This window comes from Cervus elaphus, chromosome 1 (genome assembly GCF_910594005.1).
Source record: "Cervus elaphus chromosome 1, mCerEla1.1, whole genome shotgun sequence".
NCBI classification, from domain to species: domain Eukaryota; kingdom Metazoa; phylum Chordata; class Mammalia; order Artiodactyla; family Cervidae; genus Cervus; species Cervus elaphus.
Genome location: NC_057815.1, coordinates 68,785,092 through 68,846,039, shown reverse-complemented (window position 1 = coordinate 68,846,039; position 60,948 = coordinate 68,785,092). Strand labels below are relative to the sequence as shown.

At 46.5% G+C, this 60,948-nt stretch overlaps 2 protein-coding genes and 1 pseudogene across 6 annotated transcripts in view; all 3 read right to left on the bottom strand.

Moving 5' to 3' along the window:
• Nucleotides 1-1,360: 1,360 nt before the first annotated feature.
• LOC122702538 (2-acylglycerol O-acyltransferase 2-like) lies at nucleotides 1,361-14,592 on the bottom strand. Its single transcript, XM_043916124.1, has 6 exons — nucleotides 14,502-14,592; nucleotides 7,941-8,119; nucleotides 4,513-4,717; nucleotides 4,000-4,195; nucleotides 2,185-2,384; nucleotides 1,361-1,515 (listed from the first exon to the last, which is right to left on the bottom strand). Exons 1-6 carry the CDS (start codon nucleotides 14,590-14,592, stop codon nucleotides 1,361-1,363), a joined length of 1,026 nt encoding a protein of 341 aa, XP_043772059.1.
• A 15,135-nt stretch (nucleotides 14,593-29,727) lies between these two features.
• On the bottom strand, nucleotides 29,728-41,582 carry LOC122702526 (annotated as a pseudogene).
• Nucleotides 41,583-47,806: 6,224 nt separating this feature from the next.
• The window catches only part of LOC122697143 (2-acylglycerol O-acyltransferase 2-like), a 13,770-nt gene continuing 628 nt past the window's right edge, over nucleotides 47,807-60,948 (bottom strand). Inside the window, exons 1-7 of one of the 5 annotated variants that reach the window (XM_043907633.1) lie at nucleotides 60,269-60,523; nucleotides 55,956-56,134; nucleotides 51,616-51,820; nucleotides 51,126-51,300; nucleotides 49,926-50,125; nucleotides 48,505-48,672; nucleotides 47,807-48,134 (exon numbers count right to left, since the gene is read on the bottom strand). In XM_043907633.1, the coding sequence (XP_043763568.1) occupies nucleotides 48,518-48,672; nucleotides 49,926-50,125; nucleotides 51,126-51,300; nucleotides 51,616-51,820; nucleotides 55,956-56,134; nucleotides 60,269-60,440 (1,086 nt within the window). In that variant the 5' untranslated portion in view covers nucleotides 60,441-60,523 and the 3' untranslated portion in view covers nucleotides 47,807-48,134; nucleotides 48,505-48,517. Of the gene's footprint in view, nucleotides 48,673-49,925; nucleotides 50,126-51,125; nucleotides 51,301-51,615; nucleotides 51,821-55,955; nucleotides 56,135-56,703; nucleotides 56,841-60,268; nucleotides 60,524-60,588; nucleotides 60,778-60,948 lie in introns of those variants that run through there. The other 4 variants (XM_043907642.1, XM_043907650.1, XM_043907666.1 and 1 more) reach the window with 4 other exon arrangements.

The window sequence follows — 60,948 nt, the reverse complement described above, 5'->3', positions numbered from 1 at the left end:
AGGTTTAAAAAGGATGTGACTTGCAAAGTCACTGAAAAGGGCTGGGCCAGGCTTACACCCAAATTTCCATTCACAAAATAATCCCACCTCCATTTGTACATATTGGTGTGATTAGCTTCTGGAAGGAAAAGAACTTGCTTTCCTACTCTAGATGTGAGAGTTCACAGTACTGGCCCTACCCTGCCATCCTGTCCCTCACTCATAATGTGTGTCGCAGACCCAGTGACCCAGAATTCATCTCATCAGAGGCATGTCTCCATCTGCCCTGCTTGCAGACACAGAACACTCATTCCTCATGTTCCTTCTCTGGCTGGTTTGCCCTGTGTCTGTACATAGCTTCCCCCTTGTCTCCCACAGAACAGGGCAGAGGTTCTAAGTTGGAGCTGAATGGTCAGGGAGGAATAGGTAACATGCTATTCTCTGGCCCTTCGGATCCCACATCTGGGAAGGGGAAACAGGGCAGTAGGGCTGCAGGGCCAGACTGGGATTAAATGGGAGGCTTTGACCAGTGTTCCCAGTTGGGGAGTAGGGTGGAGAAAGAGAAGAACACTGAATCAATCTTTTCATTGATGAATTGACATGGAGCTCCCTTCTATGTCATGGTCGAGGCTGAAGTTACAAATGAGGAGTAGTGGCCACATCATGGAGCTTTCAGTCCATGTGACATCACAGCTGAGGTGAGAGGTCATCATAGTCCCTTGGGGAAACTGAGACTCAGACGGAGGGTGAAGAGGTCCGCCCCTGGTCATTCATCCAGTGACAGAGCTCAAGTCTCTTTCCCTACTTCCCGGCTCCTCTGGCTGCTACTCTGGGGCTCAGAGGACTCAGAAACTCAAAAGTGCCAGGATAAGTCATGGGGTTGTGGCCTCGCCCTCCTCTTCATCTCAGGGAGGTAGAAGCTGGGACAGGCAGGTTGCAGGATGGAGGAGTTTCTCGGAGAAAAAATTGAAGCTGGGGGCTGCTTCTGTGCTGTCAATCAAGGCAGAGGAAGAGAAACCTGCTAACTGGAGCTGCTCTTGTCCTGCCCATTGAGTGACAGGACCACAGATGATGGAGACATAGACATCATTTTCTCCAAGCATCTCTCCCATTTCTCAAGTGGGCAGAACCAAGGAGAGGGCCCACTACAGAGGAGTCAGTGTAGGAGAGCAAATCACTGATGCCACAGTCTGGTCTCCTTTGTCACAGAGCTAGCTGTGACCCAGGGCCTGGCATGAAGTGGAAATGCAGGAATCAGTGAAGGCTCTGGAGATGTGTTCAACAGACACCTCCAGGAAACCTTCTGGGATCACAGCACCTCCCTCCATCCTCTCTAATGCCAGCCCTGCCCTTTGGGACAGCCCCTCTTCTGGAGAGGTACTCAGTAGAACTTCAAGTGTTGGTCTTTTGGGACGCTGTACTTGAGCTTGTGGGCTTTGAAGAGGTTGCTCAGCTCCCTGATGTAGCACTGGTGCAGGCTGTCCATCTCCTCCTGGGAGGGATGTGATGTCTTCTGCACTTCGATGGGCTTCCCCACTGCAAGACACAGAGCTGAGTGATGGCCCAGAGCAAGATGAAATGTCTCAATAGCTGAAGAGATCCTGCTAAGTCCATGCACTAAAGCCCATGCCCATTATTTACAGGAAAATTCCCCAGGCTCTCCTTCCCAGCCTGCTGATTGCTATTTTATGTACAATACTAACAGATTTGGAATTCCCTTCCTTTGTATTCACCTTCTCCAATTAGCCTTTTGAGATTCTCCTGTCAGAATCAAACCCTCCTCTCTGGGATAATAAAAGTCAAGTAGATTCTGATTCACGTCTCAACATCCTTACTCAAGGACAGGGTGATCTTTTGGAAGTGATTTACTTTCTCTGAGTCTACATTCACCATCGATAAAATGGGGATGATAGTCCCTGCCTCCAAAGTTGTTGCGCAAACTGAGCAGTTGCATGTAAGGAGCCAGTGCAGTGCCTGCTACACAGTAGGTGCTCAGAAATCAGTAGTGGCGAATGATCTGTTTACCTCAGTTAGAGTTCCCTCCCCAGACTGCTTTACATTGACCTGTGTGTCTGTTTCTCAATCTAGAACATGAGTTCCATGAGGTCAAGAATGTTTCTGGCCTTTGTACATGTCCCTTTGAAGCACAAGCCCAAGCCCCTTGTTGTGTAGCCCTTTCCCCTCCCAGCCTGGGTCTAGGCTCACCCGCGGTGGTGATGGGCCGGCGGTAGGGCATAAGACCAAAGCTGTACTGGAAGACTCCATGGCCGTAGAAGAGCGGGATGGAGAATCTTGTGGTCTTTAGAAGTCGGTCCTGGAACCAGTGCAGCCAGGAGCCAGGGGAGTTCTCAACCTGGTCATATATGTCATTCTCCCCAAAGGAGAAGATAGGCACCAGAGCTGCCCTAGAGGGAGACAGGAGAGAGGGCGTGTGGAGGGGAAAGAAGGCACAAGCTGGTCACCCAACTTCCCTCAGGGACCTATGAACAGGAACTCAAGCAGAGGACAGAGCCCTGGACCAAAAGTAGGAGGCCTCGGGTGTCTCTCAGGTCTGCCATGGCCTAGCTTTATGATTTCAGGCAGGTCATGGCTCCTCTCAGGGCCACCAACTGGCAGTGGGATTGTTACCAAGTACAAGCTCGTTCTGCTTGCTGAAAGATAGGCCAAGGAATCTGAGATGTACTGTTGGGATGAGGAAGGGGCTTTTTCAGGAGCTGGCTGACTGAGAAAATGGCAGGCTAGCACCTCAAAATAACCATCTTGTCAGGGCCTGGTTGCCAGGTTCTTTAATGGATCAGAGATGGGGAGGAAGTGAGGAAACAAAGTAAAATTACTATTTGATCCTTGCAAACATCCCTTAAAATGGTAAATTTCAGGTAGGGGAATGTGTTAGTTTCACTTCCTCGCAATCCTTCACAGGTGGGTGGCTCAGGTTATCTCCCTTAGGCAGGCCATTATGTGTGCCTACGCTAACAAAGTGTAGTTTTCATTCCAATCCCAAAGAAAGGCAATGCCAAGGAATGTTAAAACTACCACACAGTTGCACTCATCTCACACACTAGCAAAGTAATGCTAGCTAGAGGATGGATGGCATACCAATTCGATGGACATGAGTTTGAGCAATCTCTGGAAGCCTGGCTTGCTGCAACCCATAGGATCACAAAGAGTTGAACACAACTGAGTGACTTAGCTCAACTGAATACCAACAACAGCTGCAAGATGAGGGTTTAAGGCACAGAAGCAGATCCAGCATAAATTCAAAATTAACCCTTCCCAGTTACATAACAGGAAGACCAGAATACTGCCAAGAAACATTACAGGTATAAAACAACTGCAAAATTTCTGGAAAAATCTCTTCGGCTCTGGCTTGTTTCTTTTCTTCACAGATATTTTAAGATGAGAGACAGCTCTAAGCTATGCCCCAAACTCCATTCACCCAAATTCCCTAGGTCTCAAATGCAACACAAGCTTTCAGCAATATAATCCATGAGACTTAATCCTTTAGTCACCAAGTGCTCGGGCCTGGTGCACTGGGAAGACCCAGAGGAATCGGGTGGAGAGGGAGGTGGGAGGGGGGATCGGGATGGGGAATACATGTAACTCCATGGCTGATTCATGTCAATGTAAGACAAAACACACTGCAATGTTGTGAAGTAATTAGCCTCCAACTAAATAAAAATAATAAAAAAAAAGAAAGAAAAACTAACTCCTATTATTAATAAGTAATATTCTTAAGTGTGGTGGCTTGTTTACAACTAATTATTTCAGAAGCAAGCTGTTAGCCATGTGGATTATATAATGAATAAAAAATAATTGTTTTTACATTAAAAAAAAATCCTTTAGTCACAAAATCTTTCTTCTAGAATCATCTCTGGGTATTTGGGCATGAAACAGTACATTGATCACCAAGACAGACTCTTCATTGTCAGTGGATTGAGATTCTCCTTGCCAAAATAGAATCTGCATTTGCCTCTGTAGTCTTCCCTCCAAAATACAATCCTTGCCAATATCCAGCTAAACTCTGAACCCTCTTCCCGATATCCATGTATCAGGGCGAGCCTGATGAAGCCCTTGTGGTTCCACAGCACCAGCTTGTAGGCTCCAGGCCTGGCATTCAGTACTTCCTTGACGCCCCCAACAACGATGGATAGCAGGTTGCCACTTCCTTTCCTCCTCAGAATGTGAGTAGCACTCTCCTTGTCTGATAAGACCAGCCCTGGGGAGAGAGGAACGTAGTCACATATAGTGTAAAGGAGGAAAAGATGGTTCAGGAGTATGTGGCCTGGGTTCTACTCTAGACCTCAGCTGGCCGTTCCCTGATGACAGGTACTGAGCACTACCCCTTTTTCCAACTCTCCCTCCACATTCATCACTGAGCACAGAGCTGTGGGAAATGCTTCTTTGGGTCTCAACTCCTTGTCTACCACACATTCACTTGGAAGAAGTACAGAACATTTGACTGCCCTCCTTAAAATCCCTCCTCATGCCTTCAGACCTCACAATTCCTGGGATACCTAGAGTAGGAGGACTCACCCACTGACATGGCATAATCCCTGAAGAAAAGGAACCAGAGCCACATGTTCAGCATCATCAAATGCGAGCAGATGCCTGGGAAAACTGAGGAGAAGCCCATGCTCTCCGTGCACAAGTTGGTAAAAGCTCCAATCACCCCATTTCCATGAGGGTGGAAGCCAGCGAGGTAGTTCCAGGAGGGGTCCAGCTCTGCGGTCTTGACCAGCTGAAGGAACAGAAACCTGGTGAATCAGCTTCATCTTGTGCCCTTGCTGGTCTGCCTGCTGACTTTCTGTGCTGACCTCTTTTATGTGCCCCCTGTGCCCAAGAGCTTTCTCATCCCCATGTGAGTGTCCTGAGATTAGAGACGGCCTATCTGAACATCCTTGTTCCTGGTGCAGGCCTGGAGCAGAGGAGATGCCCTGGGAGACCGTGGAATGAAGAGGGAGAGAGCAGACCCATGAATGGATGAAGCCGATACAGCCCACCAGGGAAGGAAGGCCCCCTGCACAAGGCAGAGGCAAGACTCCTGGGAGGGTGACAGGGACACAAACACCTGTCCTATGTGAAGGGTGACCTTGTCCCAGGCAGAGCCTGCACAGAATGAGGGAACCATTGCAGGAAGGGGTGAGCATCTCTCCAAGAACTGTGGCAGCTGGAGTTCAGTCCTGGGTGGAGGGCTGACCCATGAAACCCTGTGACTCAGTGTAAGAGATCCCAGTGTGCTGGGAAGTGGGGGCAGCGAAGAGGGGCACAAGTCCCTAGTGATCGGAGGGGAGGGCTCAGGGAGGTATCCTGCCAAGTTTGCAACACTTCTTAACACCTGGTCACAGCCTGCCCACAGCACTACATCCCTGCTCAGGCCTTGGTCTGGGTAGATACTGCTGCTCTGGGATATGAAATCTCCCCATAGAAATCCAGGTCCTGGACTGAACTTCAGCATGAGGTGGAAGCAGCTTGTCCTGGGGAAAACACTACCTGCTTCTCCACCACTAGCTGCTCAGGAAGCCCATAAGTTGTGTTTAGGAAGTTCCAATGCTCAGACATAGTCTCCTAATTTCACTAGAAACTACTATTAGGAGGCAGCTCTAGAGTAAGAGTCATAGAGTGCAAAGACTTGTGATGTGGAGTAGCTTCAGTAGAGTTGTTAGGACAAGGAATGCTGCTTGCTTGCCTTCAAGCCAGCAGCCACTGTAGCTGCCACTGACAATGGACCTTGAAAGGAATTCAGGATGGAGAAAAATAGGATACTGGTGAGGATGCACATCAAAGGAATAATTGCAGTAAGCCCAGATTTTGCATCTCTCCATATGTAGAAAACCATTAATATCATTATTTGAGTTTGCTCTTTGACGGGCATTAATCTTCTGATGTTTAACTACATACATTTTTGGGTTTTTTTCTCAGCAAAACCCCATAAATCCTGACTTCTCCCTTACCTTTTGGAACAGCTCCTCAGATACTACTGAGAGGCTATCTCCTGACTACTGTCCTTCGTAAGGTCTCAGAACAAAGCCCCTCATAACTTTTAGGTTGTGTGTATCTTTTCAGTAGACAGCAGAGACTCCCTGGCCCCCTACCTCCTGCTGCCTTAAGATCTCTGCAAGGCTTGCTCCTCAGGTTGATGACTTGGGAGTTCTTTTTTTTGTTTTTTTTTTTCAGTTTTATTTATTTATTTATTTAACTTTACAATATTGTATTGGTTTTGTCATACATTGACGTGAATCTGCCATGGGTATACATGTGTTCCCCATCCTGAACCCCTCTCCCACCTCCCTCCTCTTCCCATCCCTCTGGGTCATCCCAGTGCACCAGCCCCAAGCACCCTGTATCATGCATCGAACCTAGACTGGTGATTCATTTCACATATGATAATTTACATGTTTCAATGCCATTCTCCCGTATCATCCCACCCTCACCCTCTCCCACAGAGTCCAAAAGACTGTTCTATACATCTGTGTCTCTTTTGCTGTCTCGCATACAGGGTTTGCCAGTCACAGTGCTACCTACAGACCTCAGTCCAGGACAGAGGCATCAAAGTACATGTCATCTCTCCTTCCGTCTTCTCTGCCTTCTGCAGGTGCTGATGCCACAGGCCTGCACTGGCCAGCAATCCCAAACTCTGTGCAGGTGGAATTATTGCAAATCAGGTTCATTTTCTCAAAATTTCAATAGTGCCCAACTGACAAAACCTCCAGGGGAGATACCTAGCTAGAGGAGGGACAGAAGAGATATAGATGACACAGACACAGAGCCATCCCACACAATTTTTCTGCCAGAGATGCACTTGACAGCAGCTCCAGGTGTGAAATAGAGCCAGAGAGCATCTCCAGGTGTGAAAAGAGAACCAGATGCTGTCCTTAGAAGCCCCAGGATCACCTAATGTCTAATGGAATCCACAAAACCCAATGATGTACGTGGCAGTATTTCCACTTTACACGTGAAAAAATTGAAGCTCGAGGAGCATGTTTAACTCACTCAAAGTCATACAGCTGGCATGTTGCAGACTCTGTATTAGAACCTTCATTATCCACCTTCAGACATTGAATATGTGTCTTCAGACATCAAATACACAGAAGACTATATATTCTTCTCTCCTGTGTCCTAAGGAAAGCCACTTGTCCCTGCCTGGCACTTCTCTGTGTCCCAAATGCACTCCCCTTCCTGTCCCCACTGGACAATTAATCATCACAGCTGCTTACATCCAAGGGTTTAGTCTGTCTGAGATTTAGGAAAGGAGCCAAAGATCTGTTCACTCAAATTCAGGGGCTGTATCACTAAGAACTGATACTTGGGGCCAGAGTAAGTATCAAAAATGGACATGAGGTACCCAGAGTCAGAGACCAGAGATTAAGAGAGAGGCAGAAGAGGAGTAATCAGACTGTTTTGTGGATCCATGGGGAAACTGAGATTCAGAATGGGCAAAGCTCTGTCCAAGGAAACACAGCATATTAGAGTTGGGGCAGGATATATCCTGAGGGCTCTCTGTTCTGCTTCTACCCTCAAAGCTAATACACAAACCTTAAAAGCAGTAAAAGAACCTGCTCTATATCCTTGCTCACACCTTCCTCCATCTCTGGATGTCAGACTCATCGTCTGATAAAGTGTGGTCTAGATGCTGTCTTAAAATTTATGTTTACTACAGATTCCTTCACTCCAAACTTGGACTGCTGATGGTTTTACACCTGTTAATATACTTAAGTGTGCTGCACTACATGGCTTACAATGTTCCTCAAATCCTGTACATTCATCAGTCCTCATAGTGACCTCACCTCACTGAAGTTGGAGAACCATAATCAGGCAGAAACTGACTCTCTAGCCACATAGTGGTGATAGCCTATCACCTGTCTCCCAGCCCAGTATTCTGCTCACTGCACACAGTGTCACACTTCCCCATAGACACGTGGAGATTATGGTACTGACCACTCCCTAGTCAGCCCCATACTCACCGAGATGGGGAAATAGTCCTTCAGGTATTTCCATAAGGTCAAGTGCTTTATGAAAGCACTCTGCCTGCCCCCTTGCCATGGTGTGTCTCGATCCAGGTACCACCAGATTGCATATAGGATACTGATCATCCAGAATCTTGTGAACAGGAGGCCTATGAAGACCACGTAGCAGACAAAATCTGGGAAGGGGAGCAGGAACAATTAGTGGTCAGTGGTGTGAAGGAATGAGCTTTCCTTTATGCCCAGCCTGCATTGTCCTGTCCAGTCCTCACCCTAGGAGGAAGAGATCAGCTTCCCAAGGCTTTAAGAAGGAGAGAATGCAGTCAACAGCACCAGTGTCACATTGAGAGCCTGGAGTTGGCCTAAATTCAAACTTGCATTTTCCCACTGCAGCAGACTGCTTTCTCACTGGGTCTAGCCCCTCCATCTCCCTCACTGTATTCACCAGGTGCTCAATAAATGCCTGGTGGAGATGTAACAGGATGAACTCTTTCTGGTATCCATTCTTTAGAACTCCAGAGAAAAGATATTCTTTCTAGCCAGTACACTTCCTGTCTAACCCCAGCCCATCTTTCCACAGATAATTCCACCATGAAAGTGAAAGTGAAGTCACGTCCAACTCTTTGGGACCCCATGGACTGTAGCCTACCAGGATCCTCCGTCCATCGGATTTTCCAGGCAAGAATACTGGAGTGGGTTGCCATTTCCTTCTTCAGGGATCTTCCTGATGCAGGGATTGAACCTGAGTCTCCCACATTGTAGGCAGGAGCTTTACCGCCTGAGCCAAAGGGAAATGTATATCCCCCCTTTAGTTAAAGTCTGCCCATGACTTCTCATAACTTTGAGGCTCAGCTCAAGCAGTTCAGCCTGGCCTCAAGCTCCCTATTGCTGGTCAGACTCCTCTTACTCCAGCCTCACTCACCTGCCTACACCCCATATTCTGGCCACACTAATCTGCTCAGTGGATACAACTCCCTGAGCTCTTTAACTTACACTGAACTCTTTCCTCTGCTGCCAGGCCCTGTCCTGGTGAAGGAGAGTTGGAGGAAGAGGGCTGCTCATGCCTGGCCTGATCATCAGGAGTGCAGCAGTTCTAGGAGCAGTTGCAGTGAGGAATTTCTCCCAGATTTAAGATTCTGAGTCCTTTTCAAAGGCTAATCTCAGCTTTGACTCAGGGTCAGGTGGTCTGTGGGGCTGTCTTTAATCTGATGCCAATGGAGCCTCACTGTTAGAGAATACTGCATCTTTTCCATTCCATTCCCTACACTCAACACCATGTGCTCATACTCTTAAAGGTCAACCTCCACCTGTAGTCTATTTGAAAGTAGGGTAAACTGGGCCTGTCATTCATGGCCAAGTTCCCAGAGGAGACTTCTGACCCAGTCTGCATAGTACTTGAATGTGTGCTAAATTGCTTCAGTTGTGTCTGACTCTTTGCAACCCTATGGGCTGTAGCCCACTAGGCTCCTCTGTCCAGAGGATTCTCCAGGCAACAATGGAGTGGGTTGCCCTGCCCTCCTCTAGGAGATTTTTGAGACCCAGGGATCGAACTCACATTTCCTGCAGCTACTGCACTGCAGAAAAATTCTTTACTGCTGAGCCACCAGGGAAGCCCAGTCTGAGCAGTAGCAAAATGCTTATTAAAGTAGTTTGGGGCTCACAGAGGCTCGCTTTCTATAGAGTACCTACAATGTGCCAAGTGCTGGTGGTACAGTTGTGAACAACAGACAGGAGTTCCTGCCCTCATGGTGCTGACTTCAGTGTTGTGTTTAGGGTACTTTGTTTGGTTATTTAATTTTTATGGTGGTAAAATATATTTAACACAATACTTATCATCAAAATGACTCTTCAGTATTTTCTTTTAAAGTTTTCAATAAAGTATAGTTCATTTACAACGTTGTATTAGTTTCAGGTGTATAGGAAAAAAATCTGTTACACACATAAATATATCCACTCTGACTTTTCTTTTTATTCTTTCCCCGTAAAGATCATTACAGAGCACTGAGTAGAGATCCCTGTGATGTACAGCAGGTTTTTATGTTATCTTTTGTATATACAGTAGTGTTATTTGTCAATCAAAATCTCCCAATTCATCTGTCCCCCTTATCCCCTGGTAACCATAAGGCTTTTTTCTGCTTCTGTTTTGTAAATAAGTACATTTGTACCTCTTTTTTGATTCTGCATATAAGTGATATTTGTCTTTCTTTGGCTGTATCTTCACTCAGTTTTGAAAACTCTAGGTCCATACATGTTACTAACAATGGCCTTAATTTGTCCCTTTTTATGACTGAGTAATATTCCATTACCTATATTACCACATATTCTTTATCCATTACTCTAATGGATACTTAGGTGGCTTCCATGTCCTAGCTATTGTAAATGTGCTGTTATGAACATTGGGATGCTTCTATCTTTTCAAATTATGGGCTCATGAGAGAGGTCTTATGGAGAAAAGTATGGAGATTTCTTATAAAACTAAAATAGAGAAACCATGCCATACAGCATTCCCACTCCTAGGCATATACTTGAAATGGTTTTTGAGAGTCAGTTTGGTGGCATTAAATTAATTCACACTGTGGTGTAACTATACCAGCCTTTATCTAGAACTCTTTTCATCTTCCTAAACTGAACCTCTGTACCCATGAAACAAGAACTATCCTGGTCGAGAGAATAGAACCAAGTTGTTAATAGCAGTTCCTTGTAGGGTAGGATTTGGGGGAAGTCTTTGACTTTTAGAACACACATTATGTTTCAGTGTGTTAAAATAGCATGTATTTGTTTTTCAGTCAGAAAAAGAGAATTTAAAAATGGAGGCATTTCTACTTGAGCAGAAACAACACCCCCATCTAAACATCTCCCTCACTCTGGGCTCACCATTTAATTCCTATCAGCAAGCAAAATCCTAACTTGGATGTATTTTCAGTCCCTGAAGAAAGGAAGTGCCTTCTTTCCCCTCATAACACCAAGAGGAAAAGATGCAAAACCCCACTTTGCCAAGACCCAGAGAGGGTATTCAGGTTGGCTAACCTCATACAGAAAGCTAGTAGGATGAGTGGTGGTTTCAATTCAACTATTATGTCCATATCATGTTCTCAACATTCATTCATTAAACAAACATTTATCAACATCAACTCTTCTAGGAGATGGAGATGCAGATGAGAACAAGACCAACAATTTGAAAGGAGCTTACCTTCCTGTGTGAGTATGTAAATTACAGAGCAGAGGAAATAAACAGATTAAACAAGTAACCCACTGGAAAGTATTTTTTTCTGGGACCTGAATTTTCAGTGACAGGTCCTTGTTGACCTTTCTGGCCACTTCTTTGCCCCTCCCCAAACACCTGCTCTATGCCCAGCATGAACCATCTATTTACTATATGTGCAGCATTTACTGGCTCCCTGGAAACCCTTACTTTTGTGACATTTTGTACACTCTGCCCTGTAAACTCATCTCCTAATATCATTAAAAAAGAGTCCCTTCTCTCCACCCACACCCAATCTCCCTAGAGCAGAAGTAAGTAATCCTTTCCAAAAGGGCTGAATTGCAAATATTTCAGCTATTGGGGCTCAAGAGGCAACTTGGAGGATACTGCATAGACACAAAATCATTTAAAATGCAAGCATTTAAAATGTAAAAGCCTTAGTATACTGTATTGGTGTTTGTCTTTCTGACTTACTTTACTCTGTATAATATATATATATATATATATATATATATACACTTCACTCCAGTTATATATGTAATATATATATACTTCACCCTGTGTGTGTGTATATATATATATATATATATATATACATACTTCACTCCAGTTTTATCCATCTCATTAGAACTGATTCAAATGTATTCTTTTTAATGGCTGAGTAATATTCCATTGTGTATATGTACCACAGCTTTCTTATCCATTCGTCTGCTGATGGGCATCTAGGTTGCTTCCATGTCCTGGCTATTATAAACAGTGCTGCGATGAACACTGGGGTACACGTGTCTCTTTCAGATCTGGTTTCCTCAGTGTGTATGCCCAGGAGTGGGATTGCTGGGTCATATGGCAGTTCTATTTCCAGTTTTTTAAGGAATCTCCACACTGTTCTCCATAGTGGTTGTCCTAGTTTGCATTCCCACCAACAGTGTAAGAGGGTTCCCTTTTCTCCACGCCCTCTCCAGCATTTATTGCTTGTAGACTTTTGGATAGCAGCCGTCCTGACTGGCGTGTAATGGTACCTCATTGTGGTTTTGATTTGCATTTCTCTGATAATGAGTGATGTTGAGCATCTTTTCATGTGTTTGTTAGCCATCTGTATGCCTTCTTTAGAGAAATGTCTGTTTAGTTCTTTGGCCCATTTTTTGATTGGGTCATTTATTTTTCTGGAATTGAGCTGCATCAGTTGTTTGTATATTTTTGAGATTAATCCTTTGTCTGTTTCTTCATTTGCTATTATTTTCTCCCAATCTGAAGGCTGTCTTTTCACATTGCTTATAGTTTCCTTTGTTGTGCAAAAGCTTTTAAGTTTCATTAGGTCCCATTTGTTTATTTTTGCTTTTATTTCCAATATTCTGGGAGGTGGGTCATAGAGGATCCTGCTGTGATTTATGTCAGAGAGTGTTTTGCCTATGTTCTCCTCTAGGAGTTTTATAGTTTCTGGTCTTACATTGAGATCTTTAATCCATTTTGAGTTTATTTTTGTGTATGGTGTTAGAAAGGGTTCTAGCTTCATTCTTTTACAAGTGGTTGACCAGTTTTCCCAGCACCACTTGTTAAAGAGGTTGTCTTTTTTCCATTGTATATTCTTGCCTCCTTTGTCAAAGATAAGGTGTCCATAGGTGCATGTATTTATCTCTGGGCTTTCTATTCTGTTCCATTGATCTATATTTCTGTCTTTGTGCCAGTACCATACTGTCTTGATGACTGTGGCTTTGTAGTAGAGCCTGAAGTCAGGCAGGTTGATTCCTCCAGTTCCATTCTTCTTTCTCAAGATTGCTTTGGCTATTCGAGAAAGATGGTTATGATAACCCTATATGCAAGACAGAAAAAGAGACACAGATGTATAGAACAGACTTTTGGACTCTATGAGAGAAGACGAGGGTGGGATGATCTGAGAGAACTGCATTGAAACATGTATATTATCAAGTGTGAAACAGATTGCCAGTCCAGGTTGGATGCATGAGACAAGTGCTCGGGGCTGGTGCACTGGGATGACCCAGAGGGATGGGATGGGGAGGGAGGTGGGAGGGGGGTTCAGGATGGGGAACACATGCAAATCCATGGCTGATTCATGTCAATGTATGGCAAAAGCCACTACAATAATGTAAAGTAATTAGCCTCCAACTAATAAAGATAATTGGGAAAAAATAAATATTGAGCTATAAAAAATAAATAAATAAAATATATAAAATGTAAAAGCCATTCTTCGCTCATGGACTGTAAATACAAAAAAAATCAGGGGGCTGGTTTTCACCCATGAGTCTATGTAGTGATCCTTATTATAGGTTGTAACCTTGTAATCAAGCAGGACCTATGCAGCCTTCCTGGAAAATATCCCTCATGTCCTCTGCCTGCCTCTTATTTGTAGAAAATCTTCACCCTCCTAAGCCTTCACTAAATTTCAAAAATAATATTATTAAGAGAAATCATAAAGACAAAAAGAAAAGAAAACAGTCAAGCAAGAAAATAAATAACAGTTTAACCATTCCACAAATTTCAAAGACTGTTAGCTTGTTCCCAAGAGCCATATTGAGACTCATATTTGAATGGTTTTGCAGATACTGATCCCCCAGCAGCTGGAGGAAGTTGCTCACCAGCCCATAGACCTCAGACCAGGGGAAACCAGAAAGTTGATGATGGTGACTCTAAGTTACCTCACCACCCAGAAATCAGACCATTTTCTAGGAGCTGATCATGCACCCAGAATCTCTACCTCACCCAGTCTCTAGATACCATTCCCTGGTAATCAAAGGGGTTTCAGGCATTTTGAGCCTTAACTCTCTGGACTCCTTGCTTGGACCCTGTAGTAAAACCTGGACTTTCTTTCACCACAACCCAGTGTCAGTAGAGGGGCTTTACTGAGTTCCCACAGCAGGAACAAATTTGATTTGGTAACAACTGCTCGCTGTCATCTCTCTCCCCCAACACCCCAACACAGAAGATCCCTAAATTACAGGTTGTGTCCCACAGATTGGACCATGTCACTCCTGTTCCTAAGGCCATCTTGGGGATCCCCTTTGCCTTGAGATAAGGGACAAGCGCCTGTTCCTGGCATCAGAGGGTCCAGATGCCTTTTCTCAGCTTCCCTCTTTCTAGCTCCAGGCCCAGGGTTAGTTGACTCTCTGTCCTCCTCCAGACACTCCCAGGTCCTAGGCTGGGTGAGATGGGCATGGACAGTCAGAGACACTCCTGATGGCAAAACAGCCCCAAGGCCATGTGAGCAGGATGTCCCTCATCCCAGATGACCCCCAGGCACTAGGTTCAGCCTTGGGACCTGTATCTTTCTGCCACCAATGCACTATATGCACCTGAAGTGGCAGGTGCCCATGGCCTCCCAGTCCCATCTCAGCTTTCTTTACACAGGGCCAAGGAACTGAAGATCCACTTCAGGACTGCTAAGGTCTGCAGCCTGTGTTCCAGTGGCACAAACAAAGGTGCAAACTCAACCATGTTGATTCCTCTGCTTGCTCGAGAGACTTCTCTGAGCTCGGCTGTGGTCTGAGACACCTGCCAGTTTTTGTTGTTGACAGAGGTCGCTAAGCATTTGTGAGAGCTGGGAGTGGGTGTCCGTCTAGCTCTAGGGTCTCATTGCACCAACCTGGCCACCAGCAGTATCTTAGGTAAAATCTTCAAAATCACCTGGTCTGGAGTAAACTTGTTACAGAGCAAGAGAAGTTCAGTGGATTCTTCAGGCAACACATCATCTGCCAGATTACCTTTGCTCAAATCTTGCCCATTACTTGGCAAGTGAAGCAGCAAGTAAACGGCAATCCTGCCCTCTTTTCACCTACTGTATTACTTGGTTGCAGTAATTATCTTCTTTCACCTGTCAAATCCATGGTTCCCTTTTATAGATATGCAGTTCAGTTCAGTTCAGTTCAGTTGCTCAGTCGTGTCTGACACTTTGCGACCCCATGGACTGTAGAACGCCATTCTTCCCTGTCCATCACCAACTCCCAGAGCCTACTGAAACTCAAGTGCATTGAGTCGACGATGCCATCCAAACATCTCATCCTCTGTCATCTTCTTCTTCTCCCTCCTTCAATCTTTCCAGCATCAGGGTCTTTTCAAATGAGTCAGCTCTTCACATCAGGTGGCCAAAGTACTGGAGTTTCAGCTTCAGCATAAGTCCTTCCAATGAACACCCAGGACTGATCTCCTTTAGGATGGACTGGTTGGATCTCCTTGCTCTCTAAAGGACTCTCAAGAGTCTTCTCCAACACCACAGTTCAAAAGCATCAATTTTTCAGTGCTCAGCTTTCTTTATAGTCCAACCCTCACATCCATACATGGCTACTGGGAAAACCAAAGCTTTGACTAGATGGACCTCTTTTGGCAAAGTAAAGTCTTTGCTTTTTAATATGCTGTCTAGGTTGGTCATAGCTTTTCTTCCAAGGAGCAAGTGTCTTTTAATTTCATGGCTGCAGTCACCATCTGCAGTGATTTTGGAGCCCAAAAAAATAAAGTTTGCCACTGTTTCCCCATCTATTTCCCATGAAGTGATGGGACCAGATGCCATGATCTTAGTTTTCTGAATGTTGAGTTTTAAGCCAACTTTTTAACTCTCCTCTTTCACTTTCACCAAGAGGCTCTTTAGTTCTTCTTTGCTTTCTGCCATAAGGGTGGTGTCATCTGTATATCTGAGGTTATTGATATTTCTCCCAGAAATCTTAGTTCCAGCTTGTGCTTCACCTACTCCAGCATTTCTCATGATGTACTCTGCATATAAGTTAAATACAGCCTTGAGGTACTCCTTTCCCAATCTGGAAGCAGTCTGTTGTTCCATGTCCAACTCTAATTTTTGCTTCTTGACCTGCATACAGATTTCTCAGAAGGCAGGTCAGGAGGTCTGGTATTCCCATCTCTTGGAGAATTTTCCAGTTTGTTTTGATCCACGCAGCCAAAGGCTTTGGCATAGTCAATAAAGCAGAAGTAGGTGTTTTTCTGGAACTCTCTTGTTTTTTGATGATCAAACAGATGTCAGCAATTTGATCTCTGGTTCCTCTGCCTTCTCTAAATCCAAGCTTGAATATCTGGAAGTTCACAGTTCACATACTGTTGAAATCTGGCTTGGAAAATTTGGGCATTACTTTGAGTGTGTGAGATCAGTGCAATTGTGCAGTACTTTGAGCATTTTTTGGCATTGCCTTTCTTTGGGATTGGAATGAAAACTGACCTTTTCCAGTCCTGTGGCCACTGCTCAGTTTTCCAAATTTGTTGACATATTGAGTACAGCACTTTCACAGCATCATCTTTTAGAATTTGAAATAGCTCAACTGGAATTCCATCACCTTCACCTCCACTAGCTTTGTTCATAGTGATGCTTCTTAAGGCCCACTTGACTTCACATTCCAGGATGTCTGGCTCTTGGTGAGTGATCACACCATCGTCATTATCTGGATCATGAAGATCTTTTTTGTATAGTTCTTCTGTGTATTCTTGCCACCTCTTCTTATTATCTTCTGCTTCTATTAGGTCCGTACCGTTTCTGTCCTTTATTGTGCCCAGCTTTGCATGAAATGTTCCCTTGGTATCTCTAATTTTCTTTAAGAGATCTCTTGTCTTTCCCATTCTATTGTTTTTTTTTTAAAATTAATTAATTTATTTATTTATTTTCTTTCTTTCTTTTTTTTTTATTAGTTGGAGGCTAATTACTTCACAACATTTCAGTGGGTTTTGTCATACATTGACATGAATCAGCCATTCTATTGTTTTAATCTATTTCTTTGTATTGATCACTGAGGGAAGGCTCTTATCTCTCCTTGCTATTCTTTGGAACTCTGCATTCAGATGGGTATATCTTTCCTTTTCTCCTGTGCCTTTTCTCCTTTCATTTCTCTTCTTTTCACAGCTGTTTTTAAGACCTCCTCAGACAACCATTTGGCTTTTTTGCATTTCTTTTCTTGTGGGTGGATGTACAGGATCACTGCCTCCTGTATAATGTCCCAAACCTCTATCCATAGTTCTTCAGGCACTCTGTCTATCAGATCTAATCCCTTGAATCTATTTGTCACTTCCATTGCATAATTGTAAGGGATTTGATTTAGGTCATACCTGAATGTTCTAGTGGTTTTCCATACTTTCTTCAATTTGAGGCTGAATTTGGCAATAAGGAGTTCATGATCTGAGCCCCAGATAGCTCCCAGTCTTGTTTTTGCTGACTGTAGAGCTTCTCTATCTTTGGCTGCAAAGAATATAATCAATCTGATATCAGTATTGTCCATCTGGTGATGTCCATGTGTAGAGTCTTCTCTTGTGTTGTTGGAAGAGGATGTTTGCTATGACCACTGTGTTCTCTTGGCAAAACTGTATTAGCCTTTGCCCTGCTTCATTCTGTACTCCAAGGCCAAATTTGCCTGTTACTTCAGGTGTTTCTTGACTTCCTACTTTTGCATTCTAGTCCCCTATAATGAAAAGGACATCTTTTTGGGGTGTTAGTTCCAGAAGGTCTTGTAGGTCTTCATAGAACCATTCAACTTCAACTTCTTCAGCCTTACCGGTTGGGGCATAGACTTGGATTACTGTGATAATGAATGCTTTGCCTTGGAAATGAACAGAGGTCATTCTGTCACTTTTGAGATTGCATACAAGTCCTGCATTTTGGACTCCTTTGTTGACTATGATGGCTACTCCATTTCTTCTAAGGGATTCTTGCCCACAGCAGTAGATATAATGGTCATCTGAGTTAAATTCACCCATTCCAGTCTATTTTAGTTCACTGATTCCTAAAATGTCAATGTTCACTCTTGCCATCTCCTGTTTGACCACTTCCAATTTGCCTTGATTCATGGACCTAGCATTCCAAGTTCCTATGAAATAGTGCTCTTACAGCATCAGACTTTACTTCCATCACCAGGCACATCCACAATTGCGTGTTGTTTTTGCTTTGGCTCTGTCTCTTTATCTCAGGGTTTGGCATAAGCCCTCTTGGAGAAAGTCACCATTAACCCCACCATAGAGCCAGCAGAACTTACATAGGACTGGGAAACAGACTCTTGCAGGGCACAAACAAAACCTTGTGTGCATCAGGACCCAGGAGAAAGGAGAAATATGCAGTACCAGCTCCCATTTTAATATCTCTCTTCCCCACCACCTCCTCCATCTCCTGTCCTGTACCTTAGTTTGCCTGGACAGCGTAACTCATGGAAGAGCCATCTGATTTCCATATCCTCCCCTCCCATTCTGTCCTCCCGCTTCCAGACTTTAGATGCCACTGTTTCATGGGACTGCCCTTGACAAGTTGACCAGTGACCTCCATGCTGCTGAATCCATGGTCAATTCTCAGCTCTCATCTTGACCTCTCTGCAGCCTCAAACACAATTGCCCCTCCCTCATCATTGAAACCACATCACCTGTGGACACCACACTCTCCTGGTATCCCTCCTGCCCCTCTGGCTGCCCCTGGGTCTCCACGGTGGCTCTTATCCTTCACCAGGCTAAGTGTTTGAGGGCCCTCCTGTCCCCTCAACCCCTGGACCTTCCCTATTCTCTCTGTCTTCTCTCCCACAAAGACCTTTTCCAGGCTCATGGCCTTGGAGTCTGTCTATAGAATGAACACTTCCAAACTGCATCTCCAGCCTGACCTCCTCTTGGGTTCCAGACTTGACTATGTAGGTGGGTACTTGACAACCTCCTTCAAAGCCTGCTTGGCACCTCCGTCACAGCCAGTCTAAAACTGAACTTGACTTCCCCTCTCCTGTCCGTGCTACAGTCTCCACATAGCCACAGAGCTTTCCAAAGTGATCACACAGGGAATATCTGGGTCATCCAGTGCTTAGGACTCTGTCTTTCATGGTTGGTCGCCTACGTGCCTTGGAAAATTCATTGTGGCACACTGCTTTCCTAATGGAGTTTGAATATATTTGAAAATGTTTATAAGTTATTTGAATATCATATCATCTAAGTTCATACTCTACTCTTTGGATGATTTAAATATCTCTTGCATTGGAAATCTGATATCCACCCCCACAGTCAGTCACTTTGATGGATTCTGATGACAGTATTCTCACAGGTCCCTGTCCCTGTGCCCTTATTCATCCCACAGACTCAAAAACCCAAGGGATTGTAGGTGCTTGCATAAGCTTGAGAACAGTAGTACCAGGCTTTGTCACAAAACTGTAGCACCAATTTATACTTTTCCCAGAATATTTGCAGTATCGTCTCTGGCCCTTCCCTGGGCTCCCCTGGTGGCTCAGACAGTAAAGCATCTGCCTGCAATGTGGGAGACCTGGGTTCGATCCCTGGGTCAGGAAGATCAGCTGGAGAAGGAAATGGCAACCCACTCCAGTACTCTTGCCTGGAAAATTCCATGTACAGAGGAGTCTTCTAGGCTACAGGCTATAGGGTCTCAAAGGGTCAGACACGACTGAGCAACTTCACTTCACTTCATTCTGGCCCTTGGTATGGTCAGACATCTTATTGATGGCAAGTAAAGTGATATTAGGTCTGGTCTTGATTTCTATTTCCTCATCATGATGAACATGGCTTCATTCATGGCATTTCCTCTCTGTGAAAAGCTTTAAAAGGAGGGAAGAGAATGGAATTGGGCAGAGGAAGAAGTTGAACCAAAATGACCCATCAGAGTGGTCCTGAATTGGGCTAAAGTGGCCGAGGCTGACATCCCACCTGGATCTATCTTAGGATCAGTTGCCCCTGTGCAGGCAGCTCTGCAGCTCGGACCACCCCTCTTTTCTTGAAGGTGCATCTGAGAGTCATTTCCTAAGGTTCTCCCTCAAGGCAGATTGGAAGAGCCCTGATGAGAGCTGAGGCCAGTCCTGCACTGACCACTTTCCAGCTAACTTAACTTTCTTAACTTCAGATAAGTCCTTCCCTTCCCAGAGCCCCTCATCCTACCAGGTATCAGGGGCTAAGATGACAGCCCCTAGTAACCCCTAGTGTACAGCACTCAGCAGTCCATGGGGGGTTCTGTGCCCCTCACCTCACAACCTTCTTACAGGCCAACAACCAGGCAGCAGCCTACATCCTGGGGCAGTGCAGCTCCTGTGTGGTCTGAGGACCTGCCTGTGTCCACCAGCTGCCTGTTACTGGTTCCTCACAAGGTAAGTACAGAGTTGGAGAGTAACTGCTCAGAAACCTTAGAGCATGACAGTCTTTCTAGGTGTAATTAGACTAATAATTTAAAACTGAAAAAAAAAATAAAAATAAATAAAACTGGACTGAACTTGTTGTCTTTGTTTCCTTCATTTCCGGGTAATTCATATTGTATTTTACAAATAGGTGGGCTTCCTGATGGTTCAGTGGTAAAGATTCCACTTGCCAATACAGAAGACATGAGATTGATCCCTTGGTCAGGAATATTCCCTGGAGAAGGAAATGGCAACCGAGTTCAGTATTTTGGCCTGGGGAATCCCATGGACAGAGGAGTCTGGTGGGTGACACTTCATGGGATTGCAAAGAATTGGACATGACTTAGTGACTAAATAACAACAAAGAAAAGTCCATGGTTGGTTAGAAAAAGGAAATAATACAAAAATACGGACCTGTACCACAACATATTGAGGTGATACGCCCACTAATCTTGGGCAACTCCAACAAGATCATCAGACATTTAACACTATTTCAGGGAGATGGCCCTTTTGATCTTTCATGACTGATATTTACTGATAAGACCAGGGCTTGATGTTTTGTTCTATTCAGGGCTTCTTTTAAAATAGCTGAGAAAAGGAATTTTCCTGTCCATCTATTTCTATTAATTCTCTCACTGGGGATATAACATGACTTATGTGGCACCTGTTCAACTTGAAGAAGGAAACACTCAGGTTAGCTCTCTGGCAGAGAGTGAGGGGAAGACATAAATCTAAGAAAAGTCCAAACTTAGTCTGTGATTGACACAAACCTTCTCAGGTCTTTAAATCCATTCCCAGGCATTTACAAACAGAAGGGATAAGGAAGAGCCGGCATTGGTTGTACCCTCATTTACGGATGAAGCTGTTATAGGCGAAGATGGGAGGGAAAGAGAGCTGCGCGGGCACACAATGCAGGCGGTGTTGGGAGTCCGTGGCTACAGCTGGTGCCACTGCTGTTTTCAGTGAACAACTCTCCTGAGTTTGAGGCCACAGTAGGCAAGGTGAGAACAGGACGCCTGGACAGGCAGCTTTCACACTGGGACCAGGATTCTAGATATGAACCGCATCTGTATGAGGAGGTCACTGTCAGTTACATTGAGATACTGTGTGTGTAGCCTCCACCCAGAGCCCAGCAAGTAGCAGGTTCTTAGATAGCGGCTCAGGGAGCTGATGCTGCCTTGCTGTGGGGTCACTAAGACAGATGCTCAGTCCAGCCTGAGGCATCCACTGCCCCTCCATCTGGTCCATGACCCGCTCCAGCTCAAGCACCTCCAAGGCCTCCTACCTACCCAGGCAATAAATTCCTGACCCCTGAACTGGACAGTAGCCCACCAGACAGAAGGCCAGGCATCCTCAGGGACCCCGTCTGCCCTGATCCCCCTCTATCTCAATAGAACTTTGCTGCACAAAGGCCTAAACCTCAGCCTCTTGTTCCTTAGACCTCACCTTGACCCTGACCCTCACCAGGAAGTCTCACCTACATGTGCTCTGCCCTCTCCTTCCTCTCTGCCTTTGTTCCATCAGCATCTCCCATGCTCCCACCTCTGCCTCCTCCTGATGCCTAGGAAAGCCCAGTCCTCCTGAGATGGTGAGGCTGTGTTGGGCCACATGGCTGCTAGAGACCTGTGCTGCTTGTCCTTTGTCCCAGTTGTCATCTTCCCACAGTGTCACCAGGTTGGGCACCAATGTGCCCTTTGTCCCCTGTGGTTAATGTTGTCTGAGAACTTGTTTCAGGTCAAAGGGCAGCCTGATTTCAGGAAGAGACTCCAGCTCTTCCCAGCCCTGAGAGCCTCTGCACCTCTCTACAACAGCTGACAACATCTGTGTTCCTCAGGCTGTCTGAGTCAGCCTGTGTGTTGGTGGGAGATCTTCCAACAAGACAAGGGTCCTCAGGAAGGCTGAGTTCACTGAGAGGGTATCAGGTAGCAGGGGCTGTGTAGTATCGGACCCTTGAAGCTCCTGGCTCTCTGTATCCTTGGGGAGGTTGACTCTTTAACAAACTTCCAGATATCCATGCTTAAAACATAAAAGAACATCTTTGTTCACACAAAGTGCAGTGCAGGTATAACTATTTGAGTACCTCTGTAGGTACAACACCCTGAGATCAGGCTCTCTGCTCCATCCTTGTATGGCTCCAAGTTTGCAATGATGTGGGAGATCCCTTTCCCTCTGGCCCAGTTAGTCTTTCCCCATCCCCCATCCCCATCCAGGTGCCCTCAGTCTGATGATCACCTTCTACCGCATCCCAGCCAATCCTGGGCTCACAATCATGATTCCCACCTCTGATCTGGGCTCACACCTTGCCCTACCTGGGACCCTGATGTGTGGGCATCTCAGCCTGTGTCCTCCAGGCAGATTGCCTCCTGCAGCATCCACAGCATTGAAGTTGCCTAGTTTAATTTCTGAGGGCTCATGGGCTGTTGCTGTGGTAATGCTGACAAGGTGTCTCCAGTGAAATCACCTCCAGGTGTCACATCCTCCTATTGAGTATGGCTTGGACTTATGGACTTGCATCCAACTGAGAGAATAAGATAGAATTGACTCCAAGTGACTCAGAGGTTAAGTAGTAGAGGTGTATGGCTCGCTCTCTCTCCATCTCTCTCTCTGTCTCTCTTGCTGTCCTTCATGACTGGCTTGCTCTGGAGAAATCTGATGAGTGGCAACTACCAGGTAATTGACAAGCCCACAAGCAGGGCTCTGAAGGCTTCTGCCAGAAGCTTTGTGAGTGAGCTTGAGAGTGGGTCCTCCAGCCCAAATCAAGGCTCTTGTCCCCCCACACTAGAACAGGTCGGCTGGTTCCTCATGAATGAACTGAGTAGGAAGCTTCAGTTGCTCTCAGTCCCCAAGGCATATAGTTGATTACTCATCCATTAATGCTCATGGTCTTTCTACCCCAAGTTAGCCCACAACAGGAGTAACTGACTGTGATCAGGACAGTTAGTTTGGAGAGCAGGAGATCGGGACTGACAGGGTAGTGAGGAGCTTACTTGACAAATGAGGTGAACTTGATTTACCAAATTGAGGAGATAAGGCATCCAAGGAAAGAAATCAGCAAGTCCCAAGACATGGTATGTGAGAGAGGAGAAACTCATAGAAGAACCACCGAGCCACCCATAAAAGTGAGGACATAATAACTTCTTGCTGCCTTCAGACACTAAGGTCTGAAGTGCTTCATTACCAAACACTGGAAAATTGCAGTGGGTGGGAATTTATCTCCTTGGCAAGTCTTGCCCTTCCTTCATGGCCCCACCCTTACCTCCTCCTTCTTCCCTAGTGGAAATCATCACTCTCCATTTCAAGCCTCCTGCTCTTAATTTTCGCCTCCCTTGGGAAAGAATAACACCCACCTGATCAGGTCAGAACAGGCCATCATGAGATGTTGGGCACATATATGACCTTACTTCTAATTACACCTGCCCCCAACGTTCCCTGTTGGCTCAGACGGTAAAGAATCCACCTGCAATGCAGGGCACCTCAGTTCAATCCCTGGGTTGATAAGATCCCCTGGAGAATGGAACAGCTTACCCACTCCAGTATTCCGGCCTGGAGAAGTCCATGGACAGAGGAGCCTGGCAGGCTTGAATCATGGGGTCCCAAAGAGTTGGACACAACTGAGTGACTTCACTTTCCCACCACTCCTCACAAGATGTAGAATGGTTAAATATCTCATTAACTCTATTCTACTCCTAAGATTCGAGGTACACATTGTGATGCTTGTTTCTCTGATAACAAAACAGAGGTTTGGAGGGGGTGTGACTTGCACATGGTCACTTGTCAGGTAGCATTTAACAGGAGGCTTCCTGTGTGCTGTTTTGGATCTGTCATGAATCCTCTGTTTCTTATTAATTCTTGAATATTCAGGAATTTAGAGGAGTGGCACGCTGTTCCTGGGACTGAGGAATGCATGCATTTCCTTCATTAGTTTCTCCCTATGTGATAAGTAACTATTTACTACCCTCTTCCTTTTTATGAACCATACGGTAAAAGTGATTATGTACAACCCTCTCTCTTTGATATGGATTGCCTTATGTTTCCTTGATAATTTTTAAGTCTGGACTTTTGATCTTTATCTTTGCTGAAAAAAAGCTACCTTGTAAGACAGTATGTATTCCCACACTATGTTGAATAAAACACTCTTGTTGCATCAGAGGTTGGGTCCCCATGTCTTTCTTTCTTTCTCTCTCTCTCTCTCTCCTTCTATCTCTCTAATTCTGACTGATTATCTGGAGCGCGAAGGCGGGCTGCATAACCCAGGGAATATTAGCCTCTTTCCTTCTTTCGCTTTCTTATCATCAACTCAAGACCACCAGGTTCTGGTCCATTAAAGGACCCCAACAGTCACTGAAAAGAGCTAGGCCAGGCTTGGGTGCGTATTTACATTCTTGAGATGGCCCTCATTCATAGTTACTGGAGTTGTTAGTTTCTGTTGTAAGAAAAATTATTTTCCCACACCAGGTGTAAGGGCTCAATAAACTGGCCCTATCCTCCCATCCTGTCCCCTCACATATGCATGTCGTTGACTAGTGGGCTAGAATACCTCTCATCAAAGGCATGTCCCTGCCTGCTCTGCTTGCAGACACATAGGCCCATTCAATCCTTATGCTCCTTCTCTGGATGGTTTCCTGTGTCTATACACAGGCTTCCCATTGTCTCCCACAGAATAGGGCAGAGGTGGTAAGTTGGAGCCAACAGGTCAGGGAGGAAGAGGTAACTTACCATTCTCTGGCCCATCTGATCCACCATCTGGGAAGGGGAAACATGTCAGCAGGGCCAGGTTGGGATTAAATGGGAGGCTTGACTAGTTTAGCCAGAGTTAAAGCTCTGGTGAGAGCTATCAGTTTTGTGTGTTGGCAGGTGGTATAAGGAGGCAGAGGTGAAGCCTCAGTTATCTGGGTTCTGTGATTGTAATGAAGGTCCCAATGGATGATGGCATATCCTGCCACAAAGGGTGGGGATTTTTGAGAGCTGCCATCAACAAACAAGTGTAGGGTGTCTGGGTCTAGGATGGGCTGATCTGTTATATGTTGGAAGGGGTTTTGGGTAAGATCTACTGTTAGGCTGCAACTATGTAGGAGGGAGTCTTTTGTAGAAGACATGGGTAATAAGGTGGCAGGTTTAAGGGGAGAGCAGGGGGAGAATGAGAGCTGAGGGTCAAGGAGAAAGGCATGTAGGACCTGTACCCTGGAAGGGGGAAGGGAGAGGAAAGCCTGATGTGATAGTAAGTCTCAGAAGGTGTGTGGAGAACAGACTGTTTAAGGGGCATGCCTAGAGAGTTTATTTGCTTCAGGTATGAGGGCTGCGATAGCACCCATGGCCTGTATACAGGGAGGCCACCCCTTGGTCACCATGTGAAGCTGTTTTGATAGATAGGCTATGGGAGCCCAGGTGTCTCTGGCCCACTGACATAGAAGTCCCAGGGCCTGTCCTTGGTTGGAATGGGCAAAGAGAAATAATGGTCTGGTGTGATCTGGCAGGTGGAGAGTTGGCATTAGGAGGAGGCTCTGGGTAAGCTGGCAAAGAGGATTGGCCAGCAAGAAGGGATTAAAAAGGGGCTCATCCAGACATCCCTTAGTTGCCTCATAGAGTGGCTTTGCAATGAGGAGAAATTAGGGATCCAGATACGGAAAAAATTTAGGAGGCCGAGGATAGACAAGAGTTCCCTTTTCATTTTTGGAAGTGGACGGTTAATTAACGTCTGGATTCTACCTAGGGGAATAGTTCTTGGTTGATGGGATATGGAGAGCCCCAGGTAGGTGATGTTTGTCTGGGCTATTTGGGCCTTAGATTGGGATACCTGATAACCCCAGGATCCCAGGGCCCCAAGGAGTTTGGCAGTATGTTGGAGGCAGAGTTTTCGGGTTGAGCTACAAAGGAGGAGGTCTTCCACATATTGGAGGAGGTGACTCAGGGCTAGGTTGAGTGTCTATAGTTCCTTTTGTAAAGCCTGTCCAAAAAGTGGGGACTGTCTCTGAACCCCTGGGGGAGAACTGTCCATGTTAGTTGTTGGGAACCGTGAGTCTCACGGTCTTGCCAGGTGAAGGCAAAAAGGGGTTGGGAGACGGGGTGGAGGGGGATGATGAAAAAGGCGTCTTTGAGATCTAATACCATGAAGTGGGTTGCAGTTGGGGGTATGGCAGACAGAAGGGTGTAAGGGTTAGGAACTACTGGGAATGTCAATGTGATGGCCTCATTGATTTTTCACAGATCCTGGACCAGTCTCCAAGAGTTTCGTCCCTTCCTTACTTCCAGAATAGGGGTGTTGTGTGGTGAATGGGTAGGAATTAGGATAGAGGCTTGAAGAAGATGGTCTATGATAGGCCCTTGTGGGCCTCCAGGGTGAGAGAGTACTGTTGTTGGGTGATTATAGTCAAGGGATCTTTTAGGGTAATGTGAACTGGGGGATGATGTTTGGCTATGGATGGGTGATCAGTGTCCCAGACTTGGAGGTCTAAGGCGGGTAGATCCAACGGAAGGTCAGGGGTGAGGGATTGGGACTGTCCGGGTGCCATCTGCATGCAGAATATAGAGACTGTATCGAGGTGGGGTGTGGTAATAAAGACCCCCAATTTGGATAACAAATCTCTCCCTAGGAGTGCCATCAGGCACTGAGACATTATGAGGAATGAGCATATGAGGACTGATTTTCCAAACTGACAGAGTAATGGAGGGCTGATTTTTGGCCTTAGGGGAACTCCAAAGACCCCCTTGATTGTGAGTTCTGAGTCTTGAGTTGGGCCAGAGTAGGAAGTTAAGAGAGAGAAAGCGGCTCCAGTGTCTACTATAAAAGAGGTCTTTTTTTTTTTTTTTGGCCACTACCCCGTCTACCCTAAGTTCTGAGCTCGTGTTCAGGACACAGGCCAGGGGGCTGGAACCCAGGCCCCGTCATTGGAACAACTCTTGTAGGGTTGGGCTGGGCTTCTGGGGAGAAGTGGGGATCTCCCCAGAGGTGCCAGGGCCTCCCTGGGGACAGTCCATCTCCTAGTGTCCCCATTGACCACAAGTTGGGCATATTTTTGTCGGTGGCTGCGGGTTCAGGCATGCCTTTGCCCAGTGTCCCAATTGGTTGCATCGGAAGCAGGGTCTGGGGCAGGGGGTGGGGGTGGGGCAGTCTTAAGCTCCATTCTGGGATGACTTGGGCCAGGCTGATCTCTTTCCTTAATTGCTGCTGCCAAAAAGGCATATTTAGCTTTTCTCTCACGGTCTTTTTCTCTCTTAGCCTCCTCCTCTCTATTATTGAACACCTTGAAGGCTACTTCTTGAAGGTCTCTTTGGGGGGCCTCAGGGCCCTACTGTAGTTGTCAAAGCTTGCGTCTGATGTCAGGGGTGGACTGGCTGATGAATTGACCACGAAGGTAGAGTAACCCAGCAAGGGTGGTGATATCTAGGTTAGTATACTTCTGGACTGCCTCTATGAGGTGTGCCAAGAATAAGGCTGGATTTTCGTCTGCCCCTTGGGTGATTTCTCTGACTTTATCATAATTGACATAGATATGAGTATTTTTCTTCATTCCTTCTAGAATGCAGGTAATCATGTGATTGAGTCTCCTGATACCAGGCTGGTAAGTCCAGTGGGGATCTAACTGAGGTATCACCTCATCAGCAATTGGGCTATCCTTGTCTTGTTTAGGTAAGTGATTGGCATGGGCTTTTGCCGCTTGCCAGATATGGTCTTTTTCATCTGGGGTAAGAGTGGCATTTAGGATATAATAGACATCACTCCATGTGAGGTTATAGGCCTGGGAGAGTCTCCTGAAGTCTTTCTGTATCTGGTAGGATTTTCAGAAAATGATCCTAAGTTTTCTTCTGTCTGGCTCATGTCTGACAATGAAAATGGCACATGGACTCGGGTGGGCCCTCTGGTTCTGCCACCTGTCTCAGGGGAAACATGTGTTGGTTATGTGACCATGTGGCAGTGGGGGAGGGAAGGAGAGAGGGGGAGTCGGGTAGATGGGGTATCAGGGTCGAGGGGGAATCAGGAGAGGTTTCAGGGTCAGTAGGTGAGTTGGATGAAGGGGAAGGAGAGGGTTGCTGGGGTGGCGGGTAGGGAGGGGGCTCATCTGTGGGGTCGAACTCCAGGGATGCAGGAAGGTTGCGGTCTGCAGTTAGTTGAAGAAGAGCCCTTTTGCTTGGGAGGCAAGGTGCATAAAAAGACCTCGTGGGTGGAGCAGGCCTTGCACAGGAGAGCCTGCTCCGAAGGGCCCAAAAGGCTTGGGCATATGCGACCTCCGACCACTTGCCATTCCGTTTAAGGAAGTCGGTGAGATTTTGAAGAATGTTAAAGTCAAATGTGCCGACTTCAGGCCAGCGGTCTTGATTGTCAAATTGGTATTGAGGCCAGATCTGTATACAGAGTTGTTTTAAGTGGTTAGCTTTGAGTGCAGTGAGTAAGAGCGATTTGAGATTTTTGAGAACACAGGTCAGAGGGGAATATTTTGGGACAGATTGGCCAGACCCCATAGTTGAAAGGCAAGCAGAGGCTCCTATTGAAGCCTATTGGAGGCAAGCAGAGGCTCCTATTCATAGTCGCAATAGGAGTCATGAGAAGAGAGCTCTGTGTTAGGTGGAGCATCCCCCACTGTCACCTACAGAGTGGTCCTAGACTGGGGGTCCCTGGGACCCAGAGAGGACTGAGTTCTAAGGCGCCTCTAGAAGACAGTCTGGATCTTACCTTAATCTAGGGGCCTGCTTGAGAGGTGTGTTGCATGTAGAGCAGTTGAATGGCAAGAGTTCCCTATTCCAGAGGTCGTCAGAGAGATAGAGAGAGAGGTAAAGTGGGTAGAGCCAAGGCCTGGGGTTATGCAAAGCACCAATAAAGCCTTAGCACAAGGCTTGCACCGATCATGAAGGCACTAGGCGTCCCCGAGGGGAACTTATGAGCCCTGGCATAAAAGTGAGCTCCGTGGGTGTTTATGCTCCCAGACTCCGGGAAAAGGGAAAACAATGAGAGGGAGGGAGAGTGAGAGAGTGAGAGAGAGTGAGACGAGTGCCTCGCCCCCTCCGGGGTTTCGGCACCAAGAATGTAAGGTATAGTTCCGGCTGAGGCAGAAAAGGAAAGACGACCTCAACAGACGTAGGTTACCTTAATTCAGGCAAGGAGGGGCGACAGTCGGCCTAAGGACCAGGCTGAGCATGGAGAGGGATAAGGGAGGCCTCATATTTATAGGGAGGTTTGTAGAAGTGATAAGGGAAATGTTAATCAGGTGGGATGTTTTGGGTATTCTTTAGTTGAGATGGCATTTGTAGTTGGGCAGGGGGTGATAAGTCTTCTGGGCAGGTGTAGGGGGCAGAAGGTTTCTGGACAGGGGGTGATAAGTTCCAGATAGATACAACCGACCTGGAGCATCAGGGCGGGACCTAAAGTTCTGTTTTGTTTTCTCCGAAGTTAGATGATTCAGCAAGGGCCTTTGAGACTGTTGTTTTCTTTTCTAGGCCCACAGACTCCTTCAACCTCAATGGAAGTGGGTTACCTTTTTTCAGGCAAGGAGGGGCAACAATCAGCCTAACGACCAGACTGAGCACAAAAGGGATCAGGGAGACATTATGAGGAATGAGCATATGAGGATCGATTTTCCAAATTGACAGAGTAATGGAGGGCTGATTTTTGGTCTTAAGGGAACTTCAGAGACCCTTGATTGTGAGTTCTGAGTCTTGAGTTGGGCCAGAGTAGGAAGTTAAGAGAGAGAAAGCAGCTCCAGTGTCTACTGTGAAGGAGGTCTTTTTCTGGCCTCTACCCCATCTACCCTAAGTTCCAAGCTCATGTCTAGGAAATAGGCCAGGGGGCTGGAACCTGGGCCCTGTCATTGGAACAACTTTCGTAGGGTTGGGCTGGGGTTTTGGGGAGAAGTGGGGATCTCTCCAGGGGTGCCAAGGCATCCCTGTGGACATTCCACTCTCCAGGTCTGGGAGGTGGGGACCTCCCCAGAGGTCCCAGGGCATCCCTGGGGACAGTCCATCTTCCAGTGTCCCCACTGACCACAGGTTGGGCATGATTTTGTGGGGGCCACAGGTTCGGGCATGCCTTTGCCCAGTGTCCCAACTGGTTGCATCAGAATCAGGGTCCAGGGTGGGGGGAGGAGGGTTTCTTAAGTCCCCGTCTGGTATGACTTGGGCCAGGCTGCTCTCTTCCTTTAATTGCTGCCACCAGAAAGGCATATGTAGTTTTTCTTTCATGGTCTTTTTCTCTCTTAGCCTCCTCCTCTCTATTATTGAACACCTTGAAGGCTACTTCTCGAAGGTCTCTTTGGAGTGGTCTCAAGGCCCTTCTCTAGTTGTCGAAGCTTGTGTCTAATGTCAGGGGTGGACTGGCTGATGAATTGAACATGAAGGTAGAGTAACCCAGCAGGAGTGGAGATATATAGGTTGGTATACTTCAGGGCTACCTCTGTGAGGCATGCCAAGAATAAGGCTGGATTTTCGTCTGCCCCTTGGGTGATTTCTCTGACTTTATCATAATTAACATGGATATGAATATTTTTCTGCATTCCTTCTAGAATGCAGGTAATCATGTGATTGAGTCTCCTTATACCAGGCTGGTAAGTCCAGTGGGGATCTAACTGAGGTACCACCTCATCAGTAATTGGGCTATCCTTGTCTTGTTTAGGTAAGTGATCGGCATGGGCTTTTGCCTCTTGCCAGATACGGTTTTTTTCATCTGGGGTAAGAGTGGCATTTAGGATATAATAGACATCACCCCATGTGAGGTTATAGGCTTGGGAGAGTCTCAGGAATTCTTTTCTGTATCTGGTAGGATTTTCAGAAAATGATCCTAACTTTTCTTCTAACATTGAGAGGGAGGGAGAGTGAGAGAGAGAGAGAGAGAGTGAGATGAGTGCTTCACCCTCTCCTGGGTTTCGGCACTAAGAATATAAGGTATAGTTTCAGCTGAGGCAGAAGAGGAGAGACGACCTCAATGGAAGTAGGTTACTTTTATTCAAGCAAGGAGGCGCGACAGTTGGCCTTATGACCAGGCTGAGCACAAGAGGGATCAGGGAGGCTTCACGTTAAAGCAAGGTTTGTGGAAGCAATAAGGGAAAGTCAGGCCGGATGTTTTGGGTATTCCTTAGTTGAGATATCATTTGTAGTTCGGCAGGGGGTGATAAGTCTCTGGCAGATGTATGGGGTGGAAGGTTTCTGGACACAGGGTGATAAGTCCCAGATAGAGACAACCTGCCTGGAGCATCAGGGCAGGACCTAGGGTTCGGTTTTGTTTTCTCTGAAGTTAGATGATTCAGCAAGGGCCTTTGAGACTGTTGTTTTCTTTTCTAGGCCCAAAGACTCCAGCTCTGGTTATCTCCCTTAGGGAGATCATTATGTATATTACTACAGTAACAAGAAGCAGCAAGTTAAAGAAGTAGATTCAGCATAAATTCAAAATTAACCCTTTCAGTTTACAGGATCATGAGAGTGAGACCACAATACTGCTGAAAGTCCTCCCAGGTATGAAACATCTGCAGAGTTTCTAGGAAAATCTCTTCTGCCCTGGCTTGCCTGTATTTTCCCCAGATATTTAAAGACAGGAAAATAGCTCTTTACTATGCCCCAAACTCCATTCACCCAGATTCTTTGGGTCTCAGATGTAATGCAACCTTTCAGCAATATGGCCTTTGAGACTTAATCCCTTTACTCACAAAATCTTCCTTCTAGAATTTTCTCTGGGTATTTGGGCCTGAGACAGTGCATCTATCACTAATATACAATCTTCATTGTCAATGGATTGAGATTCTCCCTGCCAAAATAGGATCTGCATTTGTCTCTGCAGTCTTCCCTCCAAACTACAATCCTTGCCAATCTCCAGTTGAACCCAGAGCCCTCTCCTGAATACCCGTGCATCAGGGTGAGACTGATGAAGCCCTTGTGGTTCCTCAGCACCAGCTTGTAGGCTCCAGGCCTGGCATTCAGTGCCTCCTGGACGCCCCCAACAAGGATGGCCAGCAGGTTGCCACCTCCTTCCCTGCTCAGAATGTGAGCAGCACTCTCCTTGTCCAATGAGACCAGCCGTGGGGAGAGAGGAAGGTGGTCATGTACAGTGTGAAGGGCAAGCATGGTTCAGGAGTATGTTGCCTGGGCTCTACCCCACTCTCCAGCGGGGAGTTCCCTGTTGGCAGGGAACTCCCTTTTCCCAATTCTCCCACCGAGCTCATCACTAAGCACAGAGCTATGGGAAATGCTTCTTTGGGTCTCATCTCCTTGTCTACTACACATTCACTTGAAAGAAGTACAGAACAATTGGCCACCTTCATTAAAACCCTTCCTCATGACTTCTACCCTCATCATCCTGGGATAGAAAGAGTGGCAGGACTCACCCCCTGACATGATGTAATCCCTATAGACAGGGGCCCAGAAACACCAGTGCAGCATCAGATGTGAGTGGATGCCTGGGAAAGCTGAGGAGAAGCCCGTGACCTCCGTGTACAGGGTGGTAAAAGTTCCAGTGACGAGGACCCCATGAGAGTGGAAGCCAGCGAGGTAGCTCCAGGAAGGGTCCAGGTCGGCAGTCTAGACCAGCTGAAGAAACAGCAACCTGGTATTCAGGGCTGCACCTTGTTTCACTGTTGGTCCACCTGCTGATTTTCTGTGTGGACCTCTTCTGTGTCCCCTGAGCCCAAGTGCTATAAACCCCCATGTGAGTGTCCTGAGATTAGATAAAGCCTATCTGAGGATCCTTGTCCCCAGGGCAGGCCTGGAGCAGAGGAGATGCTCTGGGAGACAGAGGAAGAGGGAGAGAACAGACCCATGAATGGATGAAGCTGATACAGCCCACCAGGGAAGGCAGGCCCCCTGCCCAAGGCAGAGGTGGGACTCCTGGGAGGGTGACAGGGGCCAAGCCCCTGTCCTACATGAAGGGAGACCCTGTCCCAGGCAGAGCCCACCCAGAATGAAGGAGCCAGTGCAGGAGGGAGTGAGCATCTCTCCAAGGACTGTGGCAGCTGGAGTTCTGTCCCGGGTGGAGGGCTGGACCCCTGAGTCACTGTGACTCAGTGTAAGAGACCCCAGGGTGCTGAAGGTAGGGGCTGGGAGGCGGGGCATGAAGTCTCTAGTGATGCCCACAGGTGTGGGTGGAGAGGGGCCAGGGAGCTGTTGTGCCAAGTCTGTAGGACTTCCTGATATGAGGTCACAGCCTGTCCACAGCACTTCTTCCCCTGCTCAGTCCTTGGTCTGTGTAGACACTGTTGTTCCTGTATAATGATACCTTACACAGAGACCCAGCTCCTGGACAGATCTTCAGCATGAGGGGGAAGCAGTTGTCCTTGGGAATATCCTGATTTTCCACCATTAGCTTTTAGGAAGTCCATAGGGTGCATTTAGAAAACTTCAGTGCTCAGAAGTAGACTCCTACTTTTGCTAGAAACTCTATCACTAGGTAGTAGCTCATAGAGTCACAGTGCAAATGCTTGTGATGTGGAGTAGGCCCCGCAGAGTTGTTCGAACAAGGAATGTTGCTTGCCTGCCTTCAAGCCAGCAGCCACTATAGCTCCTGCTGAGAATGGGCCTTCAAAGGAACCCAAGATGGAGGAAAACAGGTTATTGGTCACAGAGAGCAAGGATGCACATCAAAGGAAGAATTGCAATGAGCCCAGCTTTTTATCTCCCCATGTGTAGAAAAACATGAAAATCATTAATTGGAGATGTCTGCTTTTTGACTGGCAGTAATCTTATGATGTTTAACTACACGTTTTTGTTTTTCATTCCCCCCTCAAAATCCCATAAGTCCTGACTCATCCCATTTTACCTTCTAGAACACCTCCTCAGAGATTCCTGAGAGGCTATCTCCTGCCTACAGTACTCAGCAATGTGTCAGAACAAAACCCCTGATAGCTTTTAGGTTGTGTACTTATTTTCAGTAGACAGCAGAGACTCCCTGGCCCCCTATTCACTGCCATCCTAAGATCCCTGCAGGGCCTGCTCTGTAAAGGTTTGTGGATGTCTTGAAGTTCTCCTGGGAGGTGACAAGAGTCCAGAATCTGTGAGCCGCAGCACCTTGGGGCAGGATACATTCTGAGAGCTCTCTGTTCTGATTCTAACCTCAGAGCTAATGCACACACTTTAAAATCAATAAAAGACCTTGCTCTATGTCCTTGATCACACTTTCTTTCCTCTTAGGGTATCACTATCATCATCTGATAAAGTGTCAGCTAGATGCTCTCAGAAAATCTTGTTTTTCATTACAGATTCCTTCACCCCACTGTAAAATCTGTAAATTCCTTACAGATTTGCACCTATAAGATACATAATTGTTCTGCATTTCATGGCCTATGGGGTTCCTCAAGTCCTGTTTTTTTTTTTTTTCATCAAGCCCCCATAGTGGCCTCACTCTCCAACCTCACTGAAGTTGGAGAACTGTAGCCAGACAGAAGTTGACTCTTCCACTGACCACAGAGTGGTAGAAACCTGTCTCCTGCCTCCCAGCCCAATATTCTGCACACTGCACACAGGGTCACACTTCTCCATAGACTCATGGGGACTATGGTCCTGACCACTCCCTAGCCAGCCCCACACTCACTGAGATGGGGAAATAGTCCTTCGTGCACTACCATATGGCCCAGCATTTTATGAAAGCACTCTGCCTGCCCTGCTGCCATGGCATGTCTCGATCCAGGTACCACCAGATCACATACAGGATACTGATCATCCAGAATCTTATGAACAGGAGGCCAATGAAAACTACATAGCAGATAATGTCTGGGAAGGGAAGCAGAAACCTTCAGTGGTAAGAGATATGAAGGAATGAGCTATCCTCATCTACTCAGCACTAGCAGCACTGTCCAGTCCAGCCCTCACCCCAGAAGGAAGAGATCAGCTTCCCAAGGCTTCACGGAGGAGCGAATGCAGGCAACACCACCAGCCTGGATTTGAAACAAGTTGGCCTAATTTCAAACTCGCATTTTCCCACTGCACCAGATTGCTTACTCACTTATGTCTTCCCCCTCCACCTCCCTCTCTGTCTGTATTCACCAGGTGCTCAGTAAATGCCTGATGGAGTTGTGACAGGATGAACTCTTTCTGGTATCTATTCTTTAGAACCCCAGAGAAAAGCTATTCTTTCTACCCAGACCATTTCCTGTCTACTCCAGCCCATCCTTCCATAGATAAATCCCACCACACTCCCCCTTTAGTTAAAGTCCCCCTATGACTTCCTATAACTTTGAGGCTCAACTCAAGCAGCTCAGCCTGAGCTCAAGCTCCCCACTGGTGGCCCAAAACCTCTCTTGTTCCAGGCTCACTCACCACATGCACCTCATTGTCCGGCTACATTAAGTGGCTCAGTTGATACAACGCCCTGAACTCTAGCTTTTGCTGAGCTCTTTCCGTTGCTGCCAGGCCCTGTCCCGCTGAAGGAAGGAGGGAGGAAGAGGACACCTCATGCCTGGCCCGTTCATCAGGACTGCAGCAGGGCTAGAGACAGCCCCAGTGAGCAATTCCTCCCAGACTTGATTCTGAGTCCCTTTCACAGACTAATCCCTGCTTTGACTCTGGGTCAGGTGGTCTGAGGGTCTGTCTTTAATCTGATGCCAATGGAGCTCACTATTAGAGAATATTGTATCCTCTCCATTCTATTCCCTCCACTCAACACCCTGTGCTTATACTCTTAAAGAAGTTCATCCTCCACCTGTAGTCTATTTGAAAGTAGGGTAAACCGGGCCTGTCATTCATAGCCGACTCCTGGAGAAGGGGCCTTTGACCCAGTCTGAATAGTGCATGTGTGGGTGTTAAGTTGCTTCAGTTGTGTCTGACTCTGCAGCCGTGTGGGCTATAGTCAGCCAGGCTCCTCTGTCCATGGGATTCTCCAGACAAGAATACTGGAATGAGTTGCCATGCCCTTCTCTAGGGTATGTTCCCGACCCAGGGATCAAACCCACATCTCTTATGGCTCCTGAATTGCAGGTAGATTCTTATAGCTGAGTGACTGGGGAAGCCCAGTCTGAATAGTTGTAAAATGCATAAGCCAAAGTAGGTTAGGGCTCACAGAGGCCCAGTTTCTACAGAGCACCTACAACATGCCAGGGGCTTGGTACAGCTGTGAATAACAGACGAATTCCTGCCCGCGTGGTGTTGAATTCAGGGTTGTGTTTGGGGCACTTTGCTTTGTCATTTCAATTTTTATGGTGGTAATATATCTTTAACAAAATACTTGTCATCAAAATGACTCTTGGGTATTTTAGTATTGTTTTAAAGTTTCCTTCGAGTATAGTTCATTTACAATGTTGTGTTAGTTTCAGGTGTATAGAGAGGTAAATCTGTTATACAAATATGTATATCCACTCTGATTTGTTTCTTAATTCTTTTCCTATATAGATCTTTAGAGAGCACTTAGTAGAGATCCCTGTGCTATACAGCAGGTTCTTATTGTCAGCTATTGTATATCAATTCAGTTCAGTTCAGTCGTTCAGTCATGTCCGACTCTTTGCGACCCCATAAACCACAGCACGCCAGGCCTCCCTGTCCATCACCAACTCCCAGAGTCCACCCAAATCCATGTCCATTGAGTCGATGATACCACCCAACCACCCCATCCTCTGTCGTCCCCTTCTCCTCCTGCCCTCAATCTTTCCCAACATCAGGGTCTTTTCCAATGAGTCAGCTCTTCGCATCAGGTGGCCAAAGTATATACAATAGTGTTATTTGCCCATCCAAATCTCCCAATTTATCCTTCTCCCTTAGCCCCTGGTAACTGTAAGTTTTTGTTTTCTACTTCTGTTTTGTAAATAAGTACATTAGTACCACCTTTTTTCGATTGTGCATATATGCGACATCATGTGATATTTGTCTTTCTTTGACTATCTTCACTCAGTTTGACAATATCATGGTCCATACATGTTACTAAAAATGGCATTAATTTGTTCCTTTTTTATAACTGAGTAATATTCCATTATCATAATACCACATCTTCTATATCCATTACTCTAATGGATATTTAGGTGGCTTCCATGTCCTAGCTATTGAAAATGTGCTGTTATGAACATTGGGGTGCTTGTATCTTTTCAAATTATGGGCTCATGAGAGAGGCCTTATGGAGAACAGTGTGGAAATTCCTTGTAAAACTAAACTAGAGCAACCATAGGACCCAGCAATCCCACTACTGGGCATATACTCGAAATGATTTTTGAAAGACATTTTGGCAGCATTAAATTAATTCACACTGTGGTGTAACTATACCAGCCTGTATCTCAGAACTCTTTTCATCTTCCTAAACTGAACCTCTGTACTCACCAAACAGAAACTACCATCCAGGTCGAGAGAATAAAACCAAGGTGTTAATAGCAGTTACTTGTAAGGTAGGATTTGGTGGAAGTCTTTCACTTTCAGAACACACATTTTGTTTGGATGTGTTAAAATAGCATGTATTTGTTTTTTAGTCAGAAATAAAAAATTTAAAAATACTGGCATTTCCACTTGATCAAATAGAACTCAGTTCAGTTCAGTTCAGTTGCTCAGTGGTGTCCGACTCTGTGACCCCATGAATCGCAGCATGCCAGGCCTCCCTGTCCATCACCAACTCCCGGAGTTTACTCAAACTCATGCCCATCGAGTCAGTGATGCCATCCAACCATCTCATCCACTCTTGTCCCCTTCTCCTCTGGCCACCAATCCCTCCCAGCATCACGGTCTTTTCCAATGAATCAACTCTTCAAATGAGGTGGCCAAAGTACTGGAGTTTCAGCTTCAGCATCAGTCCTTCCAATGAACACCCAGGACTGATCTCCTTTAGGATAGACTGGTTGGATCTCCTTGCAGTCCAAGGGACTCTGAAGAGTCTTTTCCAACACCATAGCTCAAAAGCATCAATTTTTTGGTGCTCAGCTTTCTTCACAGTCCAACTCTCACATCCATACTTGACCACTGGAAAACCATAGCCTTGATTAGACAGACCTTTGTTGGCAAAGTAATGTCTCTGCTTTTTAATATGCTATCTAGGTTGGTCATAACTTTCCTTCCAAGGAGTAAGCATCTTTTAATTTCATGGCTGTAATCACCATCTGCAGTGATTTTGGAGCCCCAAAAAATAAAGTCTGACACTGTTTCCACTCTTTCCCCATCTATTTCCCATGATGTAATGGGACCAGATGCCATGATCTTAGTTTTCTGAATGTTGAGCTTTAAGCCAACTTTTTCACTCTCCTCTTTCACTTTCATCAACAGGCTCTTTAGTTCCTCTTCACTTTTTGCCATAAGGGTGCTGTCATCTGCATATCTGAGGTTATTGATATTTCTCCCGGCAATCTTGATTCCAGCTTGTGCTTCTTAGCCCAGCGTTTCTCATGATGTACTCTGCATATAAGTTAAATAAGCAGGGTGACAACATACAGCCTCGATGTACTCCTTTTCCTATTTGGAACCAGTCTGTTGTCTCATGTCCAGTTCTAACTGTTGCTTCCAGACCTGATACAGGTTTCTCGAGAGGCAGATCACGTGGTCTGATATTCCCATCTCTTTCAGAATTTTCCACAGTTTATTGTGATCCACACAGTTGAAGGCTTTCGTGTAGTCAATAAAGCAGAAATAGATGTTTTTCTGGAACTCTCTTGCTTTTTCAATGATCCAGCGGATGTTGGCAATTTGATCTCTGGTTCCTCTGCCTTTTCTAAAACCAGCTTGGACATCTGGAAGTTCACGGTTCACATATTGCTGAAGCCTGGCTTGGAGAATTTTGAGCATTACTTTACTAGCGTGTGAGATGAGTGCAATTGTGTCGTAGTTTGAGCATTCTTTGGGATTGCCTTTCTTAGGGATTGGAGTGAAAACTGACCTTTTTCAGTCCTGTGCCCACTGCTGAGTTATCCAAATTTGCTGGCATATTGAGTGCAGCACTTTCACAGCATCATCTTTCAGGATTTGAAATAGCTCAACTGGAATTTTATCACATCCACTAGCTTTGTTTGTAGTTATGCCACGCCGGCTTCGACAGACCATGCAAAAGCGCGCTGGCTGTGACAGACTAGTTTAAATAGAACAAGTCACATTTAAACATCTTCCTCAATCTGGGCTCACACTTTAGCTACTGTCAGCAGGCTAAATCTTAACTTGGGTGTGTTTCTCAGTTCCTGAAGAAAGGAAACCCCTTCTTGCCCCTCATAACACCAAGAAGGAAAAAATATAATATTTCACTTTACTACCAGAGAAGATATCCAGATTGGATAAACTCACATAGAAAACTAGTAGGATGAGTGGTGGCTTCAACTCTATATCATGTCCATATTATGCCTCCAACATTTATTCATTCAACAAACATTTATCAACATCAACTCTTCTAGGAGATGGAGATGCAGATGAGAACAAGACCAACTATTTGAAAGAAGCTTACCTTCTGCGTGAGTTTGTGAATTATAGAGAAGAGGAAAGAAACAGATTAAACAAGTAACCCACTGGAAAGTGTTTTTTCTGGGACCTGAGTCTTCAGTGAGAGGCCACTCTTCAGGGACCTTCCTGGCCACTTCTTCATCCCTCCCTAATCACCTGCTCTATGTCCAGCATGAACCAGCTGTCCACTACCTTTGCAGTGTTCACTGACCCCCTGGAAACCCTTACTTTCATGACAGCCTGTGCATTCTGCCCTGTAGACTCATCTCCTACTATCATTGGAGAAGAGCCCCTTCTCTCCAACCACTGCCAGTCTCACTTGACCAGAAGTAAGTAATCCTTTTTGAATTGTAAATCTTTCAGACATTTGGGCTCAAGAGGAGTATATTGCATAGGCACACATTATTTAAAATGTAAAAACCATTCTTCACTCACGGTCTGTACAAATACAGAAACAATCAGGGGGCTGGTTTTGGCCCATGAGTCTACAAGTTGACCCCCTTTGTAGATTGTGACCTTGTAATCAAGCAGGACCTATGCGGCCCTCCTGGGAAAGATCCCTCATGTCCTCTGCCTGCCTCTTATTTGTAGAAAATTTTCAGCTTCCTAAGCCTTCACCAAATTTCAAAAATAAAATTATAAAGAGAAATTATAAACACAGAAAGAAAGGAAAACAGTCAAGCAAGAAAAAGAAGCAAGAGTTTAACATTTCCACAAATTCAAAGACTTTTAGTTTCTTCCTGAGAGCCAAAGATAATATTGACACTCATCTTTGAGAGGTTTTGCAGATACTGAACCCCCAGCAGGTGGACGAAGCTGCTCACCAGCCCATAGACCTCAGATAAGGGGAAACCAAAGGTTGATGACGGTGGCTCCAAGTTACCTCACCACCAAGTAATCAGACGATTCTCTAGGAGCTGACCATGCATCCAGTATCTCTACCTTACCCAGTCTCTAGACACCGTTCCCTGGTAACCAAAGGAGTTTCAGGCATTTTGAGCCTTAGTTCCCTGGACTCCTTCCTTGGCCCCTGCAATAAAGCCTGCAGTTTGTTTCACCACAAGCCACTGTCAGTTAGGGGCTTTACTGTGTTCCCAAAAGCAGACCCAAATCTGACTTGCTAACAATTGCTCCCCATCATCTGTCTCCTCCAACACCCCAACACAGAAGATCTCTAAATTACAGCTTGTACCCACAGATTGGACCTTGTCACTCCTGTACCTAAAGCCCTCCTGGGGATCCCCTTTGCCCTTGAGATAAGGGACAAGGTACAACCTACTGTTCCTGGTATCAGAGGGTCCAGATGCCTTTTCTCAGCTGCCCTCCTTCTAGCTCCAGACCCAAGGTTACTTGCCTCTCTGTCCTCCTCTGGACACTCCCAGGGACCAGGCTGGGCTGAGGTGAGCATGACAGTCAGACACACACTTCTATTGGCAAAGTTTCCCCGAGACCATGTGAGCAAGATGTCCCTCACCCAAGGTGATCCCCAGGCACTGAGCTGAGCATCCACCTTAGGACCTGTATCTTTCCCCATCAATGCACCATGTGCACCTGAAGTGGCAGGTGCCCATGGCCTCCCAAATCCATCTCAGCTTTCCTTATGCAGGGCCAAGTAAGAGATCAATTGCATGACTGTGAAGGTCTGCAGCCTGCATTCCAGTGGCACAAAAAAAGGTGCAAACTCCACCATGCTGATTCCTCTGCTTCCTCTGGAGGCTTCTCTGAGCTCCAGTGTGGTCTGACACCTGCTGGTTTTTGTTGCTGCCCGAGATTGCTAAGCATTTGTCAGGGCTGGAGTGTTTTTGTGGCATGTTCAGCCAGCTCTAGAATCTCATTGCACCTACCCTGGCAGAGGCCAGTATTCTAGGTGAAATCTTTTAACTCACCTGACCTGGATTAACTTATTACAGAGATAGAGAAGTGCAATGGACTCTTCAGGCAATAGATTATCTACCAGATCACCTTTGCTCAAATTTTGCCCATTACTTGGCAAGTGAAGCAGCAAGTATAGGGCAATCTTGCCCTCTTCCCAGCTACTCACCTACTTGGTTAAGTGATAGTCTCCTTTCACCTACCAGGTTCATGGCTCCCCTTTACAAATAAGAAGTACCAGCTGCCATATGAATATCTCAGGCCCCACCATCTCCTCCATCTCCTGCCCTTTTCCTCAGTTTGCCTGGACAGCACAACTCATGGAAGAGCCGTCTGATTTCCACACCCTCCCCTGCCTTCTGTCCTCCTCTAGACTTCAGATGCCACTGTTCCATGGAACTGCCCTTGACAACTTCACCAGTGGTTTCCAAACTGCTAAATCTAGTGGTCATTTCTCAGCTCTGGTCTTGAACTTTCAGCAGCCTCAGTCACAGCTGTTCCCTCCCTCTTCTTGAAGTCACTTGGTCTGTGGACACCACACTGTCCTGGTTTCCCTCCTGCCCCTCTGGCTGCCCTTGGATCTCCATGGTGGTTCTTACCCTTCATCAGAATAAGTGTTTCAGGACCCCTCTGTCCCCTCAGTCCTTGGAACACTCTTCACTCTACACTCTCTCCCATAGAGACCTAATCCAGGCTCATGGCCTTGGAGTCTGTCTACAGGAAGAGCACTTCCAAACTGTATCTCTAGCCCTGACCTCCCTCTTTGCTCCAGACTTGACTATGTAGGTGGGTACTTGACTACCTCCCTCACAGCCTGCTTGGCACCTCCATCACAGCCCGTCTAAAACTGAACTTGACTTCCCCTCACCTGCCCATGCTACAGTCTCCACATAGCCACAGAGCTTTCCAAAGTGGTCACACAGGGAATATCTCGGTAGTCCAGTGCTTAGGACTCTGCCTTTCATGGTTGATCGCCTAGGTGTCTTGGAAATTTCACTGAGGTTACAGTGCTTTCCTAATGGAGGTGAGTATTCTTGAAAATATTTACAAGTCAGTTGAATATCATTTTATCACAAGTTCATGCTCTACTCTTTTGTGATTTAAATGTCTCTTGCAATGGAAAGCTGCTTTCCACCACCACAGCCAGCCACTTTGATGGACTTTGATGACAACATTCTCTCTGGTCCTTGTCCCTGTGCCCATATTCCTCCCACAGACTCATAAGCCAGAGGGACTGCTGGGTATGTGATTGCAGAAGCTAAAGAGCAGTAGTGCCAGGCTTTTGCACAAAACTGTAGTACCCATGTAGACTCTGCATGGAATATATGCAGTGTCCACAGATACATCTCTTCTCTGGCTCTCTGTGTAGTGAGACATCTTATTTGCTGGTGTGTAGAATGATATCAGGTCAAGGTATTGATTTCTATTTCCTCATCACAAATGGTGAACATGCAAATGTTCATATAAATGGTGAACATTCATTGCATTTCCTCCTATTGGAAAATTTATGAGGAAGGAAGACAGTGGAATTGTGCAGAGAGCAAAGGTGAACCGAAGTGGCCCATCAGAATGGTCCTGATTTGGGCTAAAGTGACCGAGGCTGACATCCCACCTGGATTTGTCTCAGCATCAGCTGACCCTGTGCAGGCAGCTCTGCAACTGGGACCACCCCTCTTTCTTGAAGGTGCATCTGGGAGGTATTTTCCAGGGTCCTCCCTCAAGGCAGATTGAAAGAGACCTGATGAGAGATGAGGCCAGTCCTGCGTTGGTGGCTTGCCAGCTGTGTGACTTCAGACACTTCCCTTCCCAGAGCCCCTCATCCTACCAGGTATCAGGGTCTAAGATGATGGCCCTGACCGACCCATGTACAGTGCTCAGCAGTCCACCAGGGATTCTGCGTCCCTCACCTCACAACAACCTTTACAGGCCAACAACCAGGCAGCATCGCTCGTCACGGGGCAGTGCTGCTCCTGTGTGGTCTGAGGACCTGCCCTGCCCACGAGCTGCCTGTTACTGGTTCCTGACCAGGTAAGTACAGAGATGAAGAGTAACTGCTTAGAAACCATAGAGAAATGTGGTACAGTAGTTCTATGTGTATTGAAACTAATAATTAAAAACTGGATTTAAATGGCTTGCCTTTGTTTTCTTCATTTCTTGGGTAAATTATATTGTAGTTTCAAATGGATGGGTTTCCCTGGTGGCTCTGTGGTAAAGAATCCGCCTGCCAATACAGAAGACACGGGATCGACGCTAGGTCGGGAAGATCCCCTGGATAAGGAAATAGCAACCGAGTTCAGTAGTTTTGCCTGGGAAATGCCATAGACAGATGAGGATGGTGGGCCATAATTCGTGGGATCACAAAGAGTTAGACACAAGTCAGCGCCAAAACAACAACTAAAACAAAAATTAAAAATAGTTTAGTCCATGGTAGATTAGAAAAAAGAAATAATACAAAAATCTGGACCTTTAACATAAGATATTGAGGTAATAGTTCCCACTAATCTAGGGTAATTCGAACAAGAATTTCTAACATTTTAAACACCTTTTCAGGGAGATGTCCCTTTTAATTCTTCATCGTTGATATTTAATGATAAAACCAGGGTTTGATGCTATTCTTGTTCTATTCAGGGCCCCTCATAAAATAGTTGAGAGAAGGAAACTTCTTGCCCATCTGGTTCTATTCATTCTCTCACTAGGGATATAACTTGACAGACATGGCACAAGTTCAACTTGTAGAAGAAAGAAACATTCAGGTTAGTTCTCTGGTAGAGTGAGAGAAAGATATGGAGTCTAAGAAAATTCCATACCTAGTTGGTGCTTGACACAAACTGGCTCAGGTCTTTTAAAGCCATTTCCAAGCATTTATAAACAGAAAGGATGAGGAAGAGCTAGCATTGATTGGACCCTCAGTTATGGATGAATCGTTTATAGGTGAAGATGGGAGAGAATAACTATTGTGAGGGGACATGCGGCCAGCAGATAGTGTCATGTAGATGGGAGTGTGTACCTAGCTGACGCCACTGGTGTTTTCAATATACAGTTTTCCAAAGATTGAGAACACAGTAGGCAAGGTGAGAGCAGGACTCCTGGGCAGACAAGTTTCATAATGGGACCAGGATTCTAAAAATGTCTTTAACTTCTGATATGAACCTCATCTGTATGTGGAGGTCACTGTTAGTTACACTGAGATACTGCATGTGTAGCATCCACCCAGAGCCCAGCACATAGTAGGCGCTCACTAGCAAGTTGCTCAGGTAGCTGACTCTGCCCTGCTGTGGGGTCACTAAGACAGAGGCTCAGTCCTTCCTGAGGCATCCACTGCCCTTCTATCTGGTCCATGACTCACTCCAGCTCAAGCACCTCTGAGGCCTCCTGGGGATGAATTCCTAACCCTTGAACTGGAGAGTAGTGCTACAAACAGCAGGCAGTAATTCTCAGGGACCCTGTCTGAACTGTCCACTTCCATCTCCATAGAAGTTTGCTGCACACAGGCCCAAACCTTGGCCTCCTGTTTCTTAAACCTCACCTTGACCTTGACACTTAGACGAAGTCTCAACCACATGTGCTCTGATCACTCCCTCCTCTCTGACTTTGCTCTCAAAACTTCTACCTCTGACTTCTCCCATTTCCTTACCCTAGAAAAGTCCATTCCACATGAGAGGGTGAGGCTTGGCCAGTCCACATGGTTGCTCACAGACCCCTTGTCAACTGACACTTCATTACCAACCAGGAGTGTCACCAGAATAGACCCCAGCAGGTACATTTTCCCCTGTGGGTCGTGATGCCTTAGAACTTGTTCCAGGTCACCAGCTGCCTGATTTCAGGAGGAGACTCCAGCTCTGCCAACCCTGAGGGCCTCTGAGTCTCCACCTGACAGCTCCTGTGCTCCATGGACTGTCTGAGTCAGCCTGTGTGTTGGCGGGAGATCTTCCTCTGAGGGCAAGTCCCTTCGGGCAGGCTGGGGACACAGAGGGCTGTCAGGCAGCAGGCTCTGTGTAGTATTGAACCCTTGTTGTGCAGCTCCTGGCTCTCTGTATCCATGGGGATGCCGACTGCATAACAAACATCCCATGATCAGTGCTTAACACATTAAAGCACATCTTTGTTCACATAATAGCCAGTGCAGATATAACTATTGCAGTTCCTCACTAGGCAGCACTCTCCGAGTCCACGAGTTCACGCTCTCTGCTTCCTTTTCGTGCAACTCAAGTTGTGGTGAATGAGGGGATCTCCTTCCCTCTGGCCCTGCCAGTCTCTCCCCATCCCCCACCCCCCATCCAGGTGCCCTAAGTCTGATTGTCACCTTGTATTGCATCCCAACCAGGCCTGCAATCCCAAATGTGATTCCTACCTCTGACCTGTGCTCACAACTTTGCCCCACATAGGGCTCTGCTGTGTGGACATCTCAGCGTTGTCCTCCAGGCAGACTGCCTCCAGCAGCACACATAGCATTGGAGTTGCCTAGTCTCGTCTCTGAGGGCTCATGGGCTATCTCTGTGGTAATGATGGCAAGATGCCTCCAGTGATGTCACCTCCAGGTGTCACATCCTCCTATGGAGTGTGAATTGGACTTAGGGACTCGATTCCAACTGAGACAATAAGGTAGAATTGATGCCAAGTACCTCAAAGGTTAGGTAGTAGAAGGTGTCTGCTGCTCTCTAACTCTCCCTTTCTCACCTTCTGTCTCCTTTGTGACTGGCTTGCTCTGGAGAAGTCTGATGAGTGGCAACTACCAGGTAATTGACAAGCCCACAAGCAAGGCTCTGAAGTCTTCTGCCAGAAGCTTTGTGAGTGAGCTTGAGAGTGGGTCTTCTCAAGCTCTTGTTCCCCCCCACACTGGAACACGTTGGCTTCCTCCTCATGAATGAACTGAGTGGGAAGCCTCAGTTGCTCCCAGTGCCCAGGGTACATAATTGACCACTCATCCATTAATACTCGTGGCCAGTCACCCCAATCAAGCCCACAAATTGATTCACTGACTGTGATCAGGACAGTGAGTTGGGAGGGAAGGGGATTGGGATTGAGGGGGCGTGTGGAGCTGATGTGACAAAGGAGGTGACATTCATTGACCAATTTCAGGAGACAAGGTGACCAAGGAAAGAGATCAGCAGGTCCCAGAACACAGTAGGTGAGGGAGCAGGAGCTCATAGAAGAACCACCCAGCTACCCAGAAAAGTGAAGGCATAGTAACTCCATGCTGCCTTCAGACACTAAGGTTTGCAGTGGTTTATTACCCAAGAATGGAAAATTGCAGTGGGCAGAAATCTATCTCCTTGGCAAATCATGCCTTGCCTTCATGGTCGGGCCCACCTGCCACCTCCTTGGTCTTCCCTGGTGGAAACCATCATGCCCCATCTCAAACCTATTGCCCTTGATTCCCTCTTCTCTTGGGAACCTATAGCACCCACTTGATCAGGTCAGAACAGGCTATCATGAAATGCTGGGTACATATACAACCTGACTTATAATCATACCTGCCCACCAACATTCCCTTCTGGTTCTGATGGTAAACAAGCCACCAGTGTGTGGAGACCTGAGTTCAATCCCTAGGTTGGTAAGATCCCTTAGGGAAGGAACAGCTACCCACCCCAGTATTCTGGTCTCAAGAAGTCCATGGACAGAGGAGTCTGGCCGGCTGTAGTCACTGGGGAGGGGTCACAATGAGTTGGACAGGACTTAGAGACTTTCACTTTCCCACCATTCCTCACAGGATGTAGAATGGTTAATTATTTTATTAAATCCATTCCACTCCTAACATTCAAGGTGCACATTGTAATGCTTTTTTCTCTGAGAACAAAAGTGAGGTTTGGAAGGGATGTGACTTGCGCATGGCAAATGCTAAGTGTTAGGTCAGGCTTGGACGCATATGTACATTCTTGAGATGACCCACATTCATGGTTATTGGTGTTGCTAGCATCTGTTGGAAGAAAAGCTATTTTCCCACATGCATGTACGGCTCAGAATACGGACCCTTTGCTCCCATCCTGTCCCCTCTATCTCTTATCAGAGGCATGTCCTTGCCCTGCCTGCTTGCAGACACACAGGACCATGCACTCCTCATGTTCCTTCTCTTCCTGGGCCGCCCTGTATCTGCACATAGCCTCTCCCTTCTCTCCCACAGAACAGGGCAGAGCTGGTAATTTGGAGCTGACTGGTCAGGGAGGAAGAGGAAACATGCCATTCTCTGGATCATTGGATCCACCATGTGGGAAGGGGAAACATGGCAGCAGGGCTGCAGGGCCAGGCTGGGATTAAATGGGAGGCTTTGATCAGTGTTCCCAGTTGGGGAGTAGGGTGGAAGGAAAGAAGAAGCCTGAAATAGAATCCTTTCATTGATAAACTGGCATTGATGGAGCTCCCTTTTGTGTCAAGCTCAGGGCTGAAGTTACAACAAATGAGTAGGGGCTATCTCATGGAGCTCTCAACTCATGTGACATCAGAGCTGAGATGAGAGGTCACTTTATTCAACCAGGAAAACAGAGACTCAGAGGAAGGGTGAAGAGGACTGTGCATGGTCATTTAGCCAATGACAGAGCTGAATTCTCCTTCCCCACCTCGTGGGCCCCTCTGGCTGCCAGCCCGGGCCTCAGACGATCAGAAACTCAAAGGTGCCTGGACGAATCAGGAGGTTGTGGCCTGGCCTTCCTCTCCAGCTCTGGGAGGGAGGAGCTGGGATAGGAAGGATGCAGGAGCTTGTAGGAAAGAGCCGTGCACTTGCTGGTGGCTTCTGTGCTGTCACTGAAGGCAGAGGAAGGAAAACCTGCTCACTGGAGCTGGTCTTTCTCCTGCTCGTTGAGTGACAGGGTCACAAAGGACACAGACACAGACATCATTCTCTCCCAGCATCTCTCCCATTTCTCAGGTGGGCAGACATGAAGAGGACCCAGTACAGAGGAGGCACAGCGGGAGAGCAAATCACTGATGCCAGAGTCTGGTCTCCTCTCCCAGGAGCCAGCTGTAACCCAAGGCCTGGTATGGGGTGGAGCTTCAGAAGTCAGTGAAAGCTCTGGAGATGTGTTAAACAGACACCTCCAGGAAGCCTTCTGGGATCACAACATCTCCCGCCATCCTCCCTAATGCCAGCCCTGCCTTTTGGAGGAGCCCCTACTCTGGGGAGGTGCTCAGCAGATCTCCAAGTGTTCGTCTCTGGGGACGTTGTACTTGAGCTTGTGGGCTTCGAAGAGATTTTCCAGCTCCTTCATGTAGCGCTGGTGGAGCCTGTCTACCTCCTCCTGGGAGGGATGCGGTATCTTCTGCACCTCAATGGGCTTCCCCACTGCAAGACACAGAGGTGAGTGGTGGCTCAGAGCCGGAAACTATGAAGGTGCAGGGACCTTGGTGTTCCCACTGCAATGGTCATCTGAGCAGGTAAGCACTGTAACTCCCTCCCTTTCAATTCTCTTTTGTGTTACTAAGATGTTAGGTCAAATTCAAGATTCTGATATATCAACAATACAGCCAGCACAGTTGCATGCATTATCTCTTATGTTATCCTGACAATCCTACGAGGATATAACCTGGTATTATTCCTGTTTGACTGCTGAGGAAATGAGGCCCAGGATGGTTAAATAGCTTGTTCAAGGTCACATGGCCAGGAAAAATCAGTACCAGGGAGTGAGCCCTTGGGATGTGCACTTAGCTTCAGGGAAAGGTGAATCTGGGATTCTCAGATGCCATGATTGGAAGAGCCTGTGTCTGTGGGAGGAGGTGGATCAGAAAGCAGCTGCCCTGTTGTCTTTCTTGGGAATGGCCTGGAGGTAGCAGCACTATAAACATTCAAGAAATGCACCACACAGTGCAAACAAAGTTTGATAGAGGGGGTTGTCTGTGTTCAACTAAGAACTGCCTGGGTGAGTAGAGATGAACAGCTCTATTAGTACTGCCTTGGAATCTAGTTGGAATTCAAAAAGTAAGCTAATAGCTGAAAGATGGTGCTAAGTCTATGGACTAAAGCCCATGCCCATTATTTACAAGGAAATCCTTCTGGCTCTCCTTCAAAGCCTGCTGATTTCTACTTTACACACAATTCTAACAGACCTGGAATGGTCATGTATCCACCTTCTCCAATTACTGTCATTATATTCTGTGATCAGAATTATACCCTCCTTGTCTTGCATAATAAAAAGCCAAATACCCTCATCAAACCTCAACTTTGTTACCAAGGGCAGGGTGTCTCTTGGAAGTGGTTTACTTTCTGTGGGTCTGTGTTTGCAGTCAATAAAATGGGTGTGAGAGTATCTCCTCACAAGTTGTTGGGAAAACTAAGCCATTGCATGTAAGGACCCAGTGCAGTGCCTGACAAAAGCAGCGGCACAGTAATCAGTAGTGGCTACTGGCCGGTCTGCCCCTGTTACTCTTCTCATTCTAGACGGCCTTTCATAGGGTTACTTGCCTGTGTCTCTTTTACACACCAGAAAGTGTGCTCCACAAAGTCAAGGGTATACTGCTCTATGTCCAGGTCTCCTTGCAGTACAGGCCCAGGCCTCTTACTCTATAGCCCTTTCCCTCCCAGCCCGGGTCCAGGCTCACCCACAGTGGTGATGGGTCGGCGGTAGGGCATAAGACCAAAGCTGTACTGGAAGACTCCACGGCCATAGAAGAGAGGGATGGAACCTCTAATGCTCTTGTGAAGTCGGTCCTGAAACCACCGCAACCAGGAACCAGGAGAGTTCTCAACCTGGTCATATATGTCATTCTCCCCAAAGGAGAAGATTGGCACCAGATCTGCCCTAGACGGAGACAGGAGAGAGGGCATGTAGAGGGGCAAGAAGACACAAGCTAGTCCTCTAGCCTCCTGAAGGGAGCTAGTGAGCAGGAACTGGAGCAGAGGACAGGACCTGGACCAAAAGTAGGAGGCCTCGGGTGTCTCCCAGAACTGCCACGGTCTTGTTTTATAATTTCAGGCAGGTCATGGCGCTTCTCAGGGCCAAGACTTGGCACTCGATTGTGATGAGTCCATGCTCGCTCTGCTTGCCACAGATAAGCCAGTGAATCTGAGAGGAAGTGTTGGGATGAGGAAGGGACTATTCAGAGTGGCTGACCAAGAAGATGGCATGCTAGTGCATCCAAATAACCATCATATAGGGGCAGGATGCCAAGTTCTTTATGGATCATAGATTGGGATATAGGTGAGGAAACAAACTGAAAAGATTATTTGATCCTTGCAAATGTCCCAATGAATGGGGATGCTCAGGCAGGAGAATGTGTATTTTCACTTCTTTACAGTACTCTACAGGAGGGCAGCTCCGGTTGTCTTCCTTAGGCAGCCCATTATGTGTTTCCACGGTAACAAAAGCTGCAAGATGAGGGTTAAAGTCACAGAAGCAGGTCCAGCACAAATTCAAGATTAAACCTTTTCAGTCACAGCATCATACAGGCAAACCAGAATACGGCTGAGAGTCCTCCAAATTAAAAAAACATCTGCAGACTTTCTGGGAAAATCTCTCCAGCTAGCTTTGTATTCCTCACAGATATTTAAAGATAAGAGAATAGTTTTATAGCAATATGACCTTTGAGACTTAATCTCTTTAGTCACAAAATCTTCCTTCCAGAATCTTCTCTGGGTATGTGGGCCTGAGACAGTGCATCTATCACCAACATACAATCTTCATTGTTAATGAATGGAGACTCTGCCTGCCAAAATAGGATCTGCATTTGGCTCTACCGTCTTCCCTCCAAACTACATTCCTTGCCAATCTCCAGTTGAACCCAGAGCCCTCTCCCCAATACCCGTGCGTCAGGGCGAGCCTGATGAAGCCCTTGCGGTTCCGCAGCACCAGCTTGTAGGCTCCAGGCCTGGCATTCAGTGACTCCTGAACACCCCCAACAACGATGGACAGCAGGTTGCCCCCTACTTTCCTGCTCAGAATGTGAGTAGCACTCTCCTTGTCTGATGAGACCAGCCCTGGGGAGAGAGGAAGGTGGTCACGTACAGTGTGAAGGCAGCAAGCATGGATCAGGAGTATGTGACTTGGGCTGTCCCCCACTTCCCAGCTGGGAGGACCCTGATGACAGGCACTGAGCACTACCCCTTTTCCCAACACCCCTGCCAAGTTCATCACTGAGCACAGAGCTATGGGAAATGCTTTTTGGGACTCATCTCCTTGTCCAGTACACATTCACTTGGAAGAAGTCAGATCAATTGGCCATCCTCATTAAAAATCCCTCCTCGTGTCTTCAGCCCCCATAGTCCTGGGATAGAAAGAGTGGAAGGACTCACCCGCACACATGATGTAATCCCTGTAGACAGGGGCCCAGAAACACCAGTGCATCATCATCAGATGTGAGCGGATGCCTGGGAAAACTAAGGAGAAGCCTGTACCATCTGTGCACAGATTGATAAACGCTCCGGTGGCGAGGACCCCATGAGGGTGGAAGCCAGCGACGTAGTTTCGGGAGGGGTCCAGCTCGGCAGTCTTGACCAGCTGTAGGGACAGCAATCTGGTGAATCGGGGCAACCCCCACTGCTGCCTCCCTGCTCAGTTTCTGTGCTGACCTCTTCCATGTGTCCCCTGAGCCCACGTGCTACCACTCCACATGTGAGTGTCCTGTGATGAGACTGCCTGTCTGAGGATCTTTTCCCCGGTGAAAGAATGAAGTAGAGTAGATACTCAGGGAGACTGGGATGAAGACGGAGAACACAGTATCACAAATGGATGATGCCAGTGCCGCCTGCCTGGAAAGGAAGAACCCTGCGCAATGCAGAGGTAGGACATCTGAGAAGAAGACACGAGACAAGCCATGTGCTATATGAAGGCAGACCTTCTCCCAAGCAGAGCCCTACCAAAATGAAGGAGCCAGCACAGGAGGGAGTGAGCCTCTCACCAAGTTTTGTGGCATCTGGAGTTCTGTCCCAGGTAAAGAGCTGGAAGCCCGAGTCCCTGTGACTCACTGTCCCAGGGTGCTGAAGGTAGAGGTTGGGAGGAGGACCATGCGGTCTCTAGTGAAGCCTGCAGGTGTGGGTGGTGAGGGGTCAGGGAGGTGTCCTGTCAAGCCTGCAGCACTTCCTGACACCAGGTCACAGCCTGCCCGCAGCACTGCTCCCCTGTCAGGCCTTGGCCTGTGGAGACACTACTGTTCCTGGATATGAAATCTTACACAGAAACTCAGCTCCTGAACTGATAACAGGATGAGGGGGAATCAATTTCCTCGGGGAAACACTGCATGATTCTCCACCATTACCTCTTTAGGATGCCCATAGTGTGCATTAAGATGCTCCAGTGCTCAGAAGTAGTCTCCTAAATTCCCTAGAAACTTTACCATTAGGCGCTAGCTCACAGAATCACAGCACAAAGGACTGTGAGTGGAGTACCCCAGCAGAGTTTCTAGGACAAGGAATGTTGCCTGCCTGCCTTCAAGTCAGCCACCACTGTAGCTGCAACTCACAATGGGCCTTGAAAGGAATTCAGGATGGAAGATAATAGGATACTGGTCACAGAGAGGGAGCATACACATCACAGGAATAATTGAAGTGAGTCCAGATTTTGTATCTCCCAATATGTAGAAAAACATGAAAATCCCAAAGAAAGGCAATCCCAAAGAATGCTCAAACTACCGCACAATTGCACTCATCTCACATGCTAGTAAAGTAATGCTCAAAATTCTCCAAGCCAGACTTCAGCAATACGTGAACCGGCAACTTCCAGATGTTCAAGCTGGTTTTAGAAAAGACAGAGGAACCAGAGATCAAATTGCCAACATCCACTGGATCATTGAAAAAGCAAGAGAGTTCCAGAAAAACATCTATTTCTGCTTTATTGACTATGCCAAAGCCTTTGACTCTGTGGATCACAATAAACTGTGGAAAATTCTGAAAGAGATGGGAATACCAGACCACCTGTCCTGCCTCTTGAGAAACCTATATGCAGGTCAGGAAGCAACAGTTAGAACTGGACATGGACCAACAGACTGGTTCCACATAGGAAAAGGAGTCCGTCAAGGCTGTATATTGTCACCCTGCTTATTTAACTTCCATGCAGAGTACATCATGAGAAACGCTGGGCTGAAAGAAGAACAAACTGGAATCAAGATTGCCGGGAGAAATATCAATAACCTCAGATATGCAGATGACACCACCCTTATGGCAGAGAGTGAAGAGGAACTAGAAAGCCTCTTGATGAAAGTGAAAGAGGAGAGTGAAAAAGTTGGCTTAAACCTCAACATTCAGAAAACTAAGATCATGGCATCTGGTCCCATCACTTCACAGGAAATAGATGGGGAAACAGTGGAAACAGTGTCAGACTTTATTTTGGGGGGCTCCAAAATCACTGCAGATGGTAATTGCAGCCATGAAATTAAAAGACGCTTACTCCTTGGAAGGAAAGTTATGACCAACCTAGATAGCATATTCAAAAGCAGAGACATTACTTTGCCAACAATGGTCTGTCTAATCAGGGATATGGTTTATCCAGTGGTCGTGTATGGATGTGAGAGTTGGACTGTGAAGAAAGCTGAGCACTGAAGAATTGATGCTTTTGAACTCTGGTGTTGGAAAAGACTCTTGAGAGTCCCTTGAACTGCAAGGAGATCCACCCTAAAGGAGATCAGTCCTGGGTGTTCATTGGAAGGACTGATGCTGAAGCTGAAACTCCAAAACTTTGGCCACCTCATGCAAAGAGTTGACTAATTGGAAAAGACCCTGATGCTGGGAGGGATTGGGGGCAGGAGGAAATGGGGATGACAGAGGATGAGATCGTTGGATGGCATCACCGACTCTATGGACATGAGTTTGAGTAGACTCCGGGAGTTGGTGATGGACAGGGAGGCCTGGCATGCTACGATTCATTGGCTCACAAAGAGTCGGACACGATGGAGCGATTGAAGTGAACTGAACTGAATCTTTTGACGTTTAGCTACGTGGGTTGTTTCATTTTCTTTTGTTTTTTCCAACAAAGCCCCATAAATACTGACTTCTCCCTTCCCTTTTAGAACAGCTCCTCAGAGATTTCTGAGAGGCTATCTCTGAATACAGTCCTCAGTAAGGCCTCAGAACAAAACACCTGACAACTCTAAGGTTGTACACTCGTTTTCACTAGATAGCAGAGACTCCCTGACTCCACTATCCACTGACAACCAAAGATCCCTGCAGGGCCTGCTCTGCTAAGGTGTGTGGATGACTTAGAAGTTGCCCTGGGAAGTGACAAGAGTCCAGAATCTGGGAGCCGCAGCACCTCCTGCAGGCCTCAGTCCAGGAAAGGGAGGTGAAAGTGCATGTCATCGCTCCCTCTGCTGGCCGCTCGGTGGTACTGCCCGCCGTCTGCAGCTGCTGTTGCCCCAGGACTGCAGTGGCCTATAATCCTGAACACTGTGCCCCTGAAATTTCTGCAAATGTGCTTCCCACCATGTCAATAGTGTCCTATGTGAGAAATCCTCTGGGGGAGATACCTGGTTATAGGACAAACAGAAAAGAGACAGATAAGACCGGCACAGAGACGCTCAGCAGACTTTTTCTGCCCGATGTACAAATGACAGCAGTTCCAGGGGTCACAGGAGAGCCAGGTGCTGTCCTTAGAGCCCCAGGATCGCCTGATATCTCATGGAATCCACGCAACCCAATGATTCCTGTGGAAGCGTTTCCTCCCCTTTACACATGAAACAACTGAAGCTCATAGAGCACGTGTAACTCACCTAAGGTTATACACGGGCATTTCCAGACCCCTTTTAGAACCTGTGGTTTCCACTCCCAGAGATGACACCATATACATTCTTGTCTCCTGTGTCCAGCGAGGGCCACCTGTCCCTGTCTGGCATCTCTCTGTGTCCTCATTCCCTTCCTCTTCCAATCCCAACTAGATAATCAACCATCACAACTGCTTACATCCAGGGGTTTAGCCTGTCTGAGATTCAGAATGGAGCAAAAGTCACTCCACTAAAATTCAGGGTCCTGCATCCCTAAGGACTGATCCTTGGTCCAGGGTCCAGTGTGCAAAATGGACATGAGGTACCATGAGCCAGAGATCCGAGATTAAGAGATAGGCAGAAGAGGAGGAACGGGACTGTTTAGTGGATCCCTGGGAAAACTGAGATTCAGAGTGAGCAAAGCTCTGTCCAAGGACACAACGAAACAAACACACAGGGGCTGGATACATCCTGAGGGCTCTCTGCTCTGTGTCTATTCTCAGAGCCAATGCACATACTTTAAAAGCAGTAAAAGAACCTGCTCTATGTCCTTGCTCATGTCTTCTTCCCTCTCAGGCTATCAGTATCATCATCTGATAAAGTGTCAGCCAGATGCTCTAAAAATCTTGTTTTCACTACAGATTCCTACACTCCAAACTTAGACTGTTGAGGGATTTCCACCTGTAAGATACATAAGTGTGCTGCACAACATGGCCAAGTGGGTTCCTCAAATCCTGTTCATACATCCGTTGTCATAGTGGCCTCACCTCACTGAAGTTGGACAACCATAGTCAGACAAAAGCTGATTCTTCCCCTAATAGTGGTAGAAGCCTGTCTCCTGCTCCCGGCCCAGTAATCTGCTGACTGCACACAGGGTGAAACATCCCCATGGACAAATGGGGTCTATGGTCCAGACCATTCCCTAGTCAGCCCCATACTCACCGAGATGGGGAAATAGTCCTTCGTGTACTTCCATATGGTCCAGTGCCTCAAGAAAGCACTCTGCCTGCCCCCCTGCCGTGGCGTGTCTCGATCCATGTACCACCAGATCACATACAGGATACTGATCAACCAGAATCTTGTGAACAGGAGGCCAATGAAGACTACCCAGCAGATCAAGTCTGAGAAGGGAAGCAGGAACCATTAGTGGTCAGAGGTATGAAGGAACGAGCTCTCCCTGTTGACCCAGCTCTAGCAGCACTGTCCATCCCAGCCCTCCTCCTAGGAGAAAGTGACCAGCTTCTCAAGGTCTGGAGGAGGAGAGAATGCTGTCAACACCACCAGCGTCACACTGAGAGCCTGGATTTGAAACCAGTTGGCCTAATTTCAAACTCGCGTTTTCCCACTGCACCAGATTGCTTACTCATTTGGGTCTTCCCCCTCCTCCTCCTTTTCTGTCTGTGTTTACCAGATGCTCAATAAAGGCCTGATGGAGAGGTGATCGGATGAACTCTTTCTGGTATCCATTCTTTAGAACCCCAGAGAAAAGCTATTCTTTCTATTCAGCCCAGATCCTATCTACTCCCAGCCCATCTTTCCATAGATATATCCCACCGCATTTCCCCTCTAGTTAAAGGCCCCCATGATTTCTTATAACTTTGAGGCTCAGCTCAAGCAGCTCAGCCTGATCTCAAGCTCCCCACTGGTGGCCCAAACCCCCTCTTGCTCCGGTCTCAGTCGCCACATGCACCTCATGTTCCGGCTACACTAAGTGGCTCAGTTGATACAACGCCCTGAGCTCTAGCTTTTGCTGAGCTCTTTCCGTTGCTGCCAGGCCCTGTCCCGCTGAAGGAAGGAGGGAGGAAGAGGACACCTCATGCCTGGTCCGTTCATCAGGACTGCAGCAGGGCTAGAGACAGCCCCAATGAGCAATTCCTCCCAGACTTATGATTCTGAGTCCTGTCTCAGGCTAATCCTGGTTTTGACTCAGGGTCAGGTGGTCTTTGGGGCTGTCTTTAATCTGATGATAATTGAGCCTCACTGTTACAAAATATTGATTCCTCTACGTTCCATTCCCTCCACTCAACGCCCTTTGCTCACACTCATAAAGAAGTTCATCCCCTACCTGTAGTCTAGCTGAAAGTAGGGTAAACCCGGACTGTGATTCCAGTCCGACTTCCTGGAGGAGTGGACTTCTGACCCAGTCTGAATAGTGCATGTGTGGGTGCTAAGTTGCTTCAGTGGCGTCTGACTCTTTGCAACCCTGTGGACTGTAGCCCTCCAGGCTCCACTGTTCATGGGATTCTCCAGGCAAGAATACTGGAGTTAGTTTCCATGCTCTCCTTTAGGGGATCTTCCAGACCCAGAGATCAAACCTGCATCTCCTGTGGCTCCTGCATTGCAGGCAGTTTCTTTAGTGCTGAGGCACTGACGAAGCCCAGTCTGAATAATAGCAAAAGTTATAAATCAAAGTAGGCTGGGGCTCAGAGAGACTCGCTTTCTGCATAGCGCCTACCACATGCCAGATGCTGGTGGTTAAGCCGTGAACAACAGACAGGAATTCCTGCCCTCCTGGTGCTGGCTTCAGAGTTGTGTTTGGAGCACTTTGTTTTGTCCTTTCAGTTTTAACAATGGTAAAATATGTTTACTGTATACCAGTCATCGAAATGACTCTTTGGTATTTTTCTTAAGTTATCATTAGATTATAGTTCATTTACATGTGCCATTAGTTTCAGTTGTATAGGAAAGTAAACCTGTTAAACTCATACACATATTGATTCTTGTTTGTTTTTTTTTTTTAAATTCCTTTCCCAAACAGATCACTACAGAGTAGTTAGTAGAGATTCCACTGCTTTACAGAAGATTCTTATTGTTATCTATTATATAGAGAGTAGTGTTGTGAATCCAAATCTCCCAATTTATCCTTCACACCTATCCCCTGTTAACGATAGGTTTTTTTCTACTTCTGTTTTGTAAATAAGTACTCATGTACCTCTTTTGATTCTGCATATTAGTGATATCATGTGATATTTGTCTTTCTTTGACTATCTTCTCTCAGTTTGACAATCTCTAGGTTCATACATGTTGCTAAAAACAGTCTTAATATGTTCCTTTTTATGACTGAGTAATATTCCATTGCCTATATTACTGCATCTTCTTTACGCATTATTCTAATGGATGTTTAGTTGGCTTCCATGTCCTAGCTATTGTAAATGCGCTATTATGAACATTGGGGAGATTGTATTTTTCCAAATAATGGGCTCATGACAGAGGCCTTTTGAAAAACAGTATGGAGATTTCTTATAAAATATGAGAATACAATAGGACCCAGCAATTCCCCTCCTGGACATATACTCGAAATGATTTTTGAGAGTCAAAAATATATACTATATTTGGTATAGTTAATTTAATTAACATTGTTGTGTAACTATACCAGCCTTCATCTCAGAACTCTTTTCATCTTCCTAAACTGAACCTCTGTACACACAAAATTAAAACTTCCATCCAGGTCGAGAGAATAAAACCAAGTTGTTAATAGTCGTTCGTTGTGGGGTAGGATTTGGAGGAAATCTTTGACTCTTAGAACACACTTTGTTTCGGAGTGTTAAAGTAGCATGTATTTGTTTTTCAGTCAGAAAAAGGAATTTCAAAATGTGGGCATTTCTACTTGATCAGAAAGAACTCCCCGATCTAAACATCTCCCTCACTCTGACCTCTCCTTTCAGTGCTGTCAGCAGGAAAAATCTAACTTGCATACATTTTCAGCCCCTAAAGAAAGGAAACACCAATTCTTTCCCCTCATAACACCAAGAAGGTAAGATGTAAAATCCCACTTTACTGAGACCCACAGAGGGTATTCATGTTAGCTAACTTCATACAGAAAGCTAGTAGCATAAGTGCTGGTTTCAGTTCTACTATTATGTCCATATCATGCTCCCAACATTCATTCACAAACCATTATTCAACATTAACTCTTCTAGGAGATGGAGATGCAGATGAGAATAAGACCAACTATCTGAAAGGATCTTATCTTCCTGCGTGAGTGTGTGAATTAAAAAAGAGGAAAGAAACAGATTAAACAAATAACCCACTGGAAAGTATTTGTTGCTGGAGCCTGACTCCTCAATAACAGGTTCCGGTGGACCTTTCTGGCCACATCTTTGCCCCTCCTCAAACAACTGCGCTAGGCTAGCATGAACCATCTCTTCACTCTGTGTGTAGCATTTACTGGCCTCCTGGGAAAACTTAAGGCCTGTACCTGAAGGCCTGTACATTTTGCCTTGTAGATTCATCTCCTAATATCTTTGGAAAAGAGCCCCTTCTCTCCACCCACTGCCAGCCTCCTTAGACCAGGCTAAGTAATCTTTTAAAGAGCCAAACTGTAAGCATTTCAACACTGGGGCTCAAGAAGCAACTTGGAGGATATTGCATAGGCACAAAATCATTTAAAGTGCCAAAACCATACTTCGCTCATGTGCTGTACAAACACAGAAACAATCAGGGGCCTAGATTTCAATCATGGGTCTATGAGGTGACAGCTGATGTCGACTGAGATCTTGTGATTGAGCAGGACCTATGCAGCCTTCCTGGGAAAGATCCCTCATGTCCTCTGCCTGCTTCTTATTTGTAGAAAATCTTCAGCTTCCTAAGCCTTCCCCAAATTTCAAAAATTAAATTATTAACAGAAATCACAAACACAGAAAGAAAACAGTCCCAATCAAGAAGATAAATAACAGTTTAACCATTCCACAAATTCAAAGAATTTTAGTTTGTTCCCAAGAGCCATATAATATGGAGACTCATCATTGAGCGGTTTTGCAAATACTGAACCCCCAGCAGGTGGAAGAAGCTGCTGACCAGCCCATAAACCTCAGACCAGGGGAAACCAGAAGGTTGATGATGGTGATTCCCAGTTACCTCACCGCCAAGCAATCAGATGATTCTCTAGGAGCTGTTCATGCACCCAGAATCTCTACCTCATTTAGTCTCTAGACACTGTTCCTAGGTAATCAAAATAGGTTTCATGCATTTTGAGGCTTAACTCTCTGGACTCCTTGCTTGGCCCCTGTAATAAAGCCTACACTTTTTTCACCACAACCCACTGTCAGTTTAGGCACTTTACCCTGTTTCCACAAGCAGACCCAAATCTGATTTGCTAACAACTGCTCCCTGTCAACTGTCTCCTCCAACATCCCAACACAGAAGATCCATAAATTACAGCTTGTCTCCAACGGATTGGATCTTCTCACTCCAATACCTAAAACCCTCCTGGGGATCCCCTTTGCCCTTGAGATAAGGGCCAAGGTACAAGCTACTGTTCCTGGCATCAGAGTGTCCGGAGCGTTTTCTCAGCTGCCCTCCTTCTAATTTCAGGCTCGAGGTTAGGTGATTCTCTGTCCTCCTCTGGATACTCCCAGTTCCCAGGCTGGGCTGAGGTGGGCATGGACAGTCAGACAGTTCCTGATGGCAAAGCTCCCCCAAGGCCATGTGAACAAGATGTCCCTCACCCCAGGTGATCCCCAGATACTAGGTTCAGCATCCACCTTAGGACCTGTATCTTTCCCCATCAATACACCATGTGCACCTGAAGTGGCAGGTGCCCATGGCCTCCCAAGTCCATATCAGCTTTCCTTACGCAGGGCCAAGTAAGAGAAGATCAAGTGCAGGACTGCGAAGGTCTGTAGCCTGCGTTCCAGTGGCACAAACAAAGGTGCAAACTCCACCATGGTGATTCTTCTGCTTCCTTGGAGGCTTCTCTGAGCTCTAGTGTAGTCTGAGACACCTGCTGGGTTTTGTTGCTGCCAGAGTTTGTTAAGCTGTGGGAGTTGGTGGGGGGGTGTTGTCTAGCCAGCTGTAGAGTCTCATTGCACCTACCCTGGCAGGGAACAGTATCCTAGGTGAAATATCTATAATCCCCTGGCCTGAACTAATCTTACTACAGAGGAAGACAAGTGCAGTGGCCACTTCAGGCAATACATTATCTGCCAGATCACCT

What these genes read in the sequence shown, in the direction of transcription:
- LOC122702538 (XM_043916124.1), bottom strand. Translation starts at nt 14,592, where the DNA reads ATGGTTGAGTTTGCACCTTTGTTTGTGCCACTGGAACACAGGCTGCAG. An exon ending in GGATTATGCCATGTCAGTGG is followed by an intron (nt 4,196 to 4,512) that starts GTGAGTCCTCCT and finishes CTCTCTCCCCAG; the next exon opens with GGCTGGTCTTATCAGACAAG. An exon ending in CCGGCCCATCACCACCGCGG is followed by an intron (nt 1,516 to 2,184) that starts GTGAGCCTAGAC and finishes TGTGTCTTGCAG; the next exon opens with TGGGGAAGCCCATCGAAGTG.